Source organism: Ceratotherium simum, chromosome 21, assembly GCF_057802395.1.
Source record: "Ceratotherium simum simum isolate JZ-2026a chromosome 21, ASM5780239v1, whole genome shotgun sequence".
Classification (NCBI taxonomy): domain Eukaryota; kingdom Metazoa; phylum Chordata; class Mammalia; order Perissodactyla; family Rhinocerotidae; genus Ceratotherium; species Ceratotherium simum.
This window is the reverse complement of record NC_141920.1, coordinates 5,007,255-5,077,864: the sequence shown is the minus strand read 5'-3', so window position 1 is coordinate 5,077,864 and position 70,610 is coordinate 5,007,255. Positions and strand designations below refer to the sequence as shown.

The 70,610-nt window shown below is 47.6% G+C and overlaps 2 protein-coding genes across 4 annotated transcripts in view; both read left to right on the top strand.

The window, feature by feature from the left end:
• The first annotated feature begins 26,100 nt into the window (after positions 1–26,100).
• On the top strand, positions 26,101–52,541 carry STX16 (syntaxin 16). 3 transcript variants are annotated; one of them, XM_004430235.3, is made up of 8 exons: positions 26,101–26,994; positions 41,698–41,805; positions 42,226–42,366; positions 43,375–43,540; positions 44,589–44,680; positions 45,241–45,384; positions 46,641–46,721; positions 49,181–52,541. In XM_004430235.3, exons 1-8 carry the CDS (start codon positions 26,863–26,865, stop codon positions 49,283–49,285), a joined length of 969 nt encoding a protein of 322 aa, XP_004430292.1. In that variant the 5' UTR covers positions 26,101–26,862; the 3' UTR covers positions 49,286–52,541. The 3 variants fall into 3 exon arrangements, with proteins under 3 accessions (XP_004430292.1, XP_004430294.1, XP_087301197.1); XM_004430237.3 differs by having other exon boundaries at positions 26,103–26,943; XM_087445071.1 differs by lacking the exon at positions 26,101–26,994 and adding an exon at positions 34,572–34,710.
• Positions 52,542–63,165: 10,624 nt separating this feature from the next.
• Positions 63,166–70,610, top strand: part of NPEPL1 (aminopeptidase like 1) — a 23,932-nt gene continuing 16,487 nt past the window's right edge. The window contains exons 1-5 of the mRNA XM_087445070.1: positions 63,166–63,349; positions 64,052–64,237; positions 64,777–64,947; positions 68,986–69,075; positions 69,547–69,628. Coding sequence (XP_087301196.1) covers positions 63,200–63,349; positions 64,052–64,237; positions 64,777–64,947; positions 68,986–69,075; positions 69,547–69,628 — 679 coding nt within the window. The 5' untranslated portion in view covers positions 63,166–63,199. The remainder of the gene's footprint in view (positions 63,350–64,051; positions 64,238–64,776; positions 64,948–68,985; positions 69,076–69,546; positions 69,629–70,610) is intronic.

Genomic DNA, 70,610 nt, shown 5'->3' with positions numbered 1-70,610 from the left:
GTTGTTCGAAACCTCCCAGTTTGTGGTAATTTACGGCAGCCCTAGGAAACCAATGCACCTTCTTATGGGATCTAGTACCCCACCCCAAGGAAATCCATCAACCCGCCGCAGATCCCAACCCCTCATCCACCTTGAGAGCCAGTCTTTAATTGTGGATGCGGCCTGACCTCGTCTCCCCAGTGCCCCCCACTCACGAATCCAGCCCATCTTCCAGCCCCAGCCACATCTCCCTGCCCCCTGTGGCCCCTCAGAGAGCAGGCTTCCTTGCCCTGCTGCTGGAGAAGATGGACATTGTTGCTTCTGATGGCCCAGCATCTGTTCCCCCTTCTCCTGGTAATGGTGCCTCGGCTTTCCTTTTGGGGGCTACCCTTCCCCAATTTTCAACCTGTGAGGTCTGTGTGGGGCCCATAACCCGGGGCTGGTTAATCAGAGCATCCCGTCCTCTGCTTACTATGGCTCACTTAGAGATGGGCACGTGACCTGCTGGGCCAAGGAGGCGCAATCATTGGGCTTTGGGTGAGGCTGCAAGGAAGCAAGCCTTTCCCGTGGGACGGCTGATCTGGGAAGCTGTAAGCCAGGACCCGCCAGGAGGCACCATGTGGCAGAGCCTGCCTAGGAATGAAACCAACGTGAAGGAACCAGGGCTCAGAGTGGAGCAAGATACCAATTGCAGCTTTAATGTCCCTGGATCTCACCATGCCTGAAGTCCACTCTATCACTCCAGATATGCACTTTCATGAGAGGATGAAGTCTCACATTCTGCCCTGAACCACATTGAACTGGATTTCTGCTCTTGTCAACCAAAAGAGCATTGTTGACAAAAGAAGACATCCTGCACCTTCACCCAGAGACTAACAAAAACTGAGCGTACAGGAAGAGAGTGTTCTTCCCACCCAGCCCTGGTCATCTTTGGTTTCTCTTGCCAGAGGCCACTTCCCTGGCTCTCAAGTCCCCACCCACCCCTGTCCCCACAGTTTGCAGGAGGAACTAGAACTGAGCTGCCCTGATCTGGGTGTCGTCTCCCTGTCTTCAGTCCTCCCTCCAAACCAGGGCTGTGGTTTTCTTCCTAAAGACCCAGCCTGCTGTGCCCCGCCCCACCCCACTTGGTCCCAGCTCTGTAACTCACTGCTACCTTGTGTGTAGTTATGAGTATGTACAAGTGTACGTATGAGTTGTTTACCCGCCCTCTCCGCTCCAGACCTTGGGCTCCGCAGAGATGAGGATGGCGCGACAGACTGGGCGTGCAGCCTTGCTTGCTGGATGCGAGACTCGATGAATGATCCTAGCACAGGGGCCCAAACCAACCCAGAGCACCCACGACGTGCCAGGCCTCCTTCCGGCACTGTTTGTCACTTGAAGCCTAGGAAGTGGCACTGATAGGCTCCACGTCTTGTAGATGAGGACATGGGGGACGGAGCTGAGGAGTGACTTGCCTGTGGTCACATACGGCTGGCATGTGGTGGGCGGGAGAATGATGTCCCCTGTTCCAAAGCCCGAGATCTTGACAGGAAGGAAGGAAGGGAGGGAGAAGGGGGGGAGAAGGGAAGGAAGGAAGGTGAGAAGTGGAGGGGAGGGAAGGAAGGAAGGGACTGCGTGTATGAGTGCACACGTGTATGTGTGTGTGTAGTGTGTGAGAGTGTTGTATAAGCGAGTGTGCATGAGTGTGTGGGTATGTGTGTGTGTACAGGTGGGTGTGAGGTGCACAGGTGGGTGTGAGTGTGTACATGTGGGTATGAGCGTGTGCATGGGGGGTGCTGTGCATGTGTGTGAGTGTGAACGTGTGCGGTGTCCTCTTGTGCTCCCCGCCCATTAGCAATGTGCATGTTTAATGCCGGCCTCATCGGTGTGCCGCGGGCGTCCGTGCTGGCCGGCCGCAGAGCTGACTCACGCCACTTGCCGGGTGACTCACTCACCGGCGGAGCGGCAGGAGCGGGGGAGCGGCAGGAGCGGGGGCTGCTCTCGGCATTAAGTCCCCGCTGGCCTCCCGTTCCCCGCCTGAGCCCCCGCCGATCCGCCCACACCCACTCCTCTGCCCATTGTTGTGTTGAAATGTCACTTCTTGCAGTGGATGGGAGAGTGACAGCCTCAGAGACGGTGGAGGCTCTCCCGGCCAGACACGAGAGGGCAGAGGGCAAGCAGACACGCTGCCCAGACTGCCCTTCTCAGAAGCCCTGTGGCTGCTGCCCACGTGCGGGCAGCAGGGCATGGCCGAGAACACGGCAGCCCCTGTCCAGCCCCGCCTGAGGGACAGACAACAGATAGAGAGACAGACAGACAGACAGTCCGACAGACAAATAACAAGAAGCAGATCAGATGGGAGGCCCTGCTCGATGTTCCATCATAGCTGTTAGGACCACTGGAAACGTCGTCCACATTTCTTTGTGCACCAGGACACAAAGCCCCTCCGTTCGGGGCCGGACACTGTGCCTTAAATTTCATGCCTGGCGGGCCTCACCCTAGTCCTGCCCGGATGCGGAGGAGGTGAGGGGCAGAGGGAGAACGGGGGGAGGGATGGCCCAGGCAGCCCCCAAGGCACGGACCCCAACCCGGGCTTTCAGGTGTCCCCACTCCTGGAGGTGCCCACCGGTCCTGGATGCCACCGAGGTGAGCTCAGTCTACCAACCACTTCCAAACACCCAGACTTTCAGGGAGCAATACAATCAGCTGTTTCCCCAATGAGCTTGCTCTCAGGGGGACTGGAGGGGCTATTCGTAGCACTTTTAAAACCTTTCTGAGATCAGTCTGTTACTACTAATGACAGAGAAAGAAATCATGCTATTAGTGGCATGAGGTTAAAAGGTTTGAGTATTGGATGTTTCTGATCGGAAGGCCGTGCTGGGAATAAATGTCCCCTGCCTGTCCTTGGGCCTTCCTGCCACACACGTGTCCCTTTCTGGCACTGCACTCGACGGAGAACCTCGGCTATACCCTCCTCTGTAGCCAGCCTGTGGCCTCCTAAGCGCCCAGCTCAGGGATGGCCCAAGTTTGGGGTTAGATGTGAGTTTTACAGGTGAACCCGCAAGATGGTAGAGCTTAAACCGTGGAAGCTTATTCCATCTTTCTCAATCATCTCAAACTCTTCTTGTGGACTATCTTGCTCTCGCCCCCTCCTTCTGTGTCTTTGGCTTTGTTTTCTTCTCTGCCTTCTTTCTCTTCCTCGTCATCCTCTTTCACTTTTCCTCCTCCTCCTTACATCTTCTCTGCTCCCCTTTCTTTTCTCTCTCTGCCTAGAATCCGAGGAGATCTAAGGACAGGACGAGATGGGCCTGTGCGGTTTCCTTGCCTCAATCGCCCTGTCTCATACTGAGAATTGGGTTCCTTCAGAAGGTCCATTGCATCTGCTGAAGCTGCTTTTCTAGAAGAGTCTGTGGGATACAGGTGGACGACTGCATGGTGGAGCCCATCCCAGGTCACAAGACAAATGCGATTCCCCGTTCCACTTACCGTACATGGGTTGTGTGCCAACAACTTGCAGGGGCGGGAGGAGAGTAGCCCAGATCCAGATGGGGGAACCAAGATGGCACTGGGTGGGAGTAGCATTGGAGTGGGCTGGGACAATGAATGAGTGAGGTGTCCATGGGTGTGGCAGAGGTGTGGGGGGAGAGAAAGGTGATTTAGGAGGAGATAAAAAAGTAAGGTGGGTAAGCAGCTTTAGACCTGGGTTCAAAGCTTGGCTCCACGGCTTTCCAGCTGTGTGGCCTTGGTCAAGCCCCTTCCCCTCTAGGATCCTGTTTCGTGACCAATTAAAGGGGGACCCAGGCCCTACCTTGCAAGAGAATGACATGAGACATTTGTTGAGTGCCTGGCATATGTGACATGTCATACCGTTCAGTCCTCATGACAAGGGCTAGATGGAAGTGTTCTCCACCATGAGGCCCACGTGGCAGAAGGAGAAACAGGCACACAGAGGGGGCAGTGCCGCCCAGCCTGTGTGGTGGAGCTGGTGCCCTCCTGGGCCTGTGGGCTCCAGAGCCATGCTCTTCCCGCCACATTTCCCGCCTTCCCATTGAGGAGCTTCGGACGCCAGTCTTCGGGTTTGCACTCTCCCTGGCAGGATAGGGGGAAGGGACGGCAGCCCCTGGAAGTTCCTGTGCTGGGCAAGGCGCAGTCTCATCACTGGTGGCCAGTGGGGTGAAGGACCTCTGGGGCTGCAGAGTTGCCGCTATTGTTTCTGTTTCTGGGAACTTCTCTCTCTCACCAGCCTTGTCGCTGGGGAGCATCCTGTCTAGGGTCTCTGGAAGGCTCTCCTCCTCTTACTTCCTTCCAGCTTCATGTCCTGACGGCATTGTGTGCCAGGGGGGCTCACGGAATATTGTTTTTCTCCAACAGCTCAAACAACTGATGAAATATTGGTGACATGCTCTCCGTAAAACCTATCCCCTGGAGAGCCTGTCTTCAAATGACTGCCAGGGCCTTCAACGCAGAGGCCACCTTTCTTGGGGACCATCAACATGTGGAATTTATTTTTAGTTTAAAAGAACAACAAACTCCCCCCTTCCTCTCCCTCCCCCTGCCTCCTGCCACTGCTCCTGGCTGTCCCATAAACATGGGACTGTTGCTACCTCTGGGTCTTTGTTAGTGTTCCAGCCAGGAAAATCTTCTTCCCCATTTGTCTTGGCCAAGCTTTCCCATGATTCAGAGACCATGTCACGGCCCTGGCTGGACCAGGAAAGCCCACAGACATGCTTGACCCTTCCCATCTCCCACTTCTTCACCTCTCTGACTCCTGGGTCAGCAAACCATGCTGCTCCCTCCCCAAGTATCTCCCCTCTCCTTACCCTTGGGAGAGTGTGCTGAGAAGGAAACCAGTGGCCTGAACCTTCGGAGGGTTTGGACGAAAAGTGGAGGGGACTTGGTTTCATGGTGAGGGCCCTCCACGGCAAGGCTGGAGCCTCCCTGTGTACTTGCTCCACGCCCAGCTCTTTCTAGCAGTTCATCCTCCTCCTAAGCCCATTTTACTGGCGAGGGAACTGAGACTCAAAGAGGCTGAGTGGCCCACCCAAAGTAGACTGGTACAGTAGGGACCTGACCCCAATTCTGACCCTGAAGACTACCTCGTAACTCCTCCGTGGAATTGCTCCCATCACGATTCCAATATGGCAGCTTTTGAAGACACAGCTGGGGGAGAGGGCACTCTGAGGACTTAACATCAGTGACAAAGATGTGTTTTTTCAGATATTAGTTTTTTCATGAGGGGTTCAAGTCAGTTAGGTTTGAGGGGAAAAAGAGAAAGAGAGAGAGGTAGGGAGAAGGTGGGGTACTGTGGATAATTCAGCGCTCAGCACACTTCTCTCTGGGCCTCTCCTGGCTCCAGAATCCCCCTCCCCAAATGTGACATCACCAGCCAGCCCCTCCAGATAACAGCCTGTGATTCATCATCAGCCATCTGCTTCCTCACCGCTAGGGCTACCCAGAGCCCCGAGTGGGGCTTGTGGGGCTGGGAGGCAGCAGCCCCCCAACCCGATACAGCTCCTGGAAGGGCAGCCTTTCTGGATTGTTCCCATTCTCGGAAATGCTGGTTGTCTCATCGATTCTGTGGACAGCAGCATCTCACCACTCTGGTTGGAGTTTCTAAATAGTCAGATAACCTTGCTCCCAGAGAAACAGCCTGAACGCCATTTATAGATAGCGACACGATTTAACGAGATAAAGCCTTGGGCATCCACAAACCAATTTATGGTACTAGCTGTGATGAAATGGTTGTTTTCTTAATAGAGACCCAAACTGAACACAATGCAGAGTTCTGAGAGCCTCAAAGATACTTCCCAGCTCTAGTCTCTTGAAATTTCGGGCAAAATCCAAACACTTGTCCGTCTTGTCACTACCATGAAAATGATATGTTTTCGTAATATTATGTTGGACCCATTTGCCAAGAGAGAGATGCCCAGCTGCTTTCAGGGCTCAAAGCCAAGGGTCTTCACTCTTTTTTCACGTAACGCAAACACCGAATTCCAATGCCACCTTCTGGAGGGGAGATTTCAGATGGATGGCTTGTCCTGGAGAATTTTAAACAGCTGGAAGGGGAATAAATATCAAGCTTTCACTGAACCCCCATTTCCTTGAACTAGCTGGTTTTGTGACGACTCTGGTATGGGTAGACTGTAGCAAGTGAGCAACTGGATATCAGACTTACTCCTTAAAAAAAAGAAAGACTCTCCTCCTCACTCCCACCATCGTGGGCCCCCCAGACAATGATCCCCCAGACAGCAGCCCCACAGGCCCCCTTGGAAAGGGCACGGTCACCCCATGGTGTCTGTCTGTTCCGCCTGGCCTGGAGAAATGGCTTCCTCCTCTGAGTTCCTAAAACATTTATCATCCCTACAATTCACGGGGCAATTAATCATGTCCTGCCTTGAATATCTCTTCTATTGTTGTATCGAACGGTTGTTTAACCCTTATCAGCGGTGAGGTTTCCCATGTCTTGTCTTTCTAACTAGACATGAGCTTCCAGAGGGCTGGGCAGACGTCCGCCTATCTCTTCCCTCCCTGTAGCAGAATAGGCCTGGTCTTGTCACCATCAGGGGAAGGGCTGTGTCTTCCCGTTAAGGGTAAAGCGCTCAGCAGAGACTGGTTCCTTGTCAGTGCCCAGTAAAGAGCTACTAGTAGGCGGCATTGTTATTAACATTACTGTTACTTGGTTTACACACATATTTATGAAGCCGCTACCACGTGCCAGGCATCATGCCGGGAGGTCAGAAACCACAGGGAAGTGGTGCCCGTGGAGTTCCTTGAAGCGTTCTGGAATCCAGAAGGAAACTCCAGGTGCTATTCCCTACTGAGGGGATTTATCCCCTCGGTGGGAGGTTATCTTTCCTCAAAGGCCCTTGGTGGGTGTCAAGGACACTTCAAGTCTTGGCAAAGTCGGTTGTTTGCATGTCAAGAACTGTGTGTGACTTTCAAAGAATAGAGGGTTTGTAGGCAGAGATGCTCATCAGCTTCTCCCCCAGAGGTGTCAGAAAACAGCCAGAAGGGAGGAAGGGCCCCAATGGGCGGTCGCTGGTCGGGTGAGCTTGGCAAGACCCTGTGCTCACTGTGGCGAGAGACCCTCACTCATGTCCCTGGCCGAGGGGGGTGTGAAGGAGCCCAAGAGGGTGGGCGAAGTGGGGTTGAGATAGAGTCAAAGGAATAGATACCTATAACTCTGTCCTCGTCATCAGCAATGAAATAGTCACCACTGGACCATCCGCTAGAGCTCCTCCTATGCCGACTCCCTCATTTGATTTGTGAAAGCTTTCTCTCTTCCCGTGTGGAGAATGTTTGGGGGTGCAGGAGGAAACCAGGAGCCCAGTGAGGGGGCCATGGTGGGCGGGATGGAGAGAAGCTGATGTATTCCAAAGCCTCACCTCCCAACCTTCCCACACCTGAGTTCCTTGGCCCTTCCCGACTCTCTCCACCCCTACTCCCAACACCCTGCACGGACTTCCTGTTCGCGTGTTGGTCTCCCCCACGAATGAGGGGCTCCTTGAGGGCAGACTCCGGCTGGATCGTCTCTGCTTGCTGAACACTGGAAGGCAGGCCAGCACACAGGTCATCCTGTCTCCTTCCTAGTTCAGTTCTCTGCAGGAATCCCATCTGTGGGCTTTGTTAAAGCAATGCAGACCTGGAATAGAGGAGGCCTAGCTCCCAGGCTGTATATTATTTCATCCAAATCCTAGCATTTTAAACCCTGCTTCATTCCTGCCTGGGGTTCATGACTCTCATGGAGTCCATTCTGTAGCCCACTTCCCAGCAAAAGCTGGGTCCAGGGATAGCTGAGACCAGGCCCAGGCCCCAGATAGAGAGAGACCTATGTCTCCCCAGAGGGCCTCTGACCCCGCGGCGGGATCCTCTGTCAGCCTGTGGTTAACCTTAGGAGGACCTCAAGACTCTTTCCTGGCCCGGTATGCCTTTTAAGAAACAAAACAAGTTACACACACACACACACACACACACACACACACCCAAAAACAGAGTAAAAATCAATGATGATGGAACCCAAGGTGACCTTACCTCCATCCGGCCCCTAAAGAAAAGAAGGCAATGCGGGCCCTTCCTGAAGCCCTCCTGGAGAATGGGGCGTGTGCAGACCCCTCCGAGGAGGAGCGGGAGGGGCGGAGGTGTGACACCCACCAGGACAAGGAGCACGAGAGCGCTGGCCGCTGATGTGGCTCTCTCCCCTGGGGTGTCTGGATCCGAGGGCAGCCCTGAGTACCCAGAGATGTCTCCCCACAGCCACTGCCCTAATGACCCCTGTAGTGGATTGACTAGAGCCCCCCACACACACACAAATTTCACATCCACCTGGAACCTCAGTGACCTTATTTGGAAATAGAGTCTTTTCAGATATATTTAGTTAAAGATCTTGAGAAGTAACTATCCTGGATTCAGGGTGGGCCCTAAATCCAATGACTAACATCCTTATAAGAAGAGGAGAGAATACAGAGACACAGAGGGAAGAGGGTGATATGAAGATGAAGGCAGAGAGTGGAGGATGCGGGCACAAGCCAAGGAACACTTGGCTCCTTGAGAGCCCCTCTGCTCTGAGCCCATGCACGGGGCAGACACCTTGACTCTGGCCAGCTCTCAGCTGCCTCCCCCTCAGAGACACTCTGCTAGAGGGCCTCTGAATGAAGTCACCAGGCCCTAAGAGGGTCGTGCAGTCTGGGTTTCAGTCCTGGCTCTCTTGCTAATTAGCTGTGCAGCCTTGAACAAGTGACTTCACTTCTCTGAGCTCCCCTGTCCCCGTCTATAAAATGATGGCTAAATCTCTCTAAGCCTCAGTTTCCCCATCCATAAAAATGGAGACAACAGTAGTGCCTTCCTCCCCAGGTTGTGGTGGGGACTGAAGGGAAATTGCCTGTGGAACTCAGCACAGGCCTGGGCCCGATGAGGATGGACGTGGGCTGTTGTTTGCTTTGTCCCACGGTCCGCTCAGGGGACTTGATTTCCCCATCGTTTTCCACCAGCTGATGGATCTGCCACCCCAGGGCTTGCTTCCAACACTCCCCTGGGGAAAGCTGACCCCTCTCCCCATTTGGGTGGGAAGGACATGCAGAAGCCATCTTCACAGAGGACCAGGGAGCTCACTGCAGGGGACATGGCTTGCTGCACAGGTTTCTGCAGCAGAAGAATTATGGCAGCTTCAGAGTAGCAACCAGGGTTCCATGAAATCCACAAGATAATTTGTTGCTCCATGGAGAGGCTTTGCAAAGCCTCCTTGTCCCCAGTGCCTCCCACGAAACCATTTGGGCTTCGTTCCTTCTTCATTCTTTGGACAAATATTTGTTGAGTAGTTACAGCATGCCTGAACCCTGGTGTTGGGGTCACAGTGGTGAGCAGGCCAGGCCTGCTCACATCCAGTGGATGAGACAAGGGGCGAGACAGAGACTTATGGGGAGACCTGCTAGGAGGGTGCAGCTGGAGGACTTCTCTGAGGAGGAGCCATTCAAGCTGGGACCTTGAGGCGACGAAGAAGCCAGCCATGGGATGAGCCAGGGCAAGAGCATTTCAGGCAGAGCGAACAGCAGACGCAAAGGCCCCGAGGAGGGGAAGGTTTGGCCACTTCTAGGAATGTGTCCAATGTCTTTCAGGGCGGCCTTGGTGGAGGTGAGCAGCAACACTGCAGAAAGCCTAGGCCTCTTGCTATGGCCTCATGTGGCCGTCATCACCCTTGGCTTTGCCTCTTAAGGTTCTTTGTATTATGAGGAGTGAGTTTCTAATCCTCCTAAGATACCCAGAACAGAGCAGCATGATGTCCGGTACTCCACTGATCATCAGGACTGATGTGACCCATCTGGCCGGTCAAGTGGGTGACCCCTTATCTCCCAGAGCTGCATACTGAAAGATCTTCCCAAAGAGGAGCAGCCCAGACCTCTCTGTCAAACAGAATTCTGATGCTACATGTGCAGTGATTGATTAGCAATGTCTGCTAGGAGCCTGGGAGGGAAGAGTGGGGGCTGGCGTGCCATGTGTTTGCCATCCTTCATAACTGAGAACCTCATTCCCCTCTCTAAAGCCCCATACATTTTCTAGGTCTTAACCCAGTGGCATACACATGATAGATGTTAAAAATATTTGTTATTTGATCGATAGTTTATTCAGCAGTCATTTTACAGCCTAGTGACTACAAGCTAGATTAAGAGAGGGGATGAGAGAGTGAGGGGTAGAAGAATCTGGCTGCCAGACAGGAGAAGGGAAACGTGCTGAAGACAGAAGTTAACCATCTTGCCAGTCTCGGCATAAAAGTCATTTTTCTATGCCTACCAAGTACCCAGGTGTGCCCGGCGCTGTCCTAGATGCTGGGGGTGCCAGGCCCCTGCTCAGGAAGGTAACTTTCCTGTCTCTAATTTCATAAGCTTTATATGAGGAAACCCTGCTCGCCTCCCCCAAGGGCCAGGTCTTCAGAGCTGCACGCTTGCCCTGGTGTGCGGCTCCGGTCCTCCGCACAGAGGGGGCAGAGGGACTCACACTCTGTTTGAGAGACACTCTTGTGAAAACAGCCCACAGCAGGCAGGAGAAAGGTCATATATAATGGGGCCTTGTCAGAGCGTCTAGAGCTTAAATTCTCTTGTTGAGAAAGGAAAAATACCATACAGACCCACACCCACAGATGCAACAATGTGGACGCGATTTATGAGCTCACGTGCCAACCAGCGTTTTCTCTCAGTAACTGCGAAATCTTTCCTCCTCTCTGACCAAGACATCAACGGTATGGTCACTGTATACGTTTTTACACTTTCTCCAGAACCAAGAACCAGAAAAAAAATTAAAAATGGAGTGTAAGAAAAGTCAAGTCCAGGCTATCCCCACTGCAGTTTGGGGAGCTTTCTCAAAGACCCACCAGGCCCCACCCAGCCTTCCTCAGAGCCCATGCTCCCAACGGGACCAGACATGCTAGAAATATTCAGACTCCTGTCTCTCCCCGCCTCTCTCCTAATGCTCCTACCAGACACACAGTAGCAGGACCAGGGGGCTTCGGAAGGCTTCTCCGTGTCCCAGTTGCCTTTCTGAGCATTCAGAGGGGGCAACAGCCCCTCCAAACAGCAAGAGAGGGGCCTCCTGGTGATGACACAGGGTCCAGGGGAGGGGCCGCCTCGCACCAGCTTCAGGCCAGTCTCTCCCGGGTTCCCCACGGTGTCAACGTGCTTCAGTCCTCGAGCCACCAAGAGCCTCTCTGGGGGTGCCAAGTCCAGGGAGTCGCCAGCCATGGGGACACCATCCAGGGCCTTGGGATGTGAAGAGCAGTGGGTCTCAACCGGGGTAGCTTTGCCCCCAGGGGACATCTGGCAGCGTCTGGAGACATTTTTGGTTATCACAGTTCAGGGAGGGTGCCAGTGTATCTCATGGGTGCAGACCAGGGATGCTGCTAAATACCCTCCAACGCACAGGACAGCCCACAACAGAGCGCTATTCGGCTCCAAAGTGCCAAGGGTAGGAAACTGGTCCAGAGAGATTTCTCTCCCACCTCCCTTCTTTTGAGCACCTGCTGGTACCGTGATCTCCTCCTCCATCTCTCAGCACTCTCCTGTGGGTCAAGAACTCATGTGCTCATCTGAGGAGCGGACAGGCTGAGGAGTCGAGTGGGGAAGTGACTTCTTCGAAGGCCAGGATGGTCACCTGATGGCCGTTCCCACCACCTGCTCTCCTTCCTCTCTCTCTCTCCCGCTCCATTCTTTGATGGGTGGCCCTTTGCATGTTTAAAAATAAAAACGAGTGAGAGAGAGCGCCAAAAACATTCCTGCAACCTTTTCCACCAGAGGAAAGAGAGGAGAGCCAACCAGAGATTCAGGGTTATTGAGAGACAAAAAACTCAGAAAGAAAGAAAATGTTCTCAATCGTGACTTTCCCTGGAGCAGAGAGAAGAAAGCACTGGCCAGCCTGTGTCCCACGGAGACATTCTGTAGGAATTTCGGGAGAAGGGCCTCGCAATGCTTCCATTGCAGGTGGTGGCGAGGGCAGGCGACCACAGGGATGTGGGAAGGAGACCACCTAGCTGGTGGGAGCCCGCCAGACCCAACATTAAAAGAAAAGGCCGACTCAGACCCTTCTGCATGGCTGCAGCACGGAAGGCCTGAATGAATGCTTCCAGCCGGGAGGAACTGCTCCTCTCAGAACCACAGCCCTTAGGGGTGCCGAGTGGTTCAGAACTAGAGAGAGAGCCGCTGAGGCGGCCCAATGTAAAGACTCCAGGAGTGGGCAAGAGCCTGATGACAGTCAGCCAAAATTCCAAGTCGTTCCCGCAGCCTCAGAGGCTCTGCGCCCTCAGGCTCTGCCAGGCTCTTGCCTCATCTCCTTTCCTCTCCTGCTGTTCCGTGAACACAGCAGGTATGCTCCCACCCCAGAGTCTTGGCCTACTGTTTCCTCTCCCTGTGACACTCTTCTCGGGCAGCTTCTCTGCTCCAATGTCACCTCCTCCTAGAGGCCTTCCCTGACCACCCTTCACGTGAGTCTACTACCTGCCACGAGGCAGGGACCTTATGTCTTGCTGGCCATGGCATCCCCAGCAGCCAGCTCCATGCCTGGCACATAGTAGCTACTCTGTCAATATCTGTTGGTTTGGAGATTGCAATCCTGTTCCTGGGGGCTCTGCTAGGTTGGTCCTTGGAAGACTTGGTTACAAGGTGCTCTCTGCTGAGTGGGCTTAACTAAGATCCTCATGGGTGACGTTAGTAGATTCCCCCCAAATTAACAACATGATTGAGGGGCTGGGTGTGGGTTCCAGAGCCAGCCGGACCTGAGGCCCATCTCGGCTCTGCCTCTCTCTGACTTCAGGTCAGTCACGTATAACTGCTTCTTCGGGAGGGCAGACCCCTGGCCCTAAGGCTGTTGGAGGCTTATGTCGGATGATTCGTCTCAGATGCTGAACACAGCTGTGGCTGCCGCACCCCTCCCCACAAGGAGAAGCATGGTTAGGCAGAGTTTCTTGAAAAACGGGAAGCTTTTTCTTCATGAGCCGAGAGCCTAGGGATGTTTCTTTCCCAGTAGGTCCTTAGGGGGCCACCAAATTGTTCCACCTTCCATGTGCCTCTCATTTTAAAAGACCAAGGAGCTGTGAAAAAGCTGCTCCCTGCACGTAGAAAACGCAGTCATGGGATTTGCATGAAAAGCATCCCAAAGCAGCCGTGTTGGGCCTTCAGACACGCAGGCCCCTTCCCACCACCTTTTCCAAATGTTCAAGATTGTCCTTCGGAGCTGCCTGCACTGAAAACAAAGAAATATAGGTTCGGTCGCTATTAACATATGCCCAGCATTGTTGTCTGGGACCCAGAGAGACCCACACAGGCCAGGCCAGCCTCTAGGGAAAGATGCTGCCCCATCACCTCTTCGGGATGTCGTACAGACCCCCAGCAGCCCACTCCCCAACTCAAGAGAAATGCCTATCCATAATAATTCTCCCTTCTGGCCTGCTGATGGCTCAGCTTCCAAGGCGCAAGGGAATTATCACACCCCAGGGCTCTCTTCTATCACCCTGGACCCATCTGCTGCCTCACAACTTCCTCCAGGTCCAGGGCCACTGGCCAAGGCTGACACGTTTGAGAAGAGCAGCCCCTCATTTCACACCGAACTGCACCCTGAGCCCACAGACCTGCCGCCAGTGTGTCAGCTCACACGGCCTCTGCTTTACTTCCAGCCCGAGCCTTTGGCGGGTGTACAGCCCAGCCACTGGGGGCCTCACACTCTCCTCCCAGCCTGGGCTTCCGAGATCGTCTCGCAGGACAGACACTGCCAAGCATGGGGCCTGGGGCCATTCCCTGTAACTCGCGACAGGGTCCCTGCTTTATGCCCACCGTGAGGGCCACCTTTTGCTCTCAGGAGGTCCGTTCGTTCATTTACTATTCATTTATTCTTTCATTTGCTCAACAAATATTTACAAAGCCCTCACTCTGCATGAGCATAATACAGAAATGAATTAGGTATACGGGTCCCATAGCTCTTTGTATTTCGGAAAAGGAAATAAGAAAAGCCTGGTTTTTGGTCTGTGGGGCTCACTGCTCTTTTTTTTGTGCCCAGCATCTACTTTTCCTTCTTCTGGTAGCAACACCCTAATATTCCTCAGGACAGCATCCCCCCACCTGCCTCTGTCTGTGTGGTTGGGTCCTGGCCTGGCTCTGGCTGTCTCATGAGCAGGCGAACCAGGCTGGGCCAGATGCAGCCTCACTCTCCCAGGGATAGCAATCGATTGGGTCAGGGACAAGGGGCATGTGACCCAAGTCAGGCCAGTGAGACCCAGTCCTGGAACCTTTACTGAATGACCAATGAGTCCAGAAACACTGGTGAAGGCTAAAGAATCCATTCATTCTTGCATCAATCCAGGAAGGCTTCCCGAAGGTGGAGCTTCAGGTCTTTAAATGATAGGAGAGAAGTGAGTGTGGCCAGCACTCCCCCGTAGTGATCAGCCACCTACTGATTCACCCACTCATTAGTTGAAGACATACTATGCACCAGCTTGTTCCAAGAAAAGCAGGATGAGTTCTAAGTTTGTGTGTGGCTTGGTAAAAGGGTCTGAGTCCTGCACCAGCATGCAAGTGGTTCCCTGCACAGCCCACTCCACCTCCTGCTTGTTAACTCGTGACCTAAGTGATTCCACCTCCAAAGGGAGAAAGGACACCAACTGGAGATACTGGTCTTCACAGGGGACTTTGGGAAGGTGCTCATTCTCCTCTGAGGGACTCTAGAATGCGCTCAAGGGCTGCTCTGGGAGTCCAACTGGGTTCCATGCCCAACCCTGGCACCGGGCAGCTGTGTGACCTTGGACAAATGGCTTCCCTTCTCTGGCCTACATGGTCTCTAGGCCTCTATCCAATGAATTCATTATTTCTAAATCAGTTAGGTAGAAACGCTGAGGCCAGGAGGCTTGGAATAGGAGCCAGACTCTGTGGGGCTGGCCAATGACCCCTTGGGAGGATGGCTGCTGTCTGTCGAGTTTTGAGAGGTCTTCCCTCTGCTGGAGTCCAGAAGCCCTGACAGGCCCGCTCCACCACGCCACTCCCAGGCCAAGCGCCCAGCACCATTTCTCCCCTTTGTTTTTCTTCTGTTCCAGGCAGAACTGGGTAGGAAATTCTGTCGAATAAAGACAGAAGTGCTTGCTGTTGCTGATGGCGTCCCAGGGAAATGAAGCGGAAAACTGCAGGAGTTGTTCAGCTTCACATAATGCTTTTATCAGGGGCCCTGGAAAGAACGCCTTAGCGGGAGGAGGTCTATTTCCTTGGAAAGATGGAATTCTGGTGAGACCAGCAGGGAGCCAGGCCCTCCTAGCACAGAGGCGGGATGGACAGGTCTGCAAGTCAACCCGGGCAAAGACTGAGACATAAAATTGCTCTCCCCACCCCAACACGGGCACACACACGCACGCGCGCGCACACACACACACACACCAAGACCACGTTTCATCCCCAATTTTCAAAGGAAAAGCTGTGTGTGGCCTTTCACTTGGCCAACTTTGAAAGATGCCTTGACTCCAGGATGCTGTTAGAATAAAATCCAAACTCCCAACTTCGGCTTCCAAGGCCGACGAGGCCTTTGGCTCTGACCTCACCCTGCACGTGCGCCCCTCCTCTGCGACCCGCCAGCCTGCCTGGCTCCTTCCTGTTCCTCGATGACTCCAGGCTCGTCCCACCTCGGAGCCTTTGACCTTGATGTTCCTTTAGGCTGAGTGTTCTTCGCGTGGCTGTCCCTGGTGCCCTTCAGGGCTCAGCTCAACAACACTTGTTCTGAGAGGCCCCCCTTTTACGTTTTGTCCTGGCACCTCCCACTCTCTGAGATCACATTATTTATTTGTTGTTTGTTTATTTATTTATTTGTTTGTGAGGAAGATCAGCCCTGAGTTAACACCCGTGCTAATCCTTTTTGCTGAGGAACATGGGCTCTGAGCTAACATCTATTGCCAATCCTCCTCCTTTTTTTTTTTTTTTTTTTCCCCAAAGCCCCGGTAGATAGTTGTATGTCATAGTTGCACATCCTTCTAGTTGCTGTATGTGGGACACGGTCTCAGCATGGCCGGGGAAGCAGTGCTTCGGTGCGCGCCCGGATCTGAACCCAGGCTGCCAGTAGCAGAGCGCGCGCACTTAACCGCTAAGCCATAGGGCCGGCCCTGTTGTTTATTTTCTGATTCTTCCTCCTAGAAAGGGAACTGCGGGAAGGCAAGTGCCACATTGGTTTCTCCATTGTGGTATCCCGGGTCAGGAACAGCACCTTCCGAATCCTACGAGCATCTCCTGGTGGCACATCCTAACTGGAAACATACAAGAAAGAGAATTCTAGGAAATGTAGTTCAGCCCGGCCAAGTGCTATGGTCTGACTGTTTGTGCCCCCCCAAATTCCTATGTTGAAATCTTAACCCCCAGTGTGACGGTATTAGGAGGTGGGACCTTTGGGGGGGTGACTAGATCATGAGGGTGGAGCCCTCATGAATGGGATTAGTGCCCTTATAAAAGGGACCCCAGAGGGCTTCCTCACCCCTTCCGCCATGTGGGAAGGCGCCAGCTATAAACCAGGAAGAGAGCCCTCACCAGAACTCGACTCTGCTGGTGCCCTGCTCCTTTGGACTCCCAGCCTCCAGAACTGTGAGAAATAAATTTCTGTCGTTTGTAAGTCACCCAGTCTGTGGCATTTTGTTATAGCAGCCTGACCGCACTGAACCAGACAACCGAGACACCAAGTTAACACGTTTGAAAGCCATCATACGAGGTCCACATTGCTGTTGACTGATGGAGGGAGTGAGCCATTTTAGACTAAAGTGTGAACCTCTTAGCCTGGCACATCATTCTTCTCATTGTCCAGTCTCTGCCTGCCCACCAGCCACATATCCCAAGTCCACCTTCCTCCCAACCCTCTTCAAGGGTCTGTAAACACCCCAGGCTCCTTTGGGCTGTCCCCTCTGCCCAGCATACTGCTCCTCACCCACGCTCTGGGGGACCTCAGCACCTTTTAAGATTCAAGCTTCAAGCAGTGTCTCCTTTTGGAGTCATTTTTCACCAAGCCTGAGTCACAGCCTTCCTCTGTGCTCTCCTCCTAGTTCCTCTCCCTGGAGACAACCATTATTCCATGTTTCTTGTGTCTCTTTCCAGAGATAATCTAGTCATTTACCAACTATATATATATATATTTTTCTCTTATGAAAGATGGCATACAATATATATTTTTTGGAACGTGCATTTTTTCTCTTGACAGTATATCTTGGAGACCTTTCAAATAGATATATACTGAACTGCCTTATTCTTTTTAACTGCTGCATGGCATTCCATATACATGGACCATAATTTATTTAACTGGTCGCTCTTTGTTGGAAATTCAGATTGCTTCCACTTTTTCACTCTGATAAACAACATTGCAGTGAACATCTTTATACATACCCAGACGACGCTCCTTCCTCTTTGACACCTGGCCAACTTCTAGTGCTCTACAAAATTGCCTCCAAGAAACCCACCTAAATCTTTACTAAGGTAAGTTGTCTACGCCTCTTTGGCTTCCAGACACCTGGTGTGTACCTCCACCCTAACACTTACTGTAATATATTTATTGATGTGTCTGACTTTCCTTGTGTCTTGTTCATCCCTGAGTCTCCAGCACAAGTCACAGTACCTAGCACACAGTAGGTATGCAATAAGTGTTTGTGAATTGAATGAACATCAGATTTAAACCCTTGACTCTCAGGGGGCCCCAAATCTTGCTCTGCCCTAATATATTCACCATCCTCACCTCCCACAGTTCCTCAGCGCCCCGTGGGCTCAGTCCGGCCATCTTCTCATCCTTTGCCCACCTGATTCTGAGTTTCGATTCCCCAGCTTTGCTCACGCTGTTTTCCCTTCTCTGGAATGCTCCCCCCTTTCAGAAGCCTTTTCCCATCCTTCAAGGCACAGGTCTTCCTCTCGCTCCTTCAAAAAGGAAGCTTTCGCTGAAATATCAATCTCTCCCTTTTCCGAACTGCTACTGACTTTATAGTCATTTCGGCATATTTTTTCAAGCTCCATTGCTCACTAATTGTTTCCCATCTGTTGCTTTTGTGTCCCCAGCTAGACTGTGAGTTCTTTGAGAGCAGAATGTCTTATACAACTCTAGCATCTTCCACAATGCTGGGCTCATGGTAGCTGTTCAATACCTCTATATTGGTAAAGCAATTGGTTCCTTCATTGATTGAGTCAGAACTTAACACTGATTACTGGAAATGGTCCTCAGGGCACCAAGGAGGTGCTAAACATCGTGGTCCTGATGTGCAGCAGGAGACACGACTCATGCAGAGGAGTCTGTGTGAGCTTGGCTCTTCTCTGGACCTCGACCCCACCCCACTAAGATTGGGCCTCCTGCAAAGGTGACTACCTGTCACACCAAGTCTTATCACTCTGCAGTCCCCATGGACCTCAAAACCTCTCCTTTGGAAGTTGCATATAACACCCGCCCCGCTTCCCCGGCTCCTCGGGAGAAACAGAGCACCCAGAGAGAATCGGATGAACTTCACCCCGACCCCATGTCCAGTCATATTTCCAGAGATGATGTGACAGAAGTCCACCTCCCTCAGTCTTTATTTTCCTCAAAAAGACATGCAGCATGCTGTCAATCTCATCAGGGTGGAATGGGTAAGTCACATCTAATGGAGCCAAGGGAGGCATTTAACTAGGTTTGCAGCTGAACTTGGGAGGAAAAAAAGAGAAAGAGGGTACCGGAGACGTGTTTATCACCAACAATCCAACCTTGAGGCTCGAATTGATTTAGACTGCCAGCTAAGGATGAGCTGGCCTTTCAAAGAGAGGAGATCTGCCAATGGGAGGTGCAAAATTCAGCTGGATTTTTCTCTCTGTCATCGGTTTATACAACCTTCTCATTATCCCAAATACCCCTCGAGAAATTTGGGCTTATGAATGACTCTTGATTACAGGTAGCAGCCCCAAGACATCTATCTGGACTCTGCTTGGCCCAATCAGCCTCACAAGCCTCACATCCAAAATGCTGGGCTTTGGTTGTAAAATAAGAATCCATCTTCATCCTGTGATATGCTGTAAGATGCCTCCCTGGCCCTCTCTGACCCTGGTGGACCCACCTCACTCCCCATCCCTCATTAGGGATGCTCAAATGTCATTCATTTGGTCATGCACAATGAGCAAGCCCTTCTCTGGAAGGCACTGGTGACTCAGAGATGGCCACAGGGTGGCATATCCTGCAGGCCATGAACAAACACGGTGCTTTGTCCTCCAAGAAGTGGAAGTGACTGATGTTGTCTGGGGGGATGGGGAAGGGCTCACTGGTGACATTTGAACTTGATCTTGAAAGGTGAGGGAGAGTTTTCCAAGACAAGAGGGTGGGAGTGGAGGTAAGTATTCAAGGCCAAAGATATCAAATGTCAAAAGGGACAGAAATGGTAAGCATGGAATGTGCAGAGAATGTTCCACAAGGCATAGGATTTGAGGTGGATGTGGCTTGAGAGGCCATGAACACTTTTAGAGGCAAAGTTAAGGAGTTAATTAAAAATTTTTAATTTTAATCAGGAGAGGAACATGAACAGATTGATCTTTTTAGAAAGGTGATGGTTTAGAGGACTTCCTGCACCAGGCACCAGCACTGGAGACACGTGGACCAGGTAGACAGGTCACTGTTGAGATTTTCCAGGAAAGGGACAGTGGAGTGGCAGTGGCTATGAGAGGAAGGACTGCTGACACGTAGGCGGCAGAATCTTTCGCCCTCTGGTTGTGGAGGGTATATTGGCCCAGGCAAAAAGGAGCTGGGATGGCGGATGATGCCAAAGGCTCTATTTAGGGGGATTGAATCACTGCTGGTACCATTGATAAAGATCAGGAATAGAGGAGGAGCACACCTAGATGGGAAGCCAGTGGTTCAGGGTGGGACGTGTAGGACATCCAGGCGTACAGGTGGAAGTTGGAAATCCACATGGGGAGGGCAGGGGGTGGAGTTTACAGAGACAGCCTATAGGTAGGTGGTACCTGAAATTACAGGTAAGTGAAAGGTGAGACACAAAAAGCAAGGACGAAACATTGAGGCAAATCAACATTTGGGGGCTGGGTCACAGAAAGATTACGAAGGAGGAGAACTAGTCATGCCCAAAGTTCCAGAAGCCAGAGGAGTGAGTTTCAAGGAGAGCAGATGGCAACGTGTAAAGGGCCCTGGGTAAGGACTGAAAACTGGCCTAAGGTGGAAATCTGCTGCATGTGAGCACCCAACATCCCTTTTCTTGGGTCCAACATACTGATTTCAAAAGGGCGAACTTGCAGTGCATTTTGTTTGGGTGGCTCTGACCCTGCCACCCTCACCTTCCTGAGTCCAGAAGTGGTCACGTGACCCAGGCCTGACCAATTAGATGATCACTACTTTTTGGCCACAGGTTAGGGTTTAGGGTTCAAGGTTCAGGGATCAGGAGAGTCAGGCCACTGAGAGTCAATTCTAGGACTTTTTGAAACCACTGGGAAAGAAAAGTGTACTTTCTATTAGGGTTGCTACACTGTGAGATACCAGGGGAGAGTTTCTGGATATCAATTTGTCACCTCCTGGGGAGAGCTAGCCTGAGCATGAAACCAACACAAAGGAAGAAAGAGCTGAGAGATACAGACTCTTGTTGATATCATTTACCCTCTGGATCCAGCTATGCCGAGATTTTTTATTAGTTATTTGGGCCAATACATTTGCTTTTAAGCTTAAGCCTATTTGATTTGGGTTCTGCACTTGCAACCAAAGGGGTCCTGACCCATACAAGGCCACGTGGCTAATGAGAGGCTGCTGGTTACAAGAGTGGCATCTGGAGAAGACCAGAGTCCAGCTCTGTACTTGCACATCTCACAGAATGCCACAAACAGGTCAGTGGTTATGGCCATGGGAAACAAACTAGAAACGGATGAGCTGGCTGTGTCTCAGTACCTGTTAGCGTGAAAACACAATGATTTCCTTTATATTTTTTCAAGGGTTGAGTCATACACGTTAGCCCTGGCTTGGCGCATCAACTTATTGTTCCTGCCAAGGAAGATGGTTAAGATGAGAAGTTGATTTATTTGAGGACGCATGTGTCAACATCATGCTGAAAGAGAAAATAGAGTGCAGAAGAGATGTTTTGCTGGCCTGAGCTATTAGCAAAGAGGTCTCTTTCTTGGTCTCAAAGTCCAAAAGCCAGGAGGTTAGATGCTATTTGAGTCTTGAAGTTGACCAAGCATGGGCACATGGTATGATGGGCCTAGGGCCCTGGGAGGGGACGGTTCTTTCCCAATGGCATGGAAAAAGTGGGGAGACTACTTTATATGGGGTGGTCTGAGATCCGAGTCATGGGAAGGAGCCAGTCACATGAAGAGCCTAGGTAGGAGGGAATGGCAAGTGCTAAGGTGGTTTGAGGAATAGTAAGGAAGACCAGTGTGGCTGAAGCACGGTGAGCGAGGAGGGAGAGAGGACCACCATACTCCGTCTATGCTACCCATTCAGGGTCTTGATGGTCTGGTATACTCTGGTACTTAATATATTTAATCTCATCTTTCTGTCTATCAATCCATCTATTCATCTATTCCACAAACATTTATTACACCAGACAATAGGTGGTACTAAGCAAGAGTTCACCAAGCAGAGTGAGGAAGACCCACAATCTAGGCAGAGAAAACCACATGAGCCAAGGCCTGGAAAGGAAAAAGCTTACCACTTGGGTGGGGCCTATTGGGAAGGGCCTTGAATGCCAAGCCTCCATCCCAGTGGACATTCCACCACGTTGAGAGAGCAGAACATCAGAAAATGTTGATATGTGGAAAAAAAAATTAATGAAATTCATGATTCTGGGATAAATCAGATATAGTCTTATACTATATTCTAACACAGCCAAGCGGTAGCAGGGACCAAAGGCTTAAGAAAAAGTGAGGGGAGAAACACTTAAAATGGAGTCTACTCCATCAATTAGCTTAATTTTTTTCTGCCAACCAAGACAAGATCATCATTAGTTACTATTAGTGATGGCCTGGCTTAGAGAGCACCTGCTTTCTGCTGAACATTGCTGGTGTGGGACAGAGGGAACTGTTTCAGGGCCTCAATCAGGCAGTGACATGATGAGATTTGTGCTTTGGAAAGGTCACCGTGGCTGCTGGGTAAAGGATGGATGGAGAGGGAGAGAGAGTGGCTATTAGGAGGCTCTTGGAGAAACGCACATGATGAGAACCATCATTTGGGCAGAGGTAGCAGAGACTGCAAATTCTTTGAAGGCAAGATCTTTGCTCTGTTTCATCCCTTTTAGCAGGGCCTGGTAAGAGCTAGGCACAGCCACTGCTAGAGGTTTAGAAATACCCACTGAATTGAAACCTGGTATAAAAACCTAATGCAGTCTGGACAAGCAAAACTGTTGCCTCTCTCCGGAGTCTCTCTGCTTGCGAGGGGCATCATGGCTGAAGACAGACAGAGCTAGAGAGTTTTCTGAGGTTGGAAATACTCAAGGTTTTGAGGAGCTATTTGGGGAGACACAATACAAAGCTTCTGTTTCCTAAATCCAGCCAGAATCTGCCTGTTGTGTCAGATCTGAGCAAACGACACATTCATTAGGCTTGGGGGCTTTTGCTGTTCATCTTGATAGAAGAATGACCATCTGTCTTTCAGTAGGTGCTAGAAAGACCCAAGTTAAAAGGGGTTCATTTGAGACTGTTTAAACTCCTCTTCCATGCGAGAATATGTTGCCATATGATTCTCAAACCAGAGAATAAGAATCTTGAAAACGTGCTTGGAGAGAACCCAGTTCCCAGCACCGTGCCCTACTCTTTGGAGTCAGCCGTGATGCCTTCCAGGGAGAGTCCAGCCCATGTGAGGTTTGTGTCAGCAAGACGGCTACTGTCATAAGCCACATTGCCCATTTACGGAGCATTTACTACGAGGGCTTCATGAGCCTACCTCATCTAAACTTCTTCACCAAAGGGCGAGTTGTGCACTGCTGACCCATTTTGTCTAACCACTGACCTGTCAGCACTCGGAAACCTACTGCCCCTGCCATCATCTGGCTTCAGCCGGGAAATTCCATGTTTATGGTTCCCTTCCACACTGATTAAGATGACAAGAAGACAATGAAACATTTGTCTCCAAAAATGACTTCTTGGATCTATTGGCAAAATGTTAGAAAGTGGGTATGAAGCCCAAGAAACAGGACACCCAGGCTCTTTGAGCTTGGGGAGTATTACAGAATCCTATCCCAGGCCAAGAATGAGTCACAATGAAAGCTTTTAAAATATAAAACCATCAACCTAGATTTCAATTCCAAGGAAACACATACTTGGCCATGAGGGAAAGCTTTAAAAAAAAAAATCAGGCTCAAGCCACTTGACAGGAAAATAAAACAGCCAAGGAACATTCAAATATAATGATTTACATTCCCCCCACACCCCCATCTCCCCATCTCCTTTCCAATATGGGTCAGGGCACACGTGGACAAGATCACCACTAGCGTGCATGACCTCTCCAGGGCTCCCTTCTTTTCACTTAACACTATTTCACGCACACAATCTCTTGCCTGGACGCAGCGGGGTTATAGCTGCACAGTGCTGCCTTTGGGTTGCTATGCCAATCTCATGGATTCTTCATCATTTTTTTGCTCTTGGGCTCTTGGGTTGCTTGGAGTAGCTGTTTTGGGAATACGAGGATTTTTCTTCCATTATTTATGTGTGCGAGCACTGTTCATTTCTCTCAAAGAAATGGAAGCTTGATTGATTTCCTAAATGTAAGAACGAGATTGTCCTGCAATAAATATTTAAGACTGACCAGGAAAAGCGACCACCATCTGCTGAAACACAAGCCCAGGAATTACTTTCCTAAGCTTTCCAAGCAAAGGGAATAAATGAATAACCATCCTATATAACATCTGCTCACCACTGGATAGTGTACAAAGGTTTTCACTTATCTTATTTGATCTTCACAATAGCCCCGAAGAGGTAGACAGGGCACAGATTACAGGATTATTAAAAGCCCCCCAGTTTTCTTTCTTAACAGATAAGGGCTCTACAGGCTTAAAGTCACTTGAGGGCGGTCAGAGACTGTGGGGACTAAATCTCCAGTGTCTAATTCATTCATGCACATATTTCAAAAACATTTATTGGGAGCCTATTCCAAGCCAGATGAAATGGCAGTGGGTACAAAGATGAATAAAACACAGTCCCTGCGTAGGAGGAAGATCACGTTCTAGCCTGAAGCAGAGAGCCAGAAGTAAACAAGTCCCTGCTTTGCAAGGTGATGAGTGCTCGGGAGAAAGGAACAGAGTGCGACCACATTTCTAATCTGATGTTCTCACCGAAGACCGGCTCAGTTATTTATAAAATCTGCCCTCCGAAGGGGGAGTTGAGGGGCTTAGCCGTGTGTCTGGAGTCAGATCTCACTGGGGAGATCTGATGCGGTGTGGGGACACAGTTCTCCCTCATTCGGCAAACATGCAGATATTTACCGGGGTGCCGAGCTAAGCCTGGGGGTCCACACCCCGGCTCCCCGAATTTCCCTCCACGAGCTAACTCAGGGTCTCTGCCTTTGGAGCGGCGTCTTCATCGCGCCGCAGCCTCCAGCTCGGGGAAGGCAGGCTGCTCGCTGTCTGCGGCTGCACGCGGCGGCGAGACAGGCTGCGAGGTTTTGTCTCGCCCGAGCACGGTCCACGGCCGGGAAAAGTCGGCGAGCTAGAGCCCCTTCCCCGCGCATCGCCCTCTCCCACCGCCCTCTGTCTGGAAGCCGCGGCCCCTTCCCCGAAATGAACGCGCCAGCCCGGCTCTCGCGTTTCTTTTTCTTTTCTTTTATGCATTTTGTTATTTCCTCTAAACATATTTTTAATATTAATCTTTAGTCACACAACGGACGCATACATTCTCCTTTAGAAAACAAAATATATGTCCTGGTTGCCAGCGATCCGGGTGAGCCCCCTGGGGTCACCGGACCCCCGCCGGCGCGGCCGTCTCCGCGCCACCCGGGCGCCCTTCGTGAGCGCCGACAGCGGCTTTGTTCTCGTTTTGCTTTACGCCCCTTTGCAAGCCCAGCGCTTTGCACGCGGGAAACGCTCGGAAAAGACACACGTGTGTGTCAGGTTTATTTAATGCAGGAACAAATGCAGGGGTGAGGGCCCGCTCCCGGATTTCGGGGCGATTTCCCTTTGTGAAGACCTCACTCCCGAGCCCCGCGGTGGTCTCGGCTCGCCGGGGGAGGGGAAGCCGGTCCTGCCCAAGCCCCGGGCCCCCGGCTCCGCGACCCCGAGCTGCTCCCGGCTCGGCCTCGGCCTCGAGGCGCCCGTGGGGTGGCCGGGGTCGGGCGCCCGCGGGGACACCGGCCTCCCTCCAGGGCAGCCGCCTGGCCCCTGCTCGCGCGCTCGGGCGCGGGTGGCTGGAGCCCAACGCGGCCCGCGCAGCCCCTGCCGGATGAGTGCTGCCGAACCGGGCCCGGGCGACGTGTGGGGGTCGCCGGCCGCCCGCGGCCCGCCCGAGCGCCGGACAGCGGTGCGGGGCGCGGGGTGCGGGGGCGCGCGGGGCCGGCCGCGGCGCGCAGGCCGGCTCGGCAGGAGAAAGTTGCTCAGGCGGAGGGCCGTCCAAGTTTCGGGGAACTTTCCCACTCGAGATTCCACAACCCTGCAGTGCCCCCTACAGAACGCGGCGGCCGGGGAGGGCGGGCGCCCGCGACCCCACTGCGGCGGCGGCGCGGCCCAGCAGGCCTGGAGCGCCTGCTTTGCTTTTTTTATTTTTTTCCCTGGTTGTTTTCGGATACATCTTTTTTCAGAATTGAACAACAGCAGCGAGCGCGCCGCGCCTGCAGTGGAGCGTGCCCGGCCTCCAGAGGCAGTCGTCTCCAACTTTTCCTCGCGCCTCCAACTTCGGCGCTGCGGGGCCCACACCGGCCCGCCGCGCAGCTCCACTCTAACGCGCGCCCAGGCCTCGGGCAGCGCTCTGCAGCCCGGGGACACGCTCCCCAGCCTCGGGCCGGCCCCCTCGCCCGCCCCCCGGGCCCGGGCCCAGTTGGGACAGGGGAAACCAGGCACCCCGGGAGAGGGCGGGGCGCTCCCGCGCCCCGGGGCAGGGGGCAGGGAGCTCCCGCGCCCGGAACGTTGCGAGCAAGGCTTGCTCACGTCGCAGGGGGGCACTCGCGAGAGACGGACAGGAAGAGGGCCAGGGGGGACGCCAGAACCCGGGACCACAGCACGGAAACGGCCCGGGGCCGAGCTGCAGTCAGATCCGGGGATGGAGGGAGCCGGAGGAGAGCAGTGAGGAGGCCGAGGAGGCAGGCCCTGCTGCCCTCCTGGAGGCTGGCAGCCTGCTGTGGCAGTGGAGGACCAGGCCGCCCAGAGAGGGACGGGGTCAGGAGGTCGGGCCCGGCCTTAGCAGGCTCAGACAAGGCCCAAGAAGGCAGCCCCAGGCCCTCTGAGTTCAGGGCCCAGGCCTGGTTCGCTTGTCCAAAGGGGGCCTAGGCCAAGCCTCTAGTGGAGACACTGAGTCAGGGCCAGAGCCAGGCCTCAGGCACGGCCTCGACGCTTGTGAGCCAAGTTAGGGGTAGGGAGCAAGGGCCCTTCGGGGTCTCAGAGACTAAGGCGGGTAGGGGGCTTCAGGGCCTCCCAGTCCATAGCCGGATTGGCGAGTTAGACGCTTGTAGATCCAAGGTTGGATTGGGGTGGGGTCTCTGGGTCGTTGGCTTGCAGTGCAAGGATTGGGGGGATTCAAGTGCTTAGAGATCGAAGGCAGGCCTTGGGTAGGGGGAGTCAGACAATTGGAAAGCCTAGGCAGTTATTTGGGGAGGGGTCTTTGCGCTTGGGCGAAGCGCAAAGCTGCATCTGCTTGGCTGGAGGCCTGCGGCCTCGTCCAGGGAGGCTTCTGTGCAGGGTGGGCCGACTAGGCCAGGCTAAGGGGAAGAAAGTGAATCAATCAGGAGCATAAGTGGGCGGGGGGCCCCTGAGAGGGGGGTCACAAAAGGTGAGCCATGGCCACCAGGCGTTTAACCGACGCTTTCTTGTTGTTGCGGAATAATTCCATCCAAAACCGGCAGCTGTTAGCCGAGCAAGTGAGTAGTCACACCACCTCCAGCCCTCTGCATTCACGTAGCATTGCTGCGGTGAGTCTCTCGGCGGCCTCTCCGACACACGCACCGTGTGCACTGCGGCTCTGCCTGTCTGTCTGTCTCTGTCTGTCTCTCTGTTTAAAAAAAGGAGATGAGAATAAGACTAAGAATAATACGGAAATGCAAGGTCCAGGGCATCTGTCGCCCTGGAAGGGGAGAAAACCAGTTTCAGGCCCCTGCTCCACCGCTGCCTCTGCTCTGTCTCTCCACTTCCGCAACCCTCCCCCCTCCCGCCCCCCCCCCCGTCCCCCCCGCCGTCACTGCACGACCGGCCGCCTCCAATTTACATATGTTTTAACACTAAGATTTGGAAGCGTTGAGCCTTACCGAAGCCTTTGTGTTTTGTTTTGTTCTAAGTCCCCCTCCCTCCCTCCCTCCCCCCCACCTCTTACCAGCCTCACTTTGGTCCTGATGGCCGGGTTGCAGGATCGAAGACCCAAATCCTTGCAAATGAAAGATTCCCTCCCCCAAACGAGGAAGGAGTTGTTGTTGTTGTTGTTCCGCCCGTTTTCTTTTAATGGCCTCGCAGCCCTCTGTGTGGCCGTGTTCCCTATGAATAATTGCTTCACTGTTTTTTCCTGGGGGCTCGTGTTTGTGAGACTGGAAGGTGCTAGGTTCTTCGTTTTCCATTTCCCAGACAGGAAATTAAGCTTTTCCCTCCATTCGAACTTTTTAGAAAAACATGATGTGTATGTGAAAAATAACCCCCAAAATAGCCCATGTTTTTGATTTAATTAACCTGGACCTTTCTTTAGCTCAGCAGTAGAATCTTTTATAGGGAGGGCCTGGAAAGATTACTGATGTTTTGTTTGTTTTTGATGAGGGCTACTTTCCCTTTCTGAACCTCAGTTTCCTGCTCTGTTAAATAAGGGGATGGTTCTGGATGATCTTTACAAGACAATGATGACTAGCTCTGTAATATGTTAAATTGAAAAGTGAAGTTATGAAACTCGTTTGTGGTGGGGGGCTACTTGCTGTAGACAGGCTAGGTTTGAATAGAAGCAGCATTAGAGGATGAGGGAATCCAGTCATCCCCAAACCAGACTCTTGGAGATTATGCGTGACATATATGGCTTTGGGCGCCTCACACTTATTTCACCTCTTAAGGGCTATATTGCCTTTACTTTTTTTTGTTATGACTTTACCTAAATGCTTCAGAAAAATTATGGCATGTGTGTTGATTATTGACAGATCATCTACAAAGACCGTTTTTCCTTTTTGTGAATCACAAGTGGAAAATGTCTTTGGCCATATTGTTCCTATAGAAAAGCTATTTTAAGCCGTGTGAGCAGTTTTAGGAATAAAAATCACATAAACTCAGGTCAAAAAGCATAGAAAACAGGAACGGAGTGTGTTTAGGTTTTTATTTACTTAAGAATTTGAAGGTTTTTTGCGTTTGTAAACTGAAAGAGATGGTATTATATTGAAATAACTGTAAAGTGGAAACGGGCTAATTCCCGGTTAAACAGCGCTAATTTTGAAAAGAATGTTCTGAAATAAACCAAGAATTAGAGATCAGAAATTGAATAACTAATATTCCTCAATGGAACTTCAGTTTTGTTAAATAAGATGTAAAAATTGCGTGTTCCTTAAATGGCTCAGTTTTAAGCTACCTCCTGGGGGAAAAAAAACAGAACTAAAACTCCCATTAATGTTTATAAGGTATCAGTTTTAATTGGAAAACATACTGTTTGCTTTAAAATTTTTAATCGTGTAAGGTTCAGAACACCCTGAACTATTGGGTAACGAGATTTATTGTTATCATTATTATTATTATTATTAAGAATTAAGTCAGGCAGTTTAAAAACCTGGTGTCTGAGACAGGCAGCTTTTTAAAAGTGCATCTCTAAGTCAAACTGATTTTTAAAATGATTTTCTAAGTTAGTTAAAAAAATATGCAAGCTAAGTCAAATAATTAAAAATGGATAGCTAAAGTGTACAATTTGGAAAAACAGATATGTCAGAAAATGTACAGATATATTTAGCTCAGACAGTTTCTTGAAAACATTTCTAAATCAAACTAAAAATACATGTCTAAGTCAGAACATTAAAAAATATTTTCTGTATGTTATACCATTTAAAATCTTACGTACTTAAATTGGCCTGACTAAAATCTTTCTCGGATCATTATAAGAAATCAGATCATTTAAAATATCCTTGTAGTCAATTCAGACTATCTAAAAAATAGATTTTGCAATTAAACAAAAATGGTTTGCCTAAGTCAGAATTTAAAAAAGAAAATACACCTTTATATATTTTAATTGTGTGCATTAAAAAATGTGGCACGTCATAAATTTCTGAAGTGTTTAGGGGTGAAGTATTATATCTTCAGTTTGCTTACAGTTGTTTCTACAGAAACTATTTCTACACACACACACACAATCAAATATGGAAAGATGTTAACGTGACTAAGTAAAGGGTACAATTTTTTCAACTTCTGGAAGTTGGAAAAGTGTTATGAACATTTTGGGGAAAAACCCATGTCTAACACAATTTTTAAAAACATTATTGAATAACATGCAGTGTTTTTCACTGCATATCTGGCTCATAGAAATTTTAAAACCTTATTTCTAACTTGTAAATTTCAAAACCATGTAGCAAATCAAACTGTAGCTGTCAATATGGACTGGGTTTTAGGTGATATAAAGAAATTATTAAACTAATTATAATTAATTAAGCTTGTTAATTTTATTGGAGAGGCCTACTGAAATGTTTAGTAGTGAAATGTCAAAATATCTCTTATTTCATATACTTAACCCCCCCTAAAAGGGAACAAAATAAGGCAAAGTGTTTCTAATTGTTAAGTGTCCTAAGGAATATGTGGGGGTTATTTAACATTTTATACACTTTTTGGTATGTTTGAAAAATTATGAATAAAAACTTAGATATATAGCTGTCATGTTAAAAACATGAGTAAAACAATTAAAAGGAGACAATTTGTAAATATTTATCTAAAATTCAGGTAATTAAAAAGGAAGTAAGTAAACTCTAGAGTTTATTAAAAAATCATAACCTGAATTTCTAGTTCCTAGTTAGAAGAGAAAGCTGTAGAAGTTGATTTAGGTGTGTGTATTTGTTATCTCATACCCAACTAAAATAAATCACGTCTAAAGTAATAGGTTTTGGTTTTTTTTTTTTTTTTTTTAGTTTAAACCAGAATTTTCACATCCTTATTTAAGGAAAAAGCTGTGGAATTTGATTGTAAAGTGGGGTGTGTGTGTGTGTGTGTGTGTGTGTGTGTGTGTATGTCACATGCCTGAAAACAAAGCACACCTAAAGCCAAATCATTCAAAAAATTTAAACCTGCATTTTTTGCATCTTAAGTTTCAGGAAAAAACTAGAAGTTGGTTGGTGGTGATGGTGAGCTTATTGTATGTACCTATACATTCCTACTAAAACAGGTTTGTGCAGCATTCAGGCAAATATGTCACAGCTGAGCAGGAATTTAAGGAGGACGTGCCATGACAAAACAAACAAAAAGTCCCAAGGGCCAGAAGGGACCTGAAGGTCATTTGGCCCAACATCCTCATCTGTGATAACCCCGATGCCTGCCTTCCTTGACCACGTTCTGTGATGCCATAGGAAATTCCAGCAGCCGGTCACTCCACCTCCTGTACTACAAAAAAGTCCTTGCCTGTGTTAACCCTGACTATGTCTGTATCTTGCATCCTGTGGTCCTACCTCTGGTTCTGGTCTCAGGGTCTCTGACACAGGAAGCTTCTTCCTTCTTCTGCTTGATAACCCGGCAGCCTTCGTGTTCCCTGAGCTTTCTCTAGCTCAGCAGTCCAGCTCAGACAGCATGGTTAAGTTTCTTGGTTATGAATGAAGTCTAGTTTTTCTGTATTCTTCTTAAAGTTCAGCACCCAGAACTGAGCAGAATTCTGCTTAACTGTGTTCTTGGTTATGTTGATATTAGTGAAACTAATTGTTAAAAACAGACTGGAATTTGATTTTTAGACTGTCATCAAAATGCAGGTGTTGGTATTTCTCATTCATTCTGCTCTGGCCTCACTGTTTGGTGCCCCATGACAGATATGCCTTAGGGCAGCGTAAAATAAAGGAAAGAGCATTGGACCCTAGTCTGGGAATTTAGGGCTAGGTCTCACTCTGCGACTGACTCAGTGTGTCTTTAGGCAAGCTTTTAATCTCTTCCAACATCTTTTGCCTCATCTGTAAATAGAGTTGGGTGATTTCTAGTGGCCCTGTGGATTCAACAGTGCTTTCTCAAGTTTTGTTTTAATACATTGTTTCTTCTGAGCAAGGCACACAGCCTTAGCTTTAATCTGAAAAGGAAAAACCCATAGTTAACAACATTGCTGTGCCTGTTAGTCCAATGTTAAACAGCAAAAATCCTTAGAAATAGCCCCAATATGCAAAAGTAACTTTCACATTACATCAGCCCAGTGTAGGTTTTAACGCAGCTCCTCATTCAAACAGTTACAGGCAACTTGACATTGAGAAGCTGAAATGAATTTACAAAGTTAAATAATCATTCTAAAAAAATGTAAGTCTTACATGAATGAATGAAAGTTGACGTTGAGTTGCTGTTCTGATCTGATGAGGTGCTGTTGACTTGTGTGATTTCCTTTGATCTCGGGGAATGGATCTAACACAGGGTGGGAACCGCTTTGTTAGTGTTGACTGCCTCATCTATTCTCTGCTTGCAGATAACACAATCCATAAAGGGAAGCTAGAGTTAATTGGTCTTAGATTCGTTTGGAACTCGCACATTATTTTTAATAAAACATGTTGTGCTTTAGGAAAGGAAAACTAAGGTTTAGCTGTGATTATAAGAAGGCTGAGGTGCTTCCTCAGTCTTGACTATTACATTAGGTAAGATTTATTGAGAGCTTCCTGTGTGCCTGGCACTGCTCTAAGCCCGTTCCCTGTGCCACCTTATTTCATCCTCACAGCACTCTATGAAATAGGTGCTGTTGTTCTTCTCATGATACAGATAGAGGAACTGAGGTTTAGAGGATTTAGGAAACCTGCCCAGTGTCGCCCACTGCGTGAGCCAGGGAGCTGGGTGGGAACTCAGGCCAACCTGGCTCCAGAGCCCTGTGCTCACGTCCTGGGCCACACGGGTGCTGGCTGCCTTTCCAGGGCTTGTGCTGCAGGTCCTGGAACGTGGAAGGACTCACTGTGTAAAAGATTGTTTTCTTGCAGTAGGGTAGCATCTTTCTTTATCTTACGTTACAGCTATACATAGTGAATTTTAACTTGCATATTGAAAGTTCTAAGTTTTAGTCCAGGCTGAGTCTGTTGGAAAATTAGTTCTCTGTCTTTAGAATCCAAGTATGAAATCATTGTATATTTCTCTTTAGATCTATGTGCTTTTCTGTTTCTAAAGATTCCATTTGAGCAGTGAGGCTTACTCGAGAATAAGGGTACTTTGTTGGATAAAAGTGAAGCAAACTTTTATTTTGGCAGTAACGGAAATAAAGTAAATATCACTATAGCATAGACCTGTATTTCCAACTCATTTTGCTCAACTTTTCCAGACTTCCTGAGTAAACACAGATGGGTTTCCACTTCTTTTTCAGTTTTATGTAGAAAGTTCTTTAGACTATAAATTCCACATGTTACTTGGAGTTTTCAGTATTTGCTTGATTGTATGCCATTGGCAGGTCAAAAACCTAGATTTAGACATTATTAAGATTTAGAAGGTGATGATGTGTAGTAACGTGTTTTCATTTGGCTATATTTTGGTTTTTCCTGATGGTAATTCTAAATGTTTTAATTTGGGTCTTGATAAAATTTTCTGGTAATTTGGTGGCAGGCGGAGTTGTGAAAACCTTCTGTTTTTAAGTAGCAAAATGGGAGAGGGCTCTCTTCGAAAAGAGGACCTTCTGAATTTAATTCCCGATGTGTGGTAGTGGCTGCCTATCACTAATAATTCCCCAAATTGTTAATAAAATTAGAGAAGCTGGAAGAGAGGGTGGAAGGAGGCCTGAGCACCTGGGTCTGTCTCCATCTCAGCCTTTAACAAGCTCTGTGCCTTTGGGGAAATGGGTTCATACATTCTGGAGCTTGGTGTTCTTATTGTAAAAAAAAGAGTTGTATCTAGCCCGTGATTCTGATTTCACCTCTTAACAACTAATAATTGTAGAAACTAAGAGATTGGGGTGTGTGCTTGGTTAATAATCCAAGAGGACAGGCTCACGTGCAGCAGAGATCTTAACCCTGGTGTGCATTACCACTGTTCAAAGATCAGATGCCAAGGAGCCACTGCAGAACGGGCTGATGGGCAGATTGAGACACTGAAGTCAGGGATTTGCCTTGTGTCTTGTTTTAATAAAAAAATACTCCGGTGCTTTCCTGCTAAAAATGTTAAGCTTTTAAAAAATAGAACTATTTTCTTTTTTAAAGTAAAAGGTAATTAAATCAGATTTCCATTTGACACTATCTTCTCTGTATCTTCTAGTACTACTATTATAGCAGGATGTGTATAGAAATATAGTTTTTTGCTCTCATCTCAAATTGTAGAAGGAATGGAGAGGATTCAGCTTTCTATAATGTCAGCTAATTGAATGTCTTCATGGAGGAATGTTTTTGATTACATTTTTATTGCTGTCATTGTTTAATAATATTTTGGCCCTGATAGACCAGTTTCATTTGCACTATTAATTTTTCAATGAGGAAGTTATGTTTTTTATTTTCTGTATTTACTGCTGAGCATAAAAAAATCAACGTAGTTGATTATTGAAATTCACCAATTATTTCAGTGATCAATGCTGTAAAAAAAAAAAAAAAAAAAAAAGACCTAGCTGTTTAGATTATCTATCATTAGTAAATGTTCAGAAGCTAGAGTTCCACGTTGATCTAGAAGAGACCCTTTAGTTTTAAATTGAAACTTAATCCTCTGGCTGCCGGTGCTTCTTCCTTCCTACTCCCCTTTTTAAAATCTCTCCTTACCTTTTGTTTTGTTTTGTTTTGTTTACGTGCTTTTATAATCGCTTTAGAAATAACTAGTGCTTTCTAGACTAATAATAATATATGCCAAGCAAATGGGAAGAGTTTTTTTTCTTTACCACCTGTGTCTCTCTCCGGGGGAGACTGGTTTCTCGGCTTGCTTGTGAGCACGGGTGAAGCCGTGTCTGCAGGATTGAATTTGTAGAGACTTTACATATGTGGTCACTCACATATTACCTGAATATAGCCATAGACAATTTTTGTGGGTTGTTCATTTTCTAATTATGCTGCATTTGCAGGGCTGATTTACATTTAAAATTTACATTTATTTGACATGGTAAAATTACATTTTAGCTTTGGCTCTCTTATTTAATCTTCCTAAGGGAAATTTAGAATATTGGGTGTGATATTTGATATTTATGAAACAGATTAGCATTATATTTTAGTGAAACTAAAGCAAATGTGTTTTATTTGTTTCTATTGTATTTTAATTTTTACAACTGTTTATTATTTGTTTCCTGTCTCATTTACCAAAACAACAATCACAGTAAATAAAAATAAAAAAAACATATATTGGTGTAGCTTTTTTTAAAAAAAGGAAGAATCAGAAGCGGGAGATTTTTTTAAATGCCTTGGTTAGTGGATGTTTATTTTTAGTTAACTTTAGAGTTGCTTAAAATCTCAGTGTTTTCTCAACTGACCATACTTTGTCTGTCTGTCCCCATCCTTCTTTCTTTTTGCTATCTCTAACTGGATGGGACTGATGGGAACAACATATCTCTTCAGGAGCTGGATGAGGTATTGTGTTTTGAATATTTTTGTATGTTAGTTTATAAAACTATGCCTCTTATTCTGAAGTTGTTGGTCATATGTAAAATGCTAATAGAGCTTACACATATTGTAGCATGTGTTTTGAATACTTATAATTATCGTGCTTAACAATCTAATATTTAGGATTTATTTCATATATTGTCACACCAGGTGAACTGATGATTTAGAGAAGGGTTTAGCAACATTATTTACTACTCTTGGGAAAGTGTCTCAACTTTGGAAGCAGTAAAGGTTGAACATTTTCTTGAACTTAAAATAAGCCAGATTGTTTTTAGCATTATGTGCGTAACTCTCTTGATTTCTGAGAAATATGTGGTGAGGTTGCTCAGGTGGAATGTAGAAGGACATGGTGTCTGGCGACAGCCCTCAGGAAGTAGGACTTTGAGCCACTGGACCTGTTGAGGGGGTCTTTGCAGTCCCTGTGTTTGGGATGAAGCGAGTGACCTTCCATTTATGCAGACCAAGCTAATCATCATGTGGTCTCCTTTCTGCCTCCTTCCTAGCAGCACACTTTTGGCCTTTTCATTACCTATTAGCAGTTTGCCCAGAAGATGGAGAGAGGACACATTCATAGCACTTTTTCGAGTAGCACTAATAAAGGGTTGAGGAAAAGGAGAGTAAACTGTGATTCACTCTTTTTATGTGTTTCTATTATCTGTTTCAGTGATGAAGGGGTAAAAATATTTTTCCCGAGGGTAGACCTTTTAAAAAGAATAAGTGGGAGAGTGTTTTTTGTTTCTGTTTGTTTTAATTATAAGTATGAACAGTGAGGTAGGATTAGGATCACTGTCTTCAAAACTAAAGGGGGTTCCTAACTAGTAGATTAAGATCTACCTGTAAGTTCTCAAAACCTTGACTAGTTGATAATAACAAGACGGGGAAGACCCTAAACATCCTTCATTGAGAACTGGTTAAATCAGTTATGTAGCATCTCTAATTCTCTGTAGCTGTTTAACAGTGCAGTCCATCCCTGAAGGCGGCAGTACAGCCAGCTCCCAGACACACAGCTCAGTGACGGAGCCTGATGCAAAATAGCGTGGACGGCGTGATTCCCATCCTTTTTTTTATTTTTTAAGAAAAATAACTCACATTTATGCTTGTATACTTAAAAAATTTCTAGAAAGAGACACAAGAAACTGTTAACAGTGGATACCTTCCAGGAAAAGTCTGGAATGGAAGACAAACTTCCTTTCTTTTGCAAACCCTTTTCTTAGGTTGGATATATATTTTTAAACCATGTGCATGTATTACTTTTGTCATTAGAAAACAATTAGTATTTAGAAGCAAACCCTGAGCCGGTAGCTCATTGAGCCAGGTGCCATGGCCAGGCCTGACTCAGGAAGCTCCTTTGCCAGCACCCAGCCTGGGCCCTGGGCCCTGGGCCCTGAAGAGATGAGAAGTCACTTCAGCTCACACACAACAAAGTTAAGGATCTCTGGGGTACAGCAGACATGGGTGGATTTGCTGACCAGACTCTAGAAGTGATAAGGCTTGGGGGCTTAGAGAGCAGGCCTTTTAGAATAGATGTTACCCCTTACTGAACAGTTTGGAAATATGGCACTGTGGCCCCAAAAAGGAAGTGTATGATGAGGGAAAAATAACAAACAATGGAACAACGTAGGTTGAAGAAGCATTTGAATACGTTTCACACAAGGGGCACGTCAGCAGTCATGTTTACTTAGGGTTCTGCCTTCTGAACCGATTTGCAGTCTCTCCTACTTCCTCTTCAGGCAGCAAGTTCCAGAAACTGGACACTCAGTGTGGGAACTAGCAGGCCCTTTTGCTTTTCTTCTTCTTAGTTTCTGGATGTTTAAAGAGGGTTTCCACTTTCCGTTACCAGAGGCCCTGAGTAGAGAACCACTTTCTTCACCACACACACCTCACGTCTGTTAGAAGACCCTGAACTCAGAGTCCAGGCTTTCCCTTCTGGGTTCGCCTGGCCACCTCATCCTCCTGAGCAGTTCACATGCCCCCTCTTGTCTTGTGTCCAGAACCATTGTATCTTTTATGAAGGGTAGCTTCCAGAATTGTACGTGACATGTATTTTATTTACTTCATTCATTCACTCCATGGGTTTGTTGTTGACTCATTCAGCTAATTATAATTGTATGTTTATTACTGCTAAGTGTCAGGGGCTGAGCTGGGAGCTGGGGATGTATGGGGAATGGTATCCAGAGCCTTGCTTCGCCAAGGTTGCAGTCGGGCTTCGAGTCCTTGTCTTCTGGGAATAGTACAAGTGACCCCCAGCTCCTGGCATGGGTTGGTTGGAACCCACCTCTTTGTAGGTGAGGCCTGAGCAAACTCTTGACTGCATTGTCTGGGCCTCCCAGAATAAAGCCATCTGGTAGCTTCCTGCAGTCTGTCCATATCAGTTCGTCGTTCTACTCAAACCAGCTCTGAGATCCGCACCCTGGGGAGACCACTCTTCATTTTTCTCTAGAAATACTAAGTAAGGTGTCCATGCGGAGGAAGCGCACCCACTGTTCCTTCTCTTACCCTGAGAGGTGTCTGGCGCTGCCCTTTGTTCCCTGTGGTAGTCTACTTCCCTCCTATGACAGAGTTGTCTCCCAAGTTGTTGGGTTTTTAAAATTCATAAAAGGAAGTATTAAAAAATTACAAGATGTAAATGTCAGGATCCCAAACCTTATAGCCTGGGCAGGGCGGGTGATAGAGTGGTGACATGGAGGGCCACAGGCTGAGGGTAGCTCTGAGAAAGTGTGGGAACCCAGCTGGGCCTCAGGGTCCATATATGTAAAACAGGAAGCAATCCCCTCTGAAAGTTTGTCATTGGGACTGAAAAGATCAAACCAGTGGGAGTGCAGCACCAACAGAATACAGGTCATTATTGCTCCCTACTTATTTTTTGAAGGGTGTATATAAAAGGAAAATCAGTGAGCTAGCAATATGCATATCTAGGTGGTGTGATTCTCAGATTTTTTTATTTCTATATTTTTTGCACACTTGGAAAAGTGCCTATTTTGAACATTTATTGTTTCATAATCAGAAAAAGTAAACACTTTTAAAACTATCACAGATTTTTAAAAAACTGCAGTGCTGACATCCCCTGATTCTCCTTTATCTACATGCTTATTCACTCCTTCAAAGAACCCTGAGGTTTCTTAAGCCTGATTGTCTGTTAGCGAAGTCCTCGAGCCTTCTGAGCCCTGTGAGTTATGCTTGTGGTCTGACTGCATCATATGTGCTCCTAGGTTGTCTCACGTGGAAGTGAGAACGCCAGGCTGTAATTTGCAGCATCCTTTCTAGATTTTTCACACGTTCATTGCCACAGACAATCCAGCATTGTCAGTATTGGTTCTTATTAACAATGCATTATGGCTGAACTTAGTTTATATTTTTTAGGTGGGGGGGACGTGTGTCTGACTTGACTAATCTCTACAGAGGCTTTGCTGTTTCCTTAATCTTACAGTACACTAAATCAGCCTTCTCGTAAAGGCAGGGTTTTGTAAGAGTAGGAAGGCTGTATATTTGGAACAGTGAGATTTATAGGAGTTTGTGTGTGTGTGTTCCTTCCATAGATCAAGAACTTGTCCCTTCTGTCTGGTACTCTTTAAAGGGACAAGTGTCAACGTCTTAAGTGGATCAAGGGCAAAAGATAACTTTAGTGAGACTAGCAAGAAGCCGTTTGAGTGTGCTGTTTTGAGCATCCATTGGAATTTTCCTGCATTGATGACATTGAGTTAGATGGCCCTGAGTTAGGTTAGTGCACCCCCATAGTTCTTGGAGGACAGAGCTACAAATCAGAGAGACCAGAATTCTTAAATTCTTAATTCTCATAAGTACAATTTTTATAAATTTTTTTATTTAAAAAATATGAAAAGATTTTTTTTACTTCAGAAGCACAAGTTCATATATGAAAAGCTTTAATGACAGACATCATATATTCGGAGGGGGGACTAAGTTGAAATTCAGCAAGAATAAGTGAAGAGAATTAAATATCTGGCAGTTTTTTAAGGTCTGTATTGACTGGGATGGTAGCTTGAAAACATGTATCCTGGATCTTAGAAAAAGAAGAAAACGTTTTCAGATGGGCAGTGAGTTTTCAGAAGGTGAAAGGGTGATTGTTTTGCACTTAAAATGTATTTTTTTATGTTTATATTTGTTCCCATTTCAAATAATTGACATTTATCTTCAATTTTCTTCTCTTCCCAAAACAATCTTTTAACAAGATAGTACATACTGTGATGCATATTACAAATCCATATTGAAAATAAGTGACACATTTCTTCTGAGTAGGACTGAATTTCTTTATCATGATGAGCTATTCCTATAGACTGTATCATAAAGGGGACAAATTATTCCCTATTTAAAGTTTAGAGTCTCAAGAATCTCTTGCTGGCAAAATCCTGATACAGTGTATGGGAAAGCTAGGGCCAGCTAGATGGGCTGGCATCTGTCCCCTTCATGTGGGGATCTCCTAATAAGCAAGCTTCCTTAGGACACTTAAAGAGAGTGTGTTTGCCCCAGTTTTGATTTACTTGCATTTTGGGGGGAACACATCTATTGTGTAAAATCAAATACTGCTTGGAAGAGTTGAATCCACTTCAACTGACCTTCTTACATGATTTATAATTTCTTATTTGTTTCAGAGAAATTGATAATAATTACTATGCAGATAAATTTAGATAAATACCCCCTTCTCTCTGTCTTTTTTTAGTTCAATGTATATTTGTAACCAGTAGAAACAGTACAAAATAAGATCATCAGTTTAAAAACTATAAATAAAACAAATTATTACTCTATTGAAATATGATATAATAATAAAATACAGTGCATTAGATAATAAGCTGGCGTAGTGGAAATTCTATGAGTCATGAAGAGGTACCTTAGCAATTTTAGGTTTTGTTTTGCATAAACAGCTGGAGGCTTAAGTTCAGGTTCTGCCTCAGTCTGGCAACAACTCTGTCCAGCACCTGCTGTATAGCTGGGGTGCTGGGAGCTGGACACGTGGTTTGTCCCTTCTGCCTTGGTCAGTGCACCCTCCACAAAGTTGCATACTCCTTGGTGACTATGGAGCAGCAGTTCTGAGGAGTAAACAGCTCTGCCCCTCCTTGTCTGTGCCTGCTCTGTGTAGGATGAGGTCCGCACCTCCCGCACAGATGGTCCCCAAGAGAGGCTGCTTTTTATTGACGCTATATGCTTACTCCGAGCCTTTCCTGTAGTCCCTAGTGCAGTTGGTGGGGAATGGTTTGGGAGGACTGTGTTTTGTGGTGGTGTTTTAATCTGAAGGCTTGTTTTCTTAGCAAATTACAGTTATATTTCATGGGCCTGCCAAAGTGATTGACAGCTTGTGGAATGGATGGGGCTTCAGGAGTCAGCAGTCAGCCGACCCAGGTTTTAATCTGTTACTTAATAGCTTTGTGACCTTGGGCAAGCTACTTAACTTTTCAGAGTTTCAATTTCCTCATTTATGGATTGGAATAATAGTTCCTAGCTCACCTAGTTTTTGTGAGGATTAAAATAGTACAAAGAATGTAAAATTCCTGTTAGTGAACTCTTAAAAACAAACAAGGTGGCGGTGGTTGAGAATCACCACTTCATGGCCTCATAGCCCTACACGGTGCAGGTTGGATGACACACCGTTTGCTTAAGACCTGAAATGACGCTGTGGGCCTGCAGGGTCCACTCGGCGGCTGACGCCATGGACTTAATCACGGCTCACAGATGCTCGGAAGCAGTTATGAGGATTCTGGTCCCTTCGGTGTGGTCATTGCGCAAGGTGCACTCTCTGAATACACAGAATGCCCAGGCAGTTGGGGGCAGAACCACTAGGGGCTCAAGGAGAGGGAGATGCAAGATACTGATTTGCTTTTAGCAGTTTTGCTATAAACTCTCTGTTCAGGATTTAGGGCTTATTACTTGAAGAATTCTTTTATTCTAGGTTTTTCCTCATGTGAGTTTTTTTTTCTCCTTCATCTGTGGATTTTTAAATTTCTTGTTCCTTAATTGTTAGAAAAGCAAACAAGTGTTTGCTAAATGAATGAAAAAAATAAATTTAAATAAATGCAGGGAGGGGGGGAAGAAAAGCAATATAAATTCTTCACCCAATTCTGCAGTGTGATTTAGAAAATTTACGAAGTATCACCTATAAAAGACTTTTATGTGCTGTTTTCCATTGCTTTTGGATCCTCATTTGGATCTTTTGAAACTAGCATTTTTAAATTCTGAGCTCAGAGGGCACCTCAAGATCAGTTCAGCCCATTCACTGTGTCCAGGCAAGAGAAGCGCTTAACCAAGCCAAACCCATGATTTCCGTCCCATTGTTAAAAGCTTTCTAAGGCAGTGTGTTATATAGGTAAAATAAACAAGAACTGTCAATATCATTTCAAAATAAGTGAAAGTGTTGCCTGTGGGCATTTAACTGAAGAAGGGAAACGACAGTGTAAAATTGCATTGAAATTTTAAGGAGTGCTTTTGCCAAATGGTGGATAATTTGTTAACCGTTTTAGGCAGTTCTTTTACACATTTAACACATGTTAATTATCTTGTGACTAAGATAACTGGATCAGCCCTACTTCTAAAATAAGCTAAATGTATGTGAGTAAACCTTGCTACTATTTACAGTCCTACATTCTTTTTAACTGGTGTCTGATCATAGTAATTGCTGAGGTTTATGCCATTCTATCGTAGTACTAGTACTAAGAAGTCTATCTTTTAAGGATCTTCTGTTTACTTTTTCATTACATTTCCATAGCCAAATCAAGTCAAATTCATGTTCACAAGTTATGTCCAAGGAAATTAAAAACTGGTGCATGAAAAGATAGGAAAACAATTCCAAATCCTAGCAGTATCAAAAGCAAGTTTATAATACAGGCAAGTGCATTTACTCCTACATTTCTGTATCTTCTTAGAGAGTGACATTTAAAAGAGAGTAAGAGTGTGCTTATCTAAATTGAATTTGAATAATTTTTTTAACGTCCCTTTATTTCCCTGTAGCTTGCTGACGACCGTATGGCTCTGGTGTCAGGCATTAGCTTAGATCCAGAAGCAGCAATTGGCGTGACAAAACGGTCACCTCCGAAATGGGTGGATGGAGTGGATGAAGTAAGTTGAATGTTAGTTTCACACTATCTTATTTCTTTAAGTAATTATGACATTAACATATTTTAAGATATCTGCCATTATATCTGATTTTGCTACGCTTAAATGCATGTGCCCAGAAATACTTTAGGTTTATTCAATTTACACACCACAAGAAAGGGGTGTGTGTGTGTGTGTGTGTGTGTTAGTGATTTTGGCTTTAGTAGTAACTTCCTGAATTATAGAAAGAAATGGAAGAACTATATATAACAAGGAGGAATGGTATTTGAATTTCTGGTAATTTGAATTAAAAGTTGCTCGTACATCAGCGAGCCTACAAGTTGGCTAAAGACTGAACTGTGTACTCTGAGTGCACTAATTATCTCAGAGGCAGACAGATACCTGGCAGGCGTCAGCGGAGTTTTAGTGATTTCATTTGTTTAGATACAATACGATGTTGGCCGGATTAAACAGAAGATGAAGGAATTAGCCAGCCTTCATGACCAGCATTTGAACAGACCAACCCTGGATGACAGCAGTGAGCAGGAGCACGCCATTGAAATAACTACCCAAGAGATCACTCAGGTGAGGATGGAAGTGGATCCCCAGGTGGGAACTGGCATTTCCCTGCCTTCTCACGACCCTCTCAAAAGCCGGAACGTGGTACAACTCTAAATCAGATTACAAATCAGTTTTCTAGAGTTTCACTTCCCAACCTGAGGTTCACAAAGGGACTCGAGGCCCTGAGCTCCTCCAGTTATCCGCAGATGTGCACAATGTCTTGGAGGAGTGGGGCTGTTTTTCAGTTGTTGGTAGATACTACTGTGGATTGGTTTACAAATTAAATTTCAGAGCGTTACTGAGTTTAACAATTTGATTTTGAAATGTGTAACTTCTATTGTATACTGGTGCTTAAAATTTTTTAATGGTAAAAATGGTCCCCCTAATTGAAAAGACTGAGAGCTATTTCCCTGGACTGAGTATATTAGTTTCCTAGAGAAACTTAACATCCTAGAAAAATTTCTCGTAAAATGTTAAATTTGAGTAATTTTTCGATAATGTGACTGGTGTTTAAACTTTAGTGATGACGTTTTTTATTTGTTTAGATCTCCTGGGTGCTAATGATCCGAGGCGGAGTGTGGTGCTGTGGGAAAGGCTCTGGGGTGTTGGGATGTTTGAATCCTGGCTCTTAGCAATGTAACAGCAGCATGGTTCTCATTTAATCCTTCTGGTTCTGGTGTTCTTGTCTGTAAAATGGGAATGATGATAATAATAATAACACCTGCCTCCTAGAGTGGTAGAAGGGATTAAACGAGAAGAAGGCAGTAATAGAGTGATGCATGGTAAGGCAGCCTAATGACCTGTGTGCAGTGCCCGGCACACAGCACACACATGTACCACATTTGTTCACTTGAGGTTCAGTCTGTGTGTGTGTAAGTTAAGCCTCAGATGACTTTATCTGTTCACCTCTCTCCATGCTGGCCTATATGAGCAGAGCATTTTATCTATGTCTCCCTCAGACTTGAGTGTAGAGACGTTAGCACTTCAGGGCTCTCTCTGGGCTTGCTGTGAACTGAGAGCTTGTTCTCCCAGCTCTTCCACAGATGCCAGCGTGCAGTGCAGGCTCTGCCCAGCCGGGCCCGCCGGGCCTGCTCCGAGCAGGAAGAGCGGCTCCTTCGCAACGTGGTGGCCTCCCTGGCACAGGCTCTGCAGGAGCTGTCCACCAGCTTCCGGCACGCACAGTCAGGCTACCTTAAACGTGAGTGTTGCCCGGGCGATTTAAGGGATTTTGAGTGAGAAAAGTTCCAGCTAGAACCACGAAGCTACTTTTTGTTTTCATCCTTCTTTTTTGCTAATCGTTCTCCATTTTGTACTGTACCTTTCGCTGTTAGCTTTTGAGCACATGCACACCTACAACAAAAGGAAGCCCCCATGTAAAACTGCCCGCATTGAGGCTGAGGACCGGGTATCAAAATAGTTCCCATCCAAGGAAACGAGACTTATACTGTGTTAAGCTTAAAGAATTTGAAAATCAGTCCAGCACATTTAAAAACCTGTAGCTTTCTAGACGTTGAGATGTGGGAAGCTGCTGATGAGTGGGTAAAAAAACAGTCATAATCACGTTCTTAATCACAAAGCTCCGCATCTGTGTAACAACTGAGGGCCTTGAGGGTGCCTGGGAGCCCATCCCGGGAGCAGGGTGACGCTTTCCCCGCTGGCACCAGCGAGTCCGCAGCCCCCCTTTTCTCCCCGAGTGGTGCCGCCCAGGCTTCAGCTGCAGCCTCGTTCTGATTCTCCTGTAAACTGTCTCTTCCTTATCGCCAGCGTAATCAATGATACCCTCGTACTCCAAAAAACGAGTTCTCCCTTCCCCTGACAACTGGCATATTTGTATTTTAATTTTATTACTTCTAAAATTTGATTAGGGCCATTTGGAATTCTTCCTAGAGATGCTTCTGGAGAGAAATATTTATTTTTTAAATGTTTTGTAACAGCAGTTAGATTAAATATTTCTGCTTCACTCAGAGATTCTCAGATTGTTGTGTTGTTTTGTTATTCACTTGGCATCAAGTGAATTGTCCACATTTACAGTGTGATATTTGTCTTGAATAACCCCAAATGCTTGCATATTGTTGTGTGTTTATAATCCTTTACTCTCCCCCCACCTCTGGTGGAGATAGGCGTCCTTTAAAGCTGCTAAGAATATCTCCATTTTGACTGTTGAGTTTTACTCTAGATTTTCCCTTTTTAATGGTGGAACAGTAACCAGGATGTATTCGAGTAAAGTGAATTCCTATCTATGATAGGCGTGAAGAATCGAGAGGAAAGATCTCAGCATTTTTTTGATACATCAGTACCACTAATGGATGATGGAGACGATAATACTCTTTATGATCGGGTACGTGAAGGGGCTGCACAATTGACTGGTGTACCTTTGCCCTCTGCTCTGTTTCCCTGTCTTCATATACTTCTAACTTCTGTGCGGTGCAGATGGATCAGCGCTGCTTGACTTGTGCATTCATCAAGTCGTTTTTGCAGCAGGTGGAAGGACAGTCATGGGGGCCATGCTGTTTCTTCCTTCCCAAAGGCTGCTGGGAGACCCTGTGATCTGCCTTCTAGCACCTTCGGGAAAGCAATCTGCACACCCCGTTCTTGGGAGGAACCCAGAGGAGCTCAGGGTTGTCCCCACTGCTTTTGCTGTTCAGCCTTGCTTGGCTGCAAACGTGGGGTGCTCTCTGTGCCCCTTGCTTTGGCCAATAGTGCTTTAGATCCCACTTGTTTGAGGAATTTGAATCTTTCCTGCTAGGGAAAAATAAGTGCTTATATGTTGTTTAGAGGCTTTATAGAAATATTTTCAGAATTCATTTTCTTTGAATTATATCTAAAATGGTACACCATAGCTTTCTTGAGGGGGAATGAAATGTAACATACAAATTCTGTATTTTTTTGTTTTGCTAGGGTTTTACAGGTGACCAGTTAGTGCTGGTGGAGCAGAATACACTGATGGTGGAGGAGAGGGAGCGGGAGATCCGCCAGATTGTACAGTCTATTTCTGACCTAAATGAAATCTTTAGGGACTTAGGAGCAATGATTGTAGAACAGGTATGTGAGTTTGCCACCCTCCTCAGTGATTTTCCTGCCATGATATCTGGTCCTTCTCCAAACTTCTTTGATTCTGCACTCTTGTCAGGAAAAAAATTTGAACCTACTCCCTCAACGTGTGTATGTGTGTGTGTGTGTGTATGTGCACACATAGATATATAAATATGTATGTGTGTATGTACAAATTATATACATCTACTAACTGTCGTTCCCTATAAAAATACTAATAAGCCTTTTCTTTAGATAAAAAATAAATGTCAATAGAAGTTCTCATATTCTCTGCCTGTACCCTAAGGGTGCTCACGAGAGCACCCTACTTTGGAGGTCTGGTTGGTTCTGCCCATGCTCAGCAGTGATTCTGGTGCTAGATAAGGTTTCCCTTCTAATTTGGGCAGGTTATTGTGTAATGGCAATGGGAACCACCAGCTTTCAAGTAGAATTAAATTGTTTGTTCACTGTTACAATCTGATTAGGGTATTTTATTATCTTGCCAGCAGGGGTTTGGGTCCTGATCCCCCTGAAACTAGCTGCAGAATGGAGTGTTGAGGCTATGGAAGATCTAGTTACATTAATTACTCCCACAGTTCCCAAGGAACTGTTCTTGCTACCTCTTCTAATACAGCGTGTTTCCGTTAAGAGCCCTGTTCTTCCATATAGCCCAGTGTTCTCTTTTTTCTATTTGAACCAAGAGATTAAACAATTAAAAACAAAATTCTCCGTGAGGCAAACGTGTAATTTTCATGGTGGATTGAAGCTTACCGTCATCGCTCTCACCCATGGAGACCTGTGTTGATGTTTGTAGACAGGATAGTCAATTTCCAGGACTAACCGTAGCCGGGTCTAGCTTAACTGGCGTGCTCTGCTTATTGGAATCCAAGTATTTAAGCAGCAAATGGGCACAGAAGCTAGCCCTTCACCACTCAGAGCCTATTTCCACTGAACTGTATATTTTTTAAAGCCCCAGTAAGTCTGAATATGGCGTATCCTATAGTGGCTAAATCCAAAGAAGAAACCTCAGTTTGTCAGTATTTCTCCTGAACTAGACTTTATTGCAACTAACACAGCACTCTGCCACTGAGTGCCTAATACTGCTTGATGGTGGATTCCAGAGCTTTCAGTGTGTACCTTTACAACACAGTTAAGTAAAACACATAATCCTGTGGATAATGATGTCTGCAATTTGCATGTCTCATTTTTGAAGTTCCATTTTCCCAGTTGCGGTTGTTGATCATCTGTAACTGTCATTTATTACTCAGGGTACAGTCCTTGATAGAATTGACTATAATGTTGAACAGTCCTGTATCAAAACTGAAGATGGCTTGAAACAGCTTCACAAGGTAATATATCTTTCAATAGTTGAGAATTTGAGGAACTATTATCAAATATCAAGAATTCATAAGAGGATTCTCTTCTATCATAACTGTCTTCAGCACTCTTGTCTATGTCGCCTCTCAATACAGTAGTGTAAAAATGTACAATATTGTTTTATTCAAAACTGACCATGTGGGTTGTTTCCATTTTCCTGCAGTTGATGGTTCCAGGTGCATGTCACACTTAGATTTGAAATTGCTGAGAACTTCCTTCTGTGACAGTAAATTCTAAAGGAATTGGGGTTTTCTTACTTTTAGAAAATATTTCATTCTTTGAGTCTTCTTGTTTTAGGAAATCAGTTGAATGGGCATTTGCTAAAATATGTGTTGAACATTCTGTCTGTTGCTGCTGACTCAGGCCTCTCGTTGTGACACATTTCTGATGAATTGCTGGTGGAGAATCATTCTGGAGGAGATGAGAATCTAATTTTCCCTTTTAATTACCACATATTTGTGTATCTGTGTACTACCTTGAGAAAAGAGTGGTTTGTTGAAGTGAGAGTATTAGCTCTCTTATTCTTTGCTAATAAGGTTGCTGTTTCAGGAATATTTTTCATGATATTTGTTAAAAATTAATGGAAAGCATCTTAGAAATCTTGTAATCAGTTACGAGAAACATATACATATGCTGCTGAATGGCTCTTGTATATAATTGGGTGCACATTTTCTTTAAAAGGAATATAATACTTCAGAAATAAAAAAAAAAATGTGTCCGTTTCCTGTATCTTTGAGACCCAGTGGTATTTCTAGCCATATAATGAGCATTTTTCTGACTCACTAATGTACTACTCTATCATTTTTCTGAAACGAGTCACTTCCTGTAGCAGAGATGGCCCATCTAATAGTAGTCTCGGGTTTACAGCAGTGAGGGCCTGCACAGGGCTGGCGAGAAGCCCTTCACTTTCCCGTCCACGTGTGGGGTGGGAGTGAGACTCCAGCACATAATAAGAGAGAAAAGGTTTGCCTTGTACATACAGAGCGCTGTTTAAGCATTAAGATTCATTTGGTTGCCAAGCCTTGTATATTAAAAGAGTGAAAACCAACTTTAGTTTCTCACTCTATAATACCCGGGTTTTGATATGCTGTTGAATTATGCATTGGTTTTGAAGTTTCTTAAATAAAAACTAGTAAAACATGTTTTGTAATATAACACAGATAAAGGGAAAAGTTTTCTCAGCGGGAGTGTACAAATCTAGTGGGAACTAAAAATTTTGTTTTGGGTTCTACTTTATAAATAATTTTGAGAGGTTTTAAAGTATATCATTTAGTGTTGGCTTCCCTGGTGTCTGGCTTACTTATTAGAAAAGTAAGCGTGCTCCGTCTTCTCTCTCAAGTCACACTACTGTCGGTAGCACGGCTGGCCATTTCCTTGGCAGGCAGCTCATCTAAGGATGTCTGAGCCTTGGGAGTTGCTTCACAGAGGCCACACTCTCAAGATGGGTTAACTTGTCTGTCCTGATGTTTACTCCTGGTTGATGAGTGGCTCCTGGTGGATGGTGGGTAGGCTCACTTGGGAAACAAAACTACCAGTAGGAAGGTTGGTAGGGAACATGGAAGTAGAACAAAAGAGATTGGATATTCTTAGCAGGTATTTCCATCAAGCTGTCTCCTTGTCTTTCACCGTGGAATAGCACTGTCCAGAAAAGGACAGGCTGTGCTCTCCCTTGGTGTGGTTAGAGCCACCCTCACAACTCTCTTCACTCTCTCTGGGTCGCATTTCTGCGACAGGCGTGGTGTAACTCAGGACACTGCCCCTGGGCTTCCAGGCTGAAGTTTGCCAGTGAAGAGTGTGGAAGGTATCGAGCTTTTAGAAGCTCCTCTTGGTTGTTCATCAGAAGCACAGGGAGAACTTACCTTGGGCGGATTCTTTCTGCACATGACACCTGTGGGGTGCACTTTCCCATTTTTATTTCAGAGGATGAATTTTTTCCTGTTTGCAAGTTCAGGGGAGGTAGAAAACAAGCTTCTTTGGGGCCATCAGTTCAGTTCGATACATCTGACTGTGGTGACTTTAGCCAGTTGTTTGATTTCATAGCGAAAGGAGGTGTGTGTTCATCCCAGGAACTGTGTCCAGAAACGGGAGGCTTTCATTGCAGGCGGGGGTCCTGACAGTCAGTGGAGTTGGAGGTGAGGAGAAGAGGCCCATCTGGACCCGAAAGCAGCGTCTGTGACTGCTGCAGCCTCGTCTCATGGGGGATCCCAAACACGCACCTGAGTGAACCCAGGATAAGTGGGCAGCTCGGGATCATGGAATGCTTCCACTCGTGTTGATGGCTTCGCCTGAATTGATGGAAGGGATTATAACGTAGCCTGTAGCAGAGATGTCATTTATGCAGAGGGAGCCGGAAGCCTGGAACTGGAAGCGAGTGAGGCTTGGTGTTTGGATTTTGGGAAATTGACCACCTCTTTCCCTCCTCTTTCTGCAGGCAGAGCAGTATCAAAAGAAGAATCGGAAGATGCTTGTGATTTTAGTATTATTTGTCATCATCATTGTCCTCACTGTTGTCCTCGTCAGCGTGAAGTCTCACTGAGCGGCGTTGGGTCTGTGTGTGTGGCATGCGTGGATTCCCGGTGTGAGGGGCGTGGCCGAGCTCCGTGGGCTGCCTGCAGAGGTACAGCCCCATGCATCCACCTTGGGGCAGCGAGCGTTTCCATGGACTCCTCGTCACACTCGTGCTCGAGCAAGGGGATGGGCTTCTGTTGTTCCTTCACTGTCAAGAGTCTAAGGACCTCTGATACTGCTGCAGAATAGAGATTGAGTTCTGTCATTAGTTATATATTTTTTTTAGAAAGAGAAAATGAGTTGAACGTTTACAGGCACTCCACAAGCTGTTCAATATTATATGTGTATATGCTATTTTTTTAGCAGTCATGTCTGAGCAGCATGTTAAAAAAACTTTTGGAAAAATTTTTTTTAAACCATCTGGTTTTTAAGAAATTTGGTACCAAAAATTTATGAGTAGAGGCAAAAATGCCTCTTCATCTTTCTTTATATATTTTCCAGTTGAAAACAAACTAAGCAGTCCTTTAAGAATTTATAATCCATTCCCCATTAACTTAATTTAGCTTTTCCATCACTGTTAATGATCAGAGTAACAAAGTGTGAAAAATAAGAAACCATCATTGATGTTAATTAACACATTTAGATGGGCCAGTTAAAACAGCTTCATAAGTTTAAATTAATGGTAAATGGAGTATTCCTCATCTAAAATGTGTGCACTGCATTTTCTACTCTCAACCAAAAGGGTTATAGAGCAAAGCCACCTAAATTTAAAAGTTCGTGATTTGAACTAACCTCACATTAAACGGAAACTTACCAGTGTCATAAGAGTCACCAGAATCAGCCAGTGTGTCCCTGTGCGCGTCCCCAGCCATCCTTGCTCAGTTCGTTCTTTATGTACTAACTACATAATGACCTGTTCAAACCAGCACCATTTAATGAACTGTGAATTTACACAGAGGCCATTCTAAATGGGTCACCCCATTTAGAACTAGTGGATCTCAAATTATTAACCAAACATCACTCCATTTCAAAGTAAAATATTCCACCAGTGGTTTGATTTATTGGCTCTTCCATTGCCGCTTAACATGCCCAGAAAGTTGGCATATTCCTGCAGATTGTGAAAATCTTGACTAGGAAATCCCTCGTTTGTGTGAGCGTGAATCAGATCGCCAAAGTAGGACTTTGTCGTTTACTTGCTATTATCAATATGGTGCTCGAATATATTCCTGGAACTGTAGAATAATGTGGAAAGTGATGATAACTTTGAAAATTGAAGTTGTTCATGTTTTAATTGGTCTTGAGACACGAGTATAGTTTTAATGATCTTTGTATAATTTTCAATGGCTTTTCCGTTGTTTTTACCTCTCTTAAAAAATTTAAGAGCATGACCTCATTAAATATGCTACATTTTATTTGGACCAGTCACATAAAATGTCTCTCGAGAACTGACTTTGAAGTTGTTTCCAGAAATTTAAACTCAAGTCCAGAGATTCACGTTATCCAAACAGATCATGGGCTTAATACCCAAACCCTTGCCCCAGCCTTCCCTTCCCGGGTTGTTTACGACATCAGGCAGCCACTGGTATTCGCATTACTGATGTGGCTATCCAGTGATCTCAAAGTGTCCCTGGCATTTGAGGAAATAGCATGGTATTCCCTAACAAACAATTATTTCTTAGGAAAAAAGGTCAGGGAGTAAGAATCCAGCACCTTGATCACCCCTGAAACGTGGAGCTCTTACAGGTCTCGAGAGCAGCTGTAGGCATCCTTTAGTCCCAGCAGATGTTAAGCCAGTGCTGGAGTAGAGATGTTCTGTTAGACCAGCTGCTCCTAGGAGTGGGGCTGTTCAGATCTGGGGGCTTCCCTCCTGGGCAGTCTACGATGGTAACGCTGGATTATTATTAAAGCTTTTAGATGCTGAATCTTACCAACCCTTGAAGGAAAGTGACCCGTTAAGGATCACCATTTATGTATATTTATTTTCAGTGAATAGGGTGATTAGGGTTGGTTTTTGTTCCCTCAACCCATTTGGGTAAAATAATGGATCTGATTAGAAATGGTTTTAATGATCTCGTGTGGGGAGGGGGACCATCCCATTCTGACTGAAACCAGTGCAGTGCCAGACAAAGCCCCAGCTGTCCGCTGTCATAACTGTGTCCCGAGGTGGGTAGCAGCCCCAGAGCCTGTGTGCTCACTTTTGGGCTCCTCAAAACACTGTACTTTTCTGTTGAGCCTTTACTTGGGGAAAGATCAGCAGCATTGGGGGAAGTCAGAGAAAGTTTGTAATCGTGTCTTGGTACCTCGGGGTAATTCTTTCCCTCTGAAGGAGATGGGCTCCTTTTCCTGCCGACAGCCGTTGTGGGAAGGCTGTGCCGTCTGTCTGTGTTGGACTCTGGCAGTAAGGATCGCCCCGTCCAGCCTCTGCCCTCGCCTGGGATGTGCCCTGAGAAGAAGACCAGCAGGGAATGCTCCTGCTGGGCACCCTGGTGCAGCCTCTGGGCACCTGCCCCCTTTAATGTGTCCTGGGATGGGTGGCTCCGTTGGCCGGGGCCAGAGAGAAGCGTAAATGTTTACTGTCAGGTCTCCAAAGCTCCTGATCTTTCCCGAGATTGTAACTGAAATCTACTGTCTCTTGTTTTATTTTGGGGGTGTGGGGGTTCAGGCTTCGCCAGGGGCGTGAAGCAGTGTATGTCTCTAATTTAACAGATTTACTGCTTTCTCTGCTAATTGAGAGAGCATTATTTATTTGTTTTGACACAAGTGCTTTCAGTGTTTTATTCTAGCTAATGGCTTCTTAAAGGTAATAAAACCCTTCCAACCTAATTGGTCAAATAAGCCTTTTTTTCTTGTGTGCTTAAATAAAGCAATTAGTGAAGCACTTCTATCCAAAATGACTTTTTTTGTCCTTTTTTAAAACTAATTTACTGTTACTGGAAACTTTTTGTACAATAAAGCAATCACGCAGATTAAAGAACATCCTGCAATCCTAGTATTAATTTTAACGATGGGGTTCATGGTTTCTTCAAATGCATCTGTGTTACACGAGGACCCATTCTGTGATCATTTGGGCCAATGACTTTATTTTTGCCTGAGGCCTTTGCCTCAGTGTCTGAAAGTCCATCTGTCTAATGGACGCTTTCAAAGGGACCAATCTGTTTGCTATCCAATATACAGAAGGAGAAATTGCCTATAAGGCAGATAATTATTTTTCTTATGAAAATGTATGCTTTATATACGTACCAAGAAACTTTTGGAGATCTTCAAATAAAATTGTAGTATGTGTACCTTGTTGAGAAGTAATTCTTACATACAGGCTCCAGGAGACTTGAATTTCTAAATGACTTTGAATGTTGCCTATCCTGTTACATTGCAAACTTCAGAGAGAGTTTGCCAGTTGAGCTCAAAGGCAGGACTGTATTTCCTCTCAAATGTGTCTGTGTCCCAGCTCCTCCTCAAAGGCTGGGATGGTTCTTTGTCACGAAGCGTTAACTTTGACCTGTGTATACCTGGTGGGAGATGTCACCAAGGCAATTGGGAGTATGTCTTTTTTTAGTTAAACAGCAGAGTCTGTACATACATAGGAGCTGTCTTTATAAGTAGTCACCAAAAAAAAAAAACGTAGCTTGCCAAAAGCTAGGCATTTAGTCCTGTGATGCTGCTGTTGCTTTTGGCAATTAATTACCTCCAGAGCCTGTTGATGAACCACACAAAAGAAGCAACTCTTATTTGCTCTCACCTAATTTTTTAACTAGAAATTACATCCCCCCCACTGACTCACCAGCCATTGGCTCTGTCCAAGAATCAAATGCTCTCTCAAAAGAGAGACATTTACCATAGGCTTCGAGAACATTCTGACTAGTGATAATAACATTGAAGAAGTCCTCCATCCTGGTGCAGACTGCTGTAAAAGTGGCAACACGTGTGAATGTGTAGGCTCTGCAGGGTGTGTGAGCTTCTTGAGTGGTAACCTCATGGGTTATGTCCCGACTGAGTTTTTGGTGGCTCACTCCTGAAATGATGCTACAAGTGTGTGCAGATATAATCGGAAACATTGGGTGTTGAGCAGAGAGCTGCGAAGGCTCAGGTCCTGGCCCTCAGGTGTGACTTACCTGGAGGCATGGAAGTATGGACAGTCGGGTGGCTCTTTTTGAATGCCCACATTGACGGTAGGAGAACAGGCTGGATGTAGATTTACCCTGCTAAATTTCATGAACCTCCTTTAAGAACTCTGATCATAAACCAAAATTTGAGCAACTTAGAATTCTTCCCGGTCTGTCTGTTATAGTTGTATAGCCACAGCAAAATGACTTACCTAGCCTAGTATGATCTGTATCTAAATTTAATAAGATAGCATGTTGTTCTACATGTGGGCTTCATTTTGATCATTAGGATCCCTTATTCTAGTCAAGATGTGTAGGGTACTGTATGGAGAGACCTGGCTAATGTCTTCACAGAGGGGGCTTTCGTTAGTTGGGTGTAGGGAGGGTAGAACAACACTTCAGTAGTGCTGATTTATTGATTAGTTGTCGTAAGTTTCCATTTCTTCTTAGATTTAGGTAGGCAGACTAGGTTCATTTGATGTTAGCTGTATTTTCAAACTTAGCACTGTGCATACATATAAATGTGGGCCTTGAATTGTATATCTCTGTGTTAGCCCTTAAAAACTCCTAATTTTCTCTCCCCAAATTCCCATGACCACCCAGATACTATCACTAACCTGTTGCCTGATGTTTTTGTTTAGTTTTGTTTTGAAATTAAGGGAAAACAACCCCCTTCAGAATGATGGCCATTAGAGTGAGCTAATGAGGGTGCCGCTGGGTGGGCTCGCAGAGAGACTTCCAGCTCATCTGCAATCGCCTCGGATTTGGGACTTGGGTTACACGGTGGGCATCAGCTGTGTGCTGTGTGCGTCGTGTCCCTGATTCCACGCCATCTTTGACGTCATCCTCCCAGTCTATGGCCAGGTCTTCTTACAACACAAAGGGACATTCCACAGAGTCAAATGGCAGAGACTTGTGCACAATTATCTGGTCAATTGAGGAAAAAGAAAATAATCATTTGTCCAACTGTCCAAAGTAGCTCCCTGGACTGTCCTGAATGCTCAGGATAATTGTGTGGGCTTCCACTTCATCTCCGTAATCTGGCTAAAATGGACCATTTAATTGAGACTCTATTCAACATGATGTACATTTAAATTGGGCTTAGTTAAAATAGACCACTGAGTTTAGCTGTTTTCTGTTTGTCAACTATTATTCTAAAATTGCTTTTAGCTAATCATCCAAATTCTGCCATCAGTAATCACTATTGCTTTCATTTTATAGATGTTGTAATGGAGGCAAAAGGGCTCTGGTTTGCATCATTTGGTCTTTCTCAGAGGAAATCAAATGTTTTTTTAACTTGGTATTCTGACTCAGGACACCATAATAGACCTCCATTTTCATCAACTGTTGGGGAAAGAGCGCACCCGCACCCCTGCCAAACCTCCCCCTTTTCCAGATGGGGAAACTGAGACCCAAGAGAAGGCTTGCTAGGGTCTCATGACTAATATAACCCAGGGCTGGAACTAGAACCTTCAACTTTCTAATTTCCAGACCACTACTATTGCTGCTTATGCCATTTTAATTGTTCATTTCTTTTCATAAAATTAAGTGACCTTCTTCAAGAAAGATTTCATGGTCAAGATGTGATTTGGTAAAAGCTTCCTCAAGGATTTTTTTTTATTACAAAGATTAGACCAGACTGAGGCTAAGAGAGATTTGCAAACAGTGGTATGTCATTATCCTTGGTTCAGTTTTTGGGGTAATTGGTGTGAAGAGATTGCTGCTGATGACTAAGCCTGCCACTGAACAGAGAGTAATGATTCTTTTGCTACATGACTTGGTGTGCATACATGTATATTTTTGGTTTTTTTAAAAGGTATATGTATACATAAAATGCCTACCAAGAAAGAGAATGGCATTTTAAAATTGTAGATAATAAAAAATAGTCTTGAGCAAAACCGATTTTACAATTGCTGGAGAATGCAACACTTCATTTCCACCCTATGCAATGGCCAGAAATTGATTTTTTTTTTTTAATCCAATTAAGCCTCAAGGTTGGTTATCCATTTAAAAGGTCGGCTGAGTTAAACAATGACAGTACCTTCAGTTCATGCTAATAATTAAATTTACTCAGAACTTCAGCACTCACATCATCCATTGTGGAGGCATACATCATGTGTTTTTGCATAACATTGCGCTGCAGAAGTTCCCAGCAACAGTGCACTCACACAAGCAGATCATGAACCCTGACATGGTAAGTCCTTGAGGTGGCTGCCATCCCTGTCACTCCTTCCCCTCAGATGTCCACAGTCCACCTTGGAGAGGATTGGTCCCAACAGACAACTGTTCCCTGCTCACCTCCCATCCCCTCTTTTCTGTGGCCCCAAGAGTACTGGGAAATGGAAAGTAGCCTCTCATTTAAGTTAAAAAAAAAAAAAAAAAAAAAGGAGGGAATTCTTGGTGTATACACTACTTGGTTTCATGTGCTGCCGAGTTTATAATGTAACAAATACATCATGTTTGAAAAATAGTACTTTATAGTGCATATTTACTATGCGTCCCTAAGGTGTTAAGAAAAAGACTTCAAAATGTCTCTTTATGGTTCTCATAGGTAATGCATAAGTATTATTGAATTTATGAAGATGTTAGGAGAATCACGAACCTGATTGGAATGCTTTTTACTCTGTTTGGGTTATAATGTCACTCAAGTTTTGTAAGTCATTGAGAAGGCGTGAGTAATCTTATTTCAAATCTAGCATTTTAACCTGCATTGTAGTATAAGTAAGGTTCCTCCATTTCAGTATTTTCCATCCATAACTGTTAACCAGCCTGAAATATGGAACATTCCAGATTGAGTGAGAAAAAAGTACTGAATTTCCTTCTCCTGGCCCTTAAAAAAACTAACAATTTCTGGTTAGTTTTTCCTTCCCCCACCCTTTCCTCACATTGCTCAGCTGCCAAGATCCTCAGCAACAGATTTATGATTCTTTTTTACTTTTTAAAAGATCCACATTTAGATAGTACAGATAGACGTGTTGCTTTACACAAGGGTGTTTCTGGAAAAAATGTGACTCAGGTTTTTGAAGATTGAATCATTTTCAATGCACTGGAGAAATATACTACTTAAAAGGATCCAATGGCTGAAGGTTTTCTTAAAGAAAAGATTTCTTGATCAAAATAAAATTTACCCCTCGTTTTGTTTTTCTATACATCTCAATGCTCATATGCTAAGTGTGCTTCAAGGAATGTGGAGCCACATTTGGTCTGTTAATTATTTCTCTTTTTCTTTCCACAGCTACCCCATCCCCAGGCTCCAGGTCTTCAATATGCCCTAGAAAATTTCTGCAGGTGCAAAAATAAGTTTGGTGGTGTTCTGAAGTAAATAGGAATTTAGTTCCCGAGACATCAGGGTTATTACTATCTGACACTGTGCCCTTCCTGGGAGAATAATCTAGGCAGCAAGAACAGCAAGGGACCTGCAAGAGCTCCTCCCTCAGCCCCCTCATTTCATCGAGAAGTCCTAAAAACTGATGTGAGAAGGATCAGTTCTTGTTGTTAATAAATGGTTCCACTAGTACATTTTTATTAACACATTCTCTCATCCCACTGATCTCGGAAGGTAGAAACACAGTGCTTTAGATAGTGCAAAATGTGCTTTTTAAGCAAAGTGCAAAAGATTACGTGCAATATGCTATCTTTTGTGTAAGATCTATGAATATATATAATCTCGTATTTTTTTTCAAAAACAGGAAAGAAAGATAAACCAAAAACTAATAAAAATGGTTCCCTGTGGGAGGACGAGTAGAAAGAAGGTGGAAGAGACGTGGGACTTTTTGAGCATTCCTTTTCACAGTTTTGACTTTCGAATCATGTGAATGTTTTATGTGTTCAGAAAAGGAAAACGGCAAACCCTGTGTTGAACACAAACAGAAACGTAGGAATCTAGATGTATGTCGGATAGATGGACCACACAAAAATCAAGTAAGTTTTGAATGTATCAGTAGGATATATTCTAAGAACAAAAAAAATAAAGAAATCTTGAACTTTTTGTAGGAGGCTTGTTGTCAGGAGTAGAGGCTATTTGGTGAGTGTTGTAGGAAAGAACAACCGAGTATCCACACAAGGGTAATTGGGAACTCGGGTCCTCACTGTGGGAGAAGGAGATAGAGATGTGGGATAGGCGCAGGTGAGGAAAAGGCCTGTAACATGAGATGTGGGAGTTGGAGGAATCCGTATGAACTCATGCTATTAAAAAAAACAAGTCCTACTTCTGTCTTCGAAAAGGGTCAGAAACAATGACACACAGCGCACCTAGCACGCAGAGCTGAGTCTCTCAATACGAACCTCTTGCTTTCTAAACAACCATTCCCCCGACAAACAGGAGACGGGGTTCCTTGGAGAAATGGCTGACTCTAGATTTGGGACAAAGAAGGAACAAAGTGAGCCTGGGGATCGTCTTCTTGTTCCAGAAAGGGCAAAAGTACTTAAAAACTGGGGGACTATGTGAAAAGTCACAGGAGCCAGCCTGGTGGGGCCTCACTGGCCTACGTGGGGACACTGGGAACAGTGATGCTGAAAGATACATGTGGACGCATAGTGGGGGCAAGGCCGGCTGCATGGGCAGGCAGCCATGGCAGTCACCTGGGGCCCCGTTCTTGGTTTAATGCTCTGCTGTTGCTATCTTGAAATTCTTTTTTGAAAGAAAGGAGGCTCTGCATTTTCATCTTTGCACTGGACCCCACAAATTATGTAGCCTAGTCTTGGGGAGGGGAGGAAGCAGGAGGTCTTCTTTACTCAAGAATACCAGGTAGTAAGTGTAGAAGGAATGATACAGCTAGAAAATCACCATGTTGCAACCAATACTTGATGCAGGCAGAGAGCATCGTTGGATAGGAAAGCTGCTGGGGGAAAGGTGGTCAGGAAACAGAACATTCTCATAGTCTCCGAGCGTCACTCCACACGTTATAAAGAGGAAACTGATTTTAATTCTATTAACTATAAAGGGGGAAATGTATCTTTACCATGAAGAGATCTGGCTGACCCCACTTAAAGCAAGTAACCAACCTTGGCCAGTAATGGGAGACACGTGGGTTCTGTGGCTCCTGGTGAAGTGCAGTGGGAGACACAACGTGTATTGTTGCCAAAAACGTTTAACCCGAATCTAATCATAAGGAAACAGTTAGACAAATCCAGACTGTGGGACCTTCTACGAGACATATCAATGTCGGGAAAGACAAAGGCAGGGATTCTTCTGGATTAAAGGAGACCAAAGAGACTTGACAACCAGCAGAATGCCTGATCTTTATTTGGATTTTGGATTTAAAAAGAAAGGGCCAGGAAGGACACTCTTGGGACAATTAAAGAAATTTCAATGTGGACCGTATGTTAGATAATAGTATTGTTTCAAGGTTAAATTTCCATGGGTGTGATAAAGATACTATTGTGAATATGTGGGCTGGTGTCCTTGTTCCTAAGAGATACACACTGAGGTATTCAGGGTTAAGTGTATGCAACTAACTTTAAATGGCACAGAAAAAAATATACATATGTACACAGACATACACATACACATATACATATGAATCTAGGGAAAGGCTATACCAGTGTTCATTGTACTGGTTATTCAACTTTTCCATAAGTTAATGCGTTTTTCAAAAAAGTTTCTACAGAAATGTCATTTTCATGGCAATTAGTTAATTTTTAATCTTTTGGGGAACGTTCAGTGCAAATCTCCTAGGTGCATGTCTGACACAATATTTACAAACGGTAACTGAGGCACTCCCTGATGTCCAGGCACTTATGGCATGGTGAGGGAAGGCACAAACACATACAACACAGGCGGCTTTCTGGAAGGTCATGCAGGTGTCACCATCTTTGTTGGATGGCAGCTCACTTCTAGACGAGCTACTCCATGGAGGGGCATCGTTGGAGCTGAGCCTCCCCTCCCTTCCTCCGGGCACATGAAGCAGCAGGTCATTCTCAACTGGGAATGAGCCCCACCTTCATTTCATGTTAGTCCTGACTGAGGCACTTCCACTGGCTTTCAGTTGCCCACAAGGTCAAGTGCAGACTTCGTGGCTCAGCATACATCTCATGTTCCCTTTATGTGCAGCCACATGAGCTTTTGACGATTCTGGAATGGACCATACCCTTTAGTACTTTGGGGCTTTGCATGAACAATTCCCTTGTCAGGCATCAGACTGCCTGACACACCTCAACCTGCCTTCAAGACCCAGCTCGAATAGCTCATCCAAACTCAGTCTTCTCCCAGGGATTGGATTTCTGGGTTTTACTGCTGTGTTTGCTACACACACACACGCACGCACACACACACACACACACACACACGCATCATTGTATCCCCAAAGCCTAACCCAGCCTGGAGATCTTCAGAACTGATACTCAATAAATGTACGTTGAATGAATGAATGAAAACACCAGAAAGATGAAGCAAATTCTCCAAGGGAATGAGTGTTTCTCTCTCATATCAGATATAGTGGAATCTGGGAAACTCATGGTAAGCAATTGAGTCTAAGCAGGCATTAGAAGATTTTATACAGGTGAACTGTGGCATGAAATGAACATATAAATGCACACTTGATACACCTAGAGCCATCTGACATGATGTGATTTCAGAAATGTGTTCTAGAATGTGGTCTGTACCAAAAAACTTCCTAATAAGTCCTGGGAACTTTATTCTGATTTCTTCCAGAAGTTTTTAGTCTTTTCCTCAACTCCTAAATTAAGTCTGAACACCCAGTTGAGTTTGGAACGAGTCTCAAGTCATCACAAACATAAGTTATTTCTTGGGTTGCATGAAAGATCTGGTAAGTTGTTTTATTTTATGTATTTATTATTTTTTTTGTGAGCAAGATCAGCCCTGAGCTAACATCTGCCAATCCTCCTCTTTTTGCTGAGGAATACTGGCCCTGGGCCAACATCCGTGCCCATGTTCCTCCACTTTATATGGGACGCTGCCACAGCATGGCCTGACAAGCGGTACATCGGTGCTCGCCTGGGATCCGAACCGGCGAACCCGGGGCCGCCACGGTGGAGCGCGCGCACTTAACCGCTTGCGCCACTGGGCCGGCCCCTGGTAAGTTGTTTTCTTTTCATTTTTTAAAGAAAATTAAATTGAGTTGAATTTTTCATTGACAGTGAAATATATACTAAGCTGTGGATTAATACCTTCATAAAAATTTATGTAAACAAAGTGCTGCCTGTCTTATTTATGTTGAAGTCTGTAAAGTCTGCAGTGAAAAGGGAAAAGTACTTTCCTGGAATATATTTGTATTTGTCACAAGCTGCATCTTGAGGAAATTGGCAGGCATTTGAAGTGGAATAATTCCTTAGTGTTCTGTTTAGTTTGGATTTCTTTGATTCAGGGGTGGCTTAAAACCAGAATCAAGAATACCTGCTTTTAACAAGCATCTCACATTTTCTCTTGCTTTGTGTATAATAAGTGTTCAATAAATGTTGGTTGAATTGAATCATCTTGTTCATTCTTTCTTGGGGCCATTGGGGTTACTCAGTCTATTCTTAAATATGGAAGAATTATGAAAGGAAAGAATCTCTAAACTAATCTCTCTACCAACAGTTTCTCTCCCCCTCCAGCTCCCTATACAAAAAACTGCCAGGTCCGGCACTCTAAAATGATTCTTGCATTCCTTCCTCAGTTTGCAAAAGTCTATGGAGTGAATCAAAGACTCCTGGTCCACCCCCATCACCCCACTCTTTCTCTATTCTCCAGGACCCCTCTTTTCTTACATACTGGTTGCAGACCCCTCTGGACACTCTAGGTCTGTGCTTTCTTCCTGGGCTTCTCCCCACCTGAATGCCTTCCCCTGTCCTGTTTGCCTGCGGAAGTCCTCTTTCATCCAGCGGGGCATAGTTTAGGGCCCTCACCCTCTAGGAAGATCCCCCACTGCCTCAGCCCTCTGCTCAAGTGCCCTGTGCCTGTCTGCAATGTATTTGCAAACAGAAGAGAGTGATAGATCTTCATATATGCTCTTCGTACCCTTTACAAATGTGTGAAAACATTCAGCTGCTGTAAAATCTTTTGAGGAAAATAAGATCCAATTAGCGTCGACTCCTATGTCGGGAAAGCTGAGGGTTTCTAAGGAATTCCTTTCCCTCATTCAACAACTATTTTTTGAGCACCTGCTCTGTGCCAGGCATTGGAGAAAAAAGCAGACAAAAAGACCTGCCTTCAGAATGCTGAAGCTCTAGTCCAGCGGGATGTTTGTGACCCTCTGAGCTGTGCCAGCGACCATGGGTCAAAGCTGAGGAGGAGACATGGAGGGAGGGAACAGGGAAGATGAAAGTGCAGCTTGTGGGTGGGCTGAAGTCAGGGAGTGGGGGAGATGTGCTGGGAGGTCAGTGGCTGATGCCGCCCTAGGGAGTTGGCTTTGCTATTTTTAAGGCTGACAATGAAACGGAAACTCAAAATAAGAGGAGTGGGGCATGGAACTAGCTGGAGGGAACAGAGTGGGGAGCCAAAGGCCCTTGAGCAATCAGGATGCGGGCAGGATGGGGTAACAGATTTTCATTTTCAAATGACTCCTAGCTAGAGCTTCCTCAACTGGGTCATCACTCCCTGAACCTTGTCTCTGAGCCGGGGCAGGAGCCAGGACCCTCACCAACAGCACGCCCACCACCCACCAGGTGCCTAGACCCTCTGCCCTCACCCAGAGCCCCTTCACCACTCACCAGGTGCCCCCAACTCCCTCCAGGCACCCCTCGCCCCCACTAGCCTTCCCTCCTCAATGAGTGCTGTCTTGTAAACCGCCTGATGCTGCTCCTCTTGTCTATGGTCTTCTGCTCTAAGTAGGCGGGAGGCTGTAGGGGCAGCTTGCTCAGACTATTGCCAGATGACCCTTCCTGCAGAGGGGTGGGCTGAAGAAGGGTCCTCCACTTGACACCAACCTGGGGATGCCTGGATTTATAATTGGCCATCGAATTATAAGCAGCAACCTGGATGGAAACCCACATCCCTGACACCCCTCTCACATCCAGGACAGGGCCTGGTAAATGGTGGGGGTCTGATAAATGTCAAGGAACTCATTAAGTGAGGAGGAAGAGACTGTTGACACTTCCCAGCATGCCAGGCCGTGGGGCCTTGTACAACTCAGGAGCTGGCACAAACCCAAGACTCATGAGCCAATCCAAACCTGACTGAGGGGGGAGGTACGGTGTGCTAAGGGCAGCCTTGCCAGTGTGGGGTCTCCCAGGACCACTGCAGGCTGCTCACAGACCTCTGGAGGGCTGGCCTCAGGTTAGGGCTGGGCCTGCTTAGGGCTTATGGAGACTCTGGTCTGATGGGGACGGCTGGGGTGGACTTGAGGTTGAGCCTGAGTCTGCTCAGGACCCGCTGGAGGTCAGGGCCACCAGGAGTCTGCTGGCAGCCTGCTGCGGCTGGGGCCAAGGCCCCTTCCTGGAAAGGCTGTCAGGAGCGCTGTGTTTCCTCACTTTGAGGGCAGGACCCACTTGGGAGCCTGCCCTGGTTTGGGGCCGGCCAGGGGTTGGGGGCCCGGCTGGGGTTTGGGGCCTGCCCAGGGTCGGCCTGCGGGGTTGCGGCCTGCCCGGGAGTTGAGGCCTGCCTGGAGGTCGGGGCCCGGGGCGTGGGGCCTGCCGGGGTCGGGGCCCGCCGGAGTCGGGCCTGCGGGCCTGCTCGGGTCGGGGCGCCCGCCCGGCCCGGCCGGGCTCTGCCCTCCCTCCGCCCCACCGGCCGGCGCCCCCTCGCGCCCCGGGCGGGCCCTGCACGTCTCGCGAGCGGCCCGGAGCGGCGGGGGAGGCGGGGCCGGGCGGCCGGGCAGGGCCGGGGCGGCGCCGGGGCCGGGCCGGAGCGGGAGCCCGGGCGGAGCGGGCGCGGCGGCCGGGGCGGGGGGCGCGGGCCGACGAAGATGGCGAACGTGGGGCTGCAGTTCCAGGCGAGCGCCGGGGACGCGGACCCGCAGAGCCGGCCGCTGCTGCTGCTCGGGCAGCTGCACCACCTGCACCGCGTGCCCTGGAGCCACGTCCGCGGGAAGCTGCAGCCCCGGGTCACCGAGGAGGTGAGCGGGCCCGCCGGCCGCCATGCGCCGCCCCGCCGGCGAGCGGAGGACGGGCGGGGGCCGGGCCGGCGGGGAGGCCGCGGAGGCCCCGCCTCGGCCGCCCGGCGCCCCCAGCCCCCCGCCCGCCGGGTGCGCCCGGCCAGGCCGCCAGCCGAGGCCCGGGGCCGCCCGCCTCAGGAGAGGCAGAAGACCAGGCGCCCGTCCAGCGGCGGTGGCGGTGCCCAGCCCCGCCCTGAGAGGCCGCAGGCCCTGCACCCACCGGGCCCCCACGCTCGTGGGGAGAGCTGGCAGATGTGACCAGTCTCTAACGAACTGCCTTCGAGGGGCTGTGCCCTGGCAGCCCTGCTGGGGGATCTGCCCGCCCGCCTTCCAGAACCCCGTGGCAGTGCCCAGCTGCCCCCCCTTCAGTGGCACCTGGCTGGGTCGCACCCCAGTGTGGGTTTCCAGCGTATGAAGTAAAGCAGCCCCCAAACTGGCCTTTTACATCCCCACTGCTTAATCCCACCAGGGTGGAATTGTGCCAGCAGACACACACAGCTCTAGCAAGATGCCACACATCTTAATTAGGAATCGTGGGTGCCCAGGGAAGCTGCAAAAGTGCCCCTTTAGCATTGCAAGCGTCCACACGCAGGCACGGGGCTCCTGGCATGCGGACTGTTTGAAGTCTGGTGTCTGTCTCTTGTCTCTCCCCTTCTCATCCAGCTCTGGCAGGCCGCTCTAAGCACGCTCAACCCCAACCCCACGGACAGCTGTCCCCTCTACCTGAACTATGCCACCGTGGCCGCCCTGCCCTCCAGGGTGAGCAGGCACAACAGCCCCTCGGCCGCGCACTTCATCACCCGACTTGTGCGGACCTGTCTGCCGCCGGGAACCCATCGGTGCATTCTGGTGAGTGCTTCTGAGAGAAGATGGCCCCACGTGGCACCTAGTCATAGCAGGGAACGTGTGTCTCCTGTAGCTCAGCCCTGCTGACCGCAGAGCACTCTGGCCCACAGTATCTCAGAGGTGCATGATGCTGCCACAACCCCAATATTGTAACCCCTGCTTTACAGACAGGGAAACTGAGGTCAGAGAGGCTAAGCCAGTTACCCTAGGTCAGTTTTGGTGGCAAATCTGAGACTCAGACCCAGATTGCCTAAATCCAGATCCACTGTTCGTCCCTCCATGTCCTGCTCTCCTGGCTCAGAAGGCAGTAGACAACATCTGCAGGCTGATGTTTTCTTTTCTCACGTAGCGAGACAGTGGTTCTGGGGAAGGCCCCTGGGATGATGGTTTTGTTGGGGCACCTCTGTCCAGATTGTGTCCACAGTGGTCTCTGACCCAGCTGTGAGGTCCCAGCACTTCCTGGTCACAGCTCCCGTGGGTTTGCCCCTGTGTCCCATCCCCCCCTTCGCCCCTCATCGTAGCTCTGCCTCTCTGTGCTGCAGATGGTCTGTGAGCGGGCCGACGCCTTCGCCTCTGCCTGCGCCCTGGCCCGCGCTTTCCCGCTGTTCACCCACCGCTCGGGGGCTTCCAGGCGCACGGAGAAGAAGACTGTCACGGTGGAGTTTTTCCTGGTGGGACAAGACAACGGGCCAGTGGAAGTGTCCACTTTGCAAGTGGGTGTCTGGAAATTCAGACCGTGTCCCCAGGTCCCCACGAGCTGGGCAGCCGGAAGGGGTGTCGGGAGAGCGCTCTCTCCCACTTCCTGGGGAGGATGGTAGGGCTGCTCTAATTCCTGAGAAGGCCCCAGAGGCCTTTCCAAACCCGGGCAGGGGGCTCGCTCTCCCTCAGGGTGGTCTTTGTTTTCGGGATTCAGTTCTGTTCCGCCAATGTTTAATGAGCACCAAAGCAGTGCCAGGCACTTTCATGGTTTAATACTCATAATCCTGTCCATGTACATATCATGTTACCCTTTATGGTGCACTTTTACATATGTTATTTCATTTGATCCTCAGATGATCCTTTTGAGGCAAGGCGAGCCTGGAAGTGATCTCCAACTTAGAAGTCCTTGCATGGGCTGAATGTCGGGTTCCCTTCCTCATGGCAACTGTCCCAGACCCTGTTGCTGTGGTCTCGCCCTCCCCACCTCCAGCCCCAACTCCAGCAAGTAGGCCAGACCCAGGTAGTCCTTTCTCCTGCCTCATCCTTCACTTCTGTCTTGGGAAAGCTGTCGCAGTCAGTCCCAGGAGAGCACCCCTCATCTGCTGTCTCCTCCCAAGGTCTGTAACTGCTCCCGCTCTGCCTGGATTCCTTCCTGTAGGAGAGAGCGTGCTTCTGCCTCTGCCATCTTGAAACAGCTCCTCTTTTTCCTTCCCTTCATCTCCAGACTTGTTAAAAACATGGCCTAATTGCTTTGCCTTTCTTAACTCCCTTTTCCCCCTCAGCCCACCAAAAGCTAGTTTCCGCCTCCTTCCTGACATTGTTGTTTTAAGGGCCCTGTCTGCTGGACTCGAACATTTGTCATCCCTCCTTGAAGTGCACCCGCCCCACCCAGAGTCGTCCCTCTCCCCTATTCTTCCTTCGGCCACGGCCCAGCGTTCCTCAGTCTCTCCTCTCTGGGTGGTTTCAGCACCTCCAGGCCCCATCCCACAGTTGGGCACCGACCACTCATTCCCTCTAGCTCCAGGGAGTTCCTTCTGAGTTCAGCCCCACCATTCCTCAGACCCCAGGGCTGAGAGCCTGAGCACCAAGCCTAGATTCACCCACCTCCTCCAAGCCCCCTCTTCCTGCCCTTGACCCTACCCCTCCTCCCTTCCCTCCTTCGCTCCCTCCCAGCCACAGTGGACTGACTTCCTGCTGTCCCTGGGCCTTGCCAAGCCCAGTCCTCCTCAGGTTCCCTCTTCATCCTGCTCCAGGTCTGCCTAGTCTCAGTCCGGCTTCTACCCACATCCCTTCTCCAGGGAGGCCTGGCCATCCTGGCTAATATGGCTCCTCTCACACCATCAGGCCCTCTGCCAGCTGAGTGTCACTCACACCTGACATTATACCTCTTTGTTTAGCTTCTGTGCCTTCATGGAATTGGAGCTCCCCAAGGGCAGAGACCTGGTCTTGTGCGTAGTAATCTCAGCAACAGCTACGCACATGACGAGGGCCAGTGGGTTGGGGGGGGTCTCCTTGGCCCCTATATCCCATCCATCCTACTCTGCCCACTGCTCCTGCCTTGGGGCGCCCCCACCCGTACCCTACTGCTCTCCTGGACCATTGCAGCAGCCTCCTAACTGGTCTTGCTGCCTGCACGTGCCCTCCCTCCAGTTACCCCTTCCCACTGTCTTACAAAGGTAGATCTGGCCACGTGAGCACCAGTGTTTTCCAGGTGTTGGTCGGTGTCAGGCACTGCCCTGAGCACGTGTGCACACACACAGATTGGTTTACTTAAGTCTCACAACAGCCCTGTGAGATGGATCCTATTATTCCCACTTTAGAGTTGAGCAAACTGAGGCTCAAAGACATTAAGTAACTTACTGGGGCCATGCCAGCAAGGGGTAGAACCATGTTCTAACCGTGGCCACCGTCTGTCAGTCCTCTTTCCCATCTGTCTTAGATCATGAACACATGAGGTTCTGACACCCCGTGGGGCCTTTTCCTCCTCAGCCCCCAACCGGGTCGTGGTCCCCTCCTCCGGATCCTTGTGGCCCCTTGTCCCCTCCTTCTCTGTAGCATTTAATGAAACAATGTGTTGTGATTCTCTGTTGGATCAGAGTCCCTTGATGTCTTTGGATTCTCAGAGTCTAGTGTGGAGCCTGGCACACAGTGGGTGCTCACATAAACGTGGATGGAATGAATGAATGAATGAATGATCCTGCTTTGCTGATGAGGAAACTGAGGCATGAGGAGGCTCAAGCTCTTCCTCAGTGCGGTGCGGCTGTGCGGTGGTGGAGGGGCACTGGGCGCCTCCGCCACGAATGCTCTCTGCCCTCTCACCCTGAGCCTTGCTGCGCGGAGGAGCTCTGAGCTCACCAGAGGTCTGCAAGGCGAGCGCCTGGCCTCCTCTGAGACGAGTCTCAGGGCATTGACGCACTTCCCAGACAGCAGCCATGGGCTGCGTCAGAGATGAGCAATGGGTCTCTGTGACGCCCACAGACAGGGACCCTCGCTCTCCCGGAGGAGAGCCCGCTGACAGGCGGCGGGGACCACACAGGCACATCTCATATCTGAGCTGTCACGTCTTGCGTCTCTGCCTTTGAGGCTTTGGGGTTTAATTACCTCGGGACAGGCAGAGGTTCTTGCAGTGATTCGACAGGGCCTGGGAGGTGGCTGGGCTGACATTATCGACCCAGAGCCTGCCCTCCCTGACGCTGTGGGACTGGAACAGGCCGTGATAAACTTGATGCTGCCTGCGCCCCCGCTAAACCTGCGCTGCTTTTCTCTTGTAATTTCGCCTCTTTCCTGCATGCTGGGGGAGGCGGCCAGGCCAGCCTGCTGTCTGAAGCTTGGGTGGATGGAGGGGATCGAGGTGGGGCAGGAGGCACCGGGAGTCAGTGAGAGCACGGTGCTGTGGGCAGAAGTGAGGCAGAGACAAATGAGAAGGCACAGAAGTTCCAGAGGCAGGGCTGAAGCAAAAGTAGGACAGAAGGTCTTTGCGGAAATTGTGGGGGGCAGTCAGTTTCTGGGCCAAGTGTGACCTCTGCATAGGTGCATATGCCCCTGTCTGAAGTGGCTCCCGCTGCAAGGCTGAGCATGGTGGATGGTGTCAGGCTCCTGCTCCCTTCTGGGCACTGGGTTGACGTGTGAGCTGCACGAAGCAGGGTCTTTCTGTGCTCTTCCCTCCCTTGAGAGGATCTGGAGAAGCTTCTGGAGGATATGGCCTTTGAGAAGTGCATCAAAGGACGGCTGGGATCTTGATGAGAGAAGAGACAGTGTATTGGTCTGCTCAGGCTGCCATAACAAAATACCATAGACCAGGCGACTTTACCAACAGATTTCTCACCGTTCTGGAGGCTGGATGTCCGAGATCTGGGTGGGTTCTGCTGAGGGCTCTCTTCCTGGCTCTCAGCTGCCCACCTTCTTGCTGTGTCCTCACATGGCAGAGAGAGAGGGCTCTGGCTTCTTCCTCTTCTTATAAGGACACTCTAATCCCATCATAGGGGCCCCATCCTCCTGACCTCATGTAAACCTGAACACCTCCCAAAGGCCTCCTAATACATCACATTGGAGCTTTGGGCTTCAACAGATGAGTTTGGGGGAGACTCAGACTTTCAGACCGTAACAGAAGGCCACGTCTCCCCCTGAGAGGTGGTGCCCAATGAGTAGAGGCCGGAGGTAGGAATGCACGCTTTCAGCACCAGGCATGAGGGCCACCTGCCACCAGGATGAGGAGAAGAACTAGAGATGAACCTTGGAAAGAGAGGGGGCCCCGCTTGTACCAGGTCAGGACACTGGGCCGGAGAGTGACTGTGTAATTCTGGAGATGGGGTACGGAGCCGTGGGGAACTTTCTATAGATTGCTGGCTGGGTCATGGGCACTGAGGAGCGAGAGCGGTGTGACTCTGGCCTCTCTTCCACCTGCCGCTTGCCTCCCTGTCAGCAGGTCTGCAACTTCCCCCAGGTAACATGTGCCTCTGATGGCTTTGGGTTCCTGGGGGAATGGACGAAGAGGGACAGCCCCCTTGCGCCTGGTCCCAGGGCCCCACTGACAGCCTTTGGTTCTTTTCTAGTGCTTAGCAAACGCCACGGAGGGCGTGCGGTTGGCGGCCCGCATTGTGGACACGCCCTGCAATGAGATGAACACAGACACCTTCCTAGAGGTTTGTGGCCCGGGGGGACGTGTCAGGGGGTGGGGCCAGGATGGGATGGGTGTCAGTAGACCCCAAGGAGAGTCAGAGGAGACCTGGGGGCTGGCAGGGGACAGTGGCCACGGTCTCTGCACCTTGCCTGGGGAAGCCTGGGACTGCTGCGGATGAAGTCTTGCTGTTTACCCGGCTCTAAGGGGCCTGCAGGCCGTGGCTGAGGGTGGAGGGAGGACAGAGCCTCCTCCGCAAGGCCCCTCCGCAGGACTCCAGCCATGAGCTGCAGGAAATTGCAGAGCTTGGAGGGTGAGTCTGCTCTCCTGGGTTTAATCACACTCAAAGCCAAGAGAGTTGAAGCCACTGGCTCCCAAGCCTGGTTCCTCTCCCACCGTACAGGCATCGGCTCATCCTGGCTCAGACCCTCGGCCTTGCCTTGACTTCAGCCATTCTCACGTGTCTTCCTGTTGTTGTTTCCATGAACATGTCCAGGAGATTAAGAAAGTTGGAAAAGATCTGGGGATCGCCCCAACCATCATCCGGGACGAGGAGCTGAAGACAAGAGGATTTGGAGGTGGGTGGGGGCTGGTCCTTTCAGGTCTTGGCCTCAGGGAATGCTCTGGGGTACCTTAGGTGGCAGGGTGGTGGTGGGCCACATGGTATGTTGCCCCAGGCTTCATCCTGAAAGAAACCAGCCTGTGTCCAACTCCGAGGCCAGACTCGGGGAAGCAGACCTTCTCTGGGGGAGAAAGGAGGCAGTGATTCAGATTCTGGAAGACGCGGGATCCAAGTCCTTCCCCCGCCCACTCCCTCTCCAGCTCCTCACGTGCTGCTGTCCTGGCTCCCTGGGCCAACTCAGCAGGGCCTTTCTGTTCCTCGAATATATAAGTTCACATCCACATCAGCGCCTTGAATTTACGGCTCTCTCTATCTAAAATACTTTCCCCCCAGATACTCTCTTAGTGGGGGCCATCGTACCCTGTACATGTCAGCTCAAAGCCACCTCCTCAGAGCCTTCCCTGATTACCAGGCCCATCCTCCCCAACTCATTGGGCACTGGAGGTGTGGTGACAACTAGGACAAGGTACTTTCAGACTGGCTGGGGGAGGGTCACTGTATTCGTTATCTATGGTTGTAAAACAAATTACCCCGGAAGGTAGCAGCTGAAAGCAACACACATGCATTATCTCACGGTTCTGTGGGTGGGAAAGTGGGCCTGGCTTAGCTGGGTTCCAGGCCCAGGGTCTCTCCTAGGCTGTGATTAAGGTGTTGACCAGGGGCTGCAGTCATCTAAAGGCTTGACTGGGGCCAGTGACATGCTCCCAGCAAGGCTTACTCACAGCACTGCCAGCAGGCGTCAGGCCCTCACTGGCTGTTCCTTGTCACGTGGGTTTCTCCTTGAACAGCTCACAACGTGGCAGCTGCTTCCCTCAGAGCGAGGTCTTCAAGAGAGAGAGCGAGAAAGAGCGAGCAAGCAAGATAAAGGCACAGTCTTTTTTTGTAACCTAAACTTGGAAGTGGTATCTCATCACTTCTGCCAGATCCAGAAGTGAGAC

Bases quoted from the DNA above. Each gene is read 5' to 3' on its own strand.
- STX16 (XM_004430235.3), top strand. From the start codon at position 26,863: ATGGCCACCAGGCGTTTAACCGACGCTTTCTTGTTGTTGCGGAATAAT. The intron at 45,385-46,640 runs GTATGTGAGTTT...TTTATTACTCAG, and splicing joins GAGCAATGATTGTAGAACAG to GGTACAGTCCTTGATAGAAT. The intron at 46,722-49,180 runs GTAATATATCTT...CTCTTTCTGCAG, and splicing joins GCTTGAAACAGCTTCACAAG to GCAGAGCAGTATCAAAAGAA.